Source organism: Lonchura striata, chromosome 13, assembly GCF_050655825.1.
Source record: "Lonchura striata isolate lonStrDom1 chromosome 13, ASM5065582v1, whole genome shotgun sequence".
Classification (NCBI taxonomy): domain Eukaryota; kingdom Metazoa; phylum Chordata; class Aves; order Passeriformes; family Estrildidae; genus Lonchura; species Lonchura striata.
The window spans coordinates 15,450,282-15,519,353 of NC_140715.1; the positions used below are offsets into that span (position 1 = coordinate 15,450,282).

General features: G+C 43.2%; 4 protein-coding genes across 16 annotated transcripts; 2 read left to right on the forward strand and 2 right to left on the reverse strand.

Moving 5' to 3' along the window:
- Positions 1 to 543: 543 nt before the first annotated feature.
- On the reverse strand, positions 544 to 15,724 carry FAXDC2 (fatty acid hydroxylase domain containing 2). 11 transcript variants are annotated; one of them, XM_085591442.1, is made up of 11 exons: positions 15,547 to 15,723; positions 9,118 to 9,176; positions 7,957 to 8,004; positions 7,493 to 7,786; positions 5,577 to 5,668; positions 5,378 to 5,475; positions 4,548 to 4,669; positions 4,032 to 4,237; positions 3,007 to 3,112; positions 1,792 to 1,958; positions 544 to 851 (listed from the first exon to the last, which is right to left on the reverse strand). In XM_085591442.1, the coding sequence occupies exons 4-11, from the start codon at positions 7,505 to 7,507 to the stop codon at positions 695 to 697; spliced, it is 963 nt and encodes a 320-aa protein (XP_085447568.1). In that variant the 5' UTR covers positions 7,508 to 7,786; positions 7,957 to 8,004; positions 9,118 to 9,176; positions 15,547 to 15,723; the 3' UTR covers positions 544 to 694. The 11 variants fall into 11 exon arrangements, with proteins under 11 accessions (XP_085447568.1, XP_021407826.2, XP_021407824.2 ...); XM_021552151.3 differs by lacking the exon at positions 7,493 to 7,786 and adding an exon at positions 11,804 to 11,900 and having other exon boundaries at positions 15,547 to 15,722; XM_021552149.3 differs by lacking the exon at positions 7,493 to 7,786 and adding an exon at positions 11,804 to 11,906 and having other exon boundaries at positions 15,547 to 15,722.
- A 186-nt stretch (positions 15,725 to 15,910) lies between these two features.
- On the forward strand, positions 15,911 to 23,752 carry CNOT8 (CCR4-NOT transcription complex subunit 8). Its single transcript, XM_021552142.3, has 7 exons — positions 15,911 to 15,997; positions 17,244 to 17,443; positions 18,686 to 18,879; positions 20,312 to 20,473; positions 21,215 to 21,359; positions 21,999 to 22,109; positions 22,415 to 23,752. Exons 2-7 carry the CDS (start codon positions 17,327 to 17,329, stop codon positions 22,562 to 22,564), a joined length of 879 nt encoding a protein of 292 aa, XP_021407817.1. The 5' UTR covers positions 15,911 to 15,997; positions 17,244 to 17,326; the 3' UTR covers positions 22,565 to 23,752.
- Positions 23,753 to 24,634: 882 nt separating this feature from the next.
- On the reverse strand, positions 24,635 to 42,350 carry GEMIN5 (gem nuclear organelle associated protein 5). Of its 2 annotated transcripts, none has more exons than XM_021552141.3 (28): positions 42,143 to 42,350; positions 41,843 to 41,997; positions 40,505 to 40,686; positions 40,021 to 40,172; positions 39,677 to 39,805; positions 39,092 to 39,224; positions 38,566 to 38,725; positions 37,756 to 37,968; positions 36,976 to 37,061; positions 36,428 to 36,522; positions 35,678 to 35,814; positions 34,454 to 34,527; positions 33,876 to 34,057; positions 33,627 to 33,766; positions 33,056 to 33,227; positions 32,602 to 32,829; positions 32,014 to 32,127; positions 31,691 to 31,819; positions 31,305 to 31,400; positions 30,884 to 31,021; positions 30,400 to 30,547; positions 30,126 to 30,245; positions 29,027 to 29,237; positions 28,234 to 28,491; positions 27,469 to 27,631; positions 26,295 to 26,868; positions 25,780 to 25,876; positions 24,635 to 25,226 (listed from the first exon to the last, which is right to left on the reverse strand). In XM_021552141.3, exons 1-28 carry the CDS (start codon positions 42,318 to 42,320, stop codon positions 25,071 to 25,073), a joined length of 4,620 nt encoding a protein of 1,539 aa, XP_021407816.3. In that variant the 5' UTR covers positions 42,321 to 42,350; the 3' UTR covers positions 24,635 to 25,070. The 2 variants fall into 2 exon arrangements, with proteins under 2 accessions (XP_021407816.3, XP_021407815.3); XM_021552140.3 differs by having other exon boundaries at positions 39,677 to 39,808.
- Positions 42,351 to 42,418: 68 nt separating this feature from the next.
- MRPL22 (mitochondrial ribosomal protein L22) lies at positions 42,419 to 48,685 on the forward strand. 2 transcript variants are annotated; one of them, XM_085591451.1, is made up of 7 exons: positions 42,419 to 42,551; positions 42,970 to 43,015; positions 44,202 to 44,337; positions 45,462 to 45,527; positions 45,838 to 45,915; positions 46,753 to 46,822; positions 47,943 to 48,685. In XM_085591451.1, the coding sequence occupies exons 1-7, from the start codon at positions 42,536 to 42,538 to the stop codon at positions 48,152 to 48,154; spliced, it is 624 nt and encodes a 207-aa protein (XP_085447577.1). In that variant the 5' UTR covers positions 42,419 to 42,535; the 3' UTR covers positions 48,155 to 48,685. The 2 variants fall into 2 exon arrangements, with proteins under 2 accessions (XP_085447577.1, XP_021407905.1); XM_021552230.4 differs by having other exon boundaries at positions 42,419 to 42,462.
- Positions 48,686 to 69,072: the final 20,387 nt, after the last annotated feature.

Here is a 69,072-nt window from a genome sequence, read left to right on the forward strand (position 1 = left end):
TTTATCAGAATTTTGATTGTGTCTCAGAGCAAGGGGAGACTCAGCAGGAGGAGTTGATGCCATGAAGCACATCAGCTCCCAGCTCTCCTTCCATGTCCCGCGAGGGGAAACTCCCTTTGCCGCTGTGTGGAGCAGCGATGAGCCTGTGGCAGCCCCAGTTCAGCCCTGTACCACCTCCCGTGCATAACTGCTCACAGGGTCAGGCCCTTGTTGCATGTGCAGGGGGGTGTTCCTAAAGTGGCCCCAGTGACTCTGAGTCACAAAAGCTGGTTTAATTGTATCACACGTAGATGGAGTGACTTTGATGTTTCTATAGAGTGAGTGCCAACAAGAGAGGCCAAATCGTCAGCTGTGGAGTCTGGTGCTAAAACCTTAATAATGAAAACCCCTGAACCATGTGGTCCAGAACAGATCTGGCTCATACACAGGCAGCTGGAATCAAGGGACAGTACAAGTAACAGAGAAACAAACCATTACATTTTAAAAATAGATTTCTAGAACAGGTTCTTTTGTGAATGTTGTAGAAAACAATGGCAGCCAAAGTGCAGTCATTCCAAAGCAGCATATTTAACTTCAGCTTCATAATTTATTATGTGTGGACAAGAATTTGTTTCCTGATTAAAATACTATTTGGCATAAATCATTGTCTCTCACTCTGCTCATCACCAGGCTGAGCAAGAGCTGCTGGGCTGGTTCACTCATCTTTCTTGGGTGGGTCTGGGATGCTTACAGAGAGTGGTGTGAAGCTGAGCAGGACCTTGTGTCTCTCAAAGGCTTTGGTCTGTCTGAACATTTTGTCCGTGCCATGCAGAAAATCCAGCACTCCCAGCACTCCGTAGCACTGATTGAACCTGAGAACCAAACACAGATAAACATCACTGGAAGTTACTGAGGTTACCTTGCCCTTTCCATTCCTTTCTGAGCCCAGATAATGTCTATAGGATTTAATGTCCATAGCTGCACCAGTCTTCCTGGCAGCTCTGTCAAAGCCTGGGTGAGTTTTGTGCAGCTTCTCTCTGGTGCCATCATTGCCCAGAAATGGTGGCACTGAGCAGCAGCTGTTTGTCCTGGGCAGCTCAGAGCTGGGGGAGCACTGGACACCCACGTTACCATGCCCCACGTGCTCTCAAGACCTGGCTGTCCTGGGATATGGAGCAGATGTGCTTCCAGCTGGCACAGCTGTTGCACCCACAGTGTCTCAGCTCTGCAGTGATCTGTGTTCTGGCATGTGGTGACTGAAGTGTCCCTGGGCTGGTTCTGCAGCAGGGGCAGACATTTCTGGGCAGCATGTCTGAATGTAGTGCACACTGGGAGATGGGAATGCTTCTCCACTGCTCGGGTATGTATCCTTGAACAGTCTCCTGCAACTGCTCTCTCTTCAGCACAGGAGGCTGAGAATCTCTGTCAGGAGGGGTTAATGGTGATTGTCTGGGGAAAGTGTAATCTGATCAGTGTTAGTAATCCCAGTGTATGGGAGGAGAGGGACAGACAGGTAGGCTCATTTATTTTACCTGTGTGACTTGTCCTGGCTCTGTCTTTAGATCACATGAACTGTATTCTGAACTTCTAGGAAGAACCTAACTGTCCTTAACAGGGCTGAAATCCCCTGCAATTCCAGTTTAACTGCTCTAAGAACTGGCAGCACTCAGCCTGCTCTCAGGTGAACTGTAGAACTGCTCTGCTGGTGCACGAGTTAGGCAAACCCACTTGACCCTCAGAAAGGAGCTTCCCCAGCCAGTGGTGCCAGCAGAGAGGCAGGAGAATGGAAAGCTGAGCAGTGCCCAGACATACTTGAGGTGGTGGAAATCATGGAACTCTGGAGATGGCAGGAGGGGCAGGTGGTAGCCACAGTGAGAAATGCTTGTTGTTACAAGAGCAATGGAGAACCATGCTGAGACTGAAACAATATGAGATCCCATGATCATTGGGCCAGTCATGACAGGCAGAGTGTTGGAGACCTGGAAATGAGAAGTAAGTACTTCATTAATGGGTCCACTACCAGCAAACTCTCCTCCAAGAGCTGAATTGTCACCTGGTGATCCATCACACCGGTTTGTTTTGTGCAAACAATATAAAGGGAAGATCTCTCTGCCAACACCTTAATTAAAGTTACATAATCATTCAAAACGTAATAATAGAGATAAGCGAGTTCTATCTACTACAGCAAACCATTGTCATAGCCCAAACTCCATAAGCCTGCAGTAGAAGTCAGACATGACTCCAAACCCTGGGTGAGTACAGCATGATTCCAGTAAATCACCCTGGACTCTGAGGTGTGAATTTCAGCTTCACCTTGAAATAATGCTGAATCTGCTCTTGGGAAACCTCACTGCAAAAGGGCATGGCCTGCAGACACACACAGCAATGTGACAAACCCTGCTGCATCTCTTCACTGTGCTCTGCCCGTGGCACAAAAGGCTCTGCTGCCCAGACCCAGCTGCATGTCCCAGCACAGCTCAGCTGGGCTCCTCAATCATTATGCTGTCCAAAGACTGTCAGCTGGGGAGACCCTCAGAGCAGGTCAGGACTATTGGGAACAGGAGATAGAATTTTTAAGTGTAATCTTTTGAAGGTGGGATGTGTTTTCCTGAGAAGCCTCAGCTGGAGGGGTGTTGGAATACATTCCTTGCAAGCACTGATCCCAGCAACAACCACAAAAATCCTGACAGATTTCCAAGTCCACAGGATCATTCAGGCTGTCTCATATCTATTGCTGAAAGCACTGTCTGTGCTCCCAGTCCTCTTGGGGCTCATGGGAAGCCCTGTCTAGTCAGTTCCTTATCTACTGGAGGCCCTTGGATCTGTGCTCTGAAAGCTACTGGAGTCCAGTATAAACAATTACTGCAAGCCTCCAAGAGCCAAGCTTCTTGGCAATGCAGCTCAGCTTCCTCTTCCTAAAGAAGAAGCCTCTAAGGGCATATTTTCTTCTCTTCCCACTCCACCTCATCCCATGGAAATCACACTCCACACAGCAACTGGAGGGTGACCATGGGAGAATCCACTTACTATGTGCTCTATTGGGTGAGCATAAATGGAGACCACACCGATGGGGGCTGTCCACTCGTGGTGCTTCTTGTGAATGTGCTTATACAGCACTGGGTGGTGAACAAGCCTAGGCAGAGTAAACAGAAAGGCAGGTTTTGAACTCTGCAGAAAAGTACTAACAGAACATAAAATTTCTGCAGGGGACTTGCTTGTGTCTCCTCTAACATAAAGATTCCAGAGCAGCTGGCAATAAGAGTGTAGAACACCTTGCTTCCTTTGCTCTCTTTGTATTGAGCCCTTATTCAATTAATGTGGTTGCTGGCTTATGATAAACTCAGGCCAGATAAATCCCATAAATCAAAGTCCCTGAATTATTTATTTACTAAAATATTAGAGTACTATTAGGGGAAGACTCACTTTATGCTTTCATTGTTTTGACTTTTTCTACTGGCAACTGTCAAAGAATCAGAATTTTCAGTTCCATGGGTTCTTGGTAAAAAATGGCATTCACATTTTTTGGGTGAATTTGTCCTAAAGGGAAACCTACAGATTTCTGAGAGTACTGTGCTTGTTTCTGCTTCTACTGTGGTTGCTCCTTGCTTCTTTTGTCTTCCTTGCTTTAGTTCTGTCCTCTAATGTTGGTGTCAGTGTTTGGAAATCCTGCAGTGTTGGAAGTCAGGCTCTGATTTGTAGGTGCTGCACAAGGGAACAGACACTGACCCTTGAGATTTTTGTCTTTCAGGATGGTCAGTCTTGTTCTTTTTAAAGAATGCTGGGTTACAGCTTCTGTGGAAAACTGCCTGTTCTGTTTCTTCCTTAGCTTTTAAGCTGTTCCACCTTTAAAATTCTACTCATTTTTGTTTACTACAGTTACTGGCAGCACCAAGGCCTCATGTTGTGAGGGTGGATTTCAGGACCTGTAAGATTTCCTATATAAATACAAGACTGGTGGAACAGAGGGATGAGGATTATTGCTGTTGTAGGGTATGAATATAAATTTAAAGGCATGGAGGAAAATCAAGCACCTGTTCCTGTGCTCAGCTCACCTGTGTGTATAATAGAAGAGAATTTCCTCTATTACAGTAAAAATGCTTAGCTCCACAAGAAACCATTGGAATGTTGGTAATTCCTTGCTGAAGGTGTTTTCCCACCATTTCATGATGTAGAACATGGGCACAAGCATGGGAAAGGAGACAAAGAGCTGATTACCCAGGGCTGTGTAGATGGCTTTCCACAGTTTTTTTCTGTCCACCTGCAAAAGAGAAGTCAGGACTTCAGACTAGGAAAGAAGGAAAGAAGTTTTAGTTGGAAGGGTGAAAAGCTTTAAGATTTGTAGGTAGGTAGTTAGTTTTGGGATCAGCTCTTTAACAAGCAGACAATCAGTAGCCTCATAACAGGATCTGCCTTTCTCCCTGCAGTGGGTATACAAGATTTGACTTGATCCTCCTGGAATCCTATCTGGTTGCTAGAGAAGAGCATTAACAGGTTCTTCTCCCCATTCCTGGCCTAAGAGACTGCAGGAAGTGTTTAGCCAGAAGAAAGGCAGAGTGAGAAGTACTTACAGGATCATTCTTGCCCAGCTGAATGCGATAGCGAGTAATGAAAGTTGGCTTTCCTGTTACATCAGCCACCAGAAGGATTCCATTGAAGCCCCAGAAAGCAAGTGCAGGCACCAATGCAGCCCCTGTGGCATGAGGAAAGGGCAGAGATGTGTGAATGAATTGGGAACTATGGCAAATCAGAAACAAAATACACTGGCACAGTACCCAGAGGACCTCGCTGGGACCCGGATGTGCCAAGTGTGTCCCCCCTGCCCCAAGATGCTTTGAAATGGAATATTGGTAAATTCTGACATCCAGGTAAGACCAAAGAATGGCAAGGAAGTCAGAGCAGACTAATGTCTCAGAGGTTGAAACTTGACATAACTGAAGCTAAGAAAAGGCTTTTCTAGGCGGCTGGGAGGCCTCTGTTGCTTTTAAACCCAAGTAGGATAAGGTTGACTTGCTCTAGAACCTGGCAAGGTTCTTCCAGCTCTGTTCACCAGCTGCTAATCACAGGAAAGAGTTTTGTAAGTACTACAAGAGTAGAATTCACTAAACTTACTTACATTTTTAGTAATTAGTTCTACTGAGTCATTCAGTTGCCACAGGAGCAAAGTGTCTTCACAGGGAAGCCACTTCATTAGCAGCAAAAAGATCAGATTTTCAATCTGCACAGGGTCCTGATGGTGACCATATCCAAAAGCAGAACAGCTGCACCACATCACCTGTGGGTACCTTCCAAGCCAGTGCTTGTCAGAGGGAGAATTAGTGAGTTTGGGAAGCTTGTCCATGTCTCCCTTTTATATGTAACACATGGATGATTTCTCCTGAGAAGCATTGTTAAAACTCACCAACGAGGAAGATTGTCCACTCATCTCCCTCCATATGGTCATAGAACTCCAACCATGCTGTTTGCCAGAAATTGCCTAAAGTTATATATTGCATAAACCTGTGGGAATAACAAGTGGTTGATTGCCCATGTATTCATTCACTTTTCCCCCTTTCCACAGAAAATTTTATCTTCAAGCTGCTTTGCTTGAACATTCTTACCAAGAAGCAATGTTCACTAAGGCAGTGAAGATGAGCAGGCCTGTACTGAAGACGTAGGCACTGATCCTCAAGGCATCCGAGAGCTTCTTTCCCTGTGAGAAGCAACAAGAGTAAGCACGTGCTGCTGCGTCCTGCCCTGGCACTTTTGGTATTTGAAATGATGAAGGCAGTCCTGTGATGGCCTGTTTTGCTTCACACACACTCTGAAGAACACAATAACAAAGCTGTTGTGGGATATTGTGTATAATCATCCATCTGTCATGCTTACAGAGATCTGGTGCATGACTGATGTGGAATTTTGCTGGAATAACCAAAGGCAGAGAAAGGACCACTAATTTCTTTTCCCTCTTTATTTGGCATACTGCTCAGTACCTGGAGGGCTGTAGCTATAGGTTCTGGATAACTCAGAGCAGTGGGAAAGGAACACTGAGCAATAAGGAATGGTGCTCCATCTCAGCACCTCCCTCCCTCCCTCAGTATTTTCTCCCTCCCAGGTTGCAGAGTTTTCTCCCCACAGCAGTCAAGAACTGCTGTGCTCAGATGACCTGGTTAACAGGAATAAGTATATTCAAAAAGCAGTATTCAATATATTTGAATATTTAAATATTCCAAACAAAGTTGTTTAGCAAATACACAACAAATTTATAATTAACATTCTGTCTTTTATAGTAGTCCAAGTTGGAATTGGTTCTGAAGTGCAATTAATTTGATTTTCATGAGTGAATATGAATTATATCTATCTGCAATGTAAATGTTTTTTAAAAAATCAATGCAATAGTATAATAACCAGCTATTGTCTTCTTCATTCCTCTTCCTTCCTGTTTTTTAACTATGGTGTTGTGCTGCACAAACAGACTGGAGTGAAAACAGTGTGATTCATAGCTGCTGTCCTGCTCACCTCCTGTCAGAGAGGACAAACAAGAGAGGCAGCTCTGAGAAATGCCAAATGCAGGTGATTTAGGGTAATGCAATATAAAGGAATCCCCTTTACATGGCTTTTAGATTCTGTAACAGTTATAGAACATCAAATGTGGCCTAGGACTTACAAGCAATATTTATTTGTCCCAGGACAGAACTTTGCTTTAGCACTGAAACATTCACTATTAAAACAAACAAACCATTTCTTCCCATCACCTCTCACCTCCTTTTTTTTCTTTTTTTTTTTTTTTTTAATCTAAAAAGCAAATAGGGGAGGAAGAAACTGACAGGACTCTTGCCCTACAGTTTGATATTTGTGAACCCTATGGGTTTATATGAGAGCAGTGCAATCAGCTGCCACTGTTATTACTGGGGGTACTGAAGTGCAAATGCCAGGCTGGCAAAAGCCTCTCCTCCAGCATCAGATAGTGCCTGCTGGATCCTGGACTAGAGATTTGCTGTCTTAGCAGTTTCATAATTCCAGCTGCATCCATGTTATGCCCCATGTATGCTGATGTAAGACTTTCTTAATCTTTAGACCCTGGACCATCACTTACATATTCTTTAGAAAAATAAAGGTTAAAGAAGTTGTAGAAAGCTTTGAGCTTTTTAACAGACTCGTATCTTATAAATCCTTTTTCTCCTGGGATGAAGAGCATACCAAACAAAAATTGTCTTACAAGTGTTAGAATTTCCAGTTAGCCCAAATAAGGTTTTAGTTGCTTTAACATCCTCCAGCTCAAGAATTTCAAACCTTTGTAACCCCTAGTAGTCACAGCATATCCTGCTTTGAGACAGGAGAGAGAGGAGCTAAAGTTCAGCACTTCAGGTATTTTAACAGCCCTTTGGCTAGAAAGTGTCTTGTTTTGAGGCTATGTTTTTATTGCATATGATGAAGTGATTACATGAATCCCACATACTATAATTACATGAAATGTAGAAGTAGAGAAGTTTACATAGAAAAAAAATCTTGTTCATCAAGTCCAAGTGCTTAATACCCTGTTTCTCCTCATGCCAACAGCTACAGCACAGTAGTTTCCAAACTAATTCATGGATTCTTGCTCTTAAAGTCCTTGTAGAAGTTGGCAAATTCCTTAAGTGCAGAACAGGGTTGCTGCTGGCAAGGTAAGGAGACTGGGGCACATCAGCTGGCCATAAGAGTTTAGCAGGACCACTCTGAGGACCACTCTGTGAGCTGGCACAGCTTCTGTTTATGGGGGACTGTGGTGGGTTCTTGCCAGGAATGCATAGATAACAGGTCCTTCCCCACTTGCTGCTGGAGCTGCAGTCCACTGGAAGGGAAAAATGCCAGGGTAGTTTTGCTTTAGAGATAAGAGATGAGCTCCTAATTATGCAAAAATGTTCGGAATGAGGATGTGTCTGTCACATCTCTTAGAAGATGATTCAACACATTCAGCCTTCCAAGGCACCTGCATGACAAACGATGAGCTTGAGCCTTTACCTGCTTCTGCAGCTCAGCTGTGGAGGAATATCCAGAGTCTGTTTCCATCTGAAATAAAAGGTGATGTAAGTAAGTGAACCTTGGCCAGCTGGATAATGGCAAAATATGATGCAGACATCAGCAAATCACATCCACTTGCAGTTCAGTGCTAAAAGTGTAAAATATTTACTCTCTGTGCCATGTCCTGTCCTCCTCCATCCTTCACGTGTTGGCCATGGAGCAAAGCTGAGTTCTTGAGAAGAAAAATGCCCTTATTCCTTGAGGAGTTAGTAGTGTCCCAGAAGATTAACAGAAATGCAAGGATAACAAGGAAAATGGGAGAACAGCCAAAACCAAAGCTTTTGCTTGTGTCACTGGTGTGTTGTGGTAAGACTTCCTCATTTGATCTGGCCCAGGAATACACTGCAGCACCCGGCAGCTACTCCAGCCCTTCCCAAGCTGTAAGGAAATGATAATGTGGGATATATGTTCTTCCATAATGGCAACATGCAATTAAACAAACAGGGATGAAAACAAAATGAGTTTGGGCCACAGAGAGTTAACACAATAGAACCCCACAGCCTTCTCTCAAACTGAGTTACAGTTTAAGAACATGTTAAATAAGAAAATAATCTTTGCTTCAAGTCCTACTATGGTCACTTAGAGAGTTAAAGTCCTAAGTGGGCATGTGGCCATCTCATAATGAATCTCCCTGCATTTGGCTCTGGCTTGACCCTTTGTTGATGGTTTTGTTAAAAGAAATTTTAAAAATATAGCAAACCCAAGGTTTGAGTAGCTGCTGGGACTTCACTGCTGGCCATAGCCATGAAGGGTTCTGTATTTGAGGCTATGTTCTGGCTGTCTTAGGGATTATTGCATAGTTGTTTTTATATTTCTGCAGTCCTATAATCAAATATAATTAGCAAAAGTTAACAAAATATTCCTTAATATTTTATTGGTTTCACATGGTCTTTAAGAACAAACACACAACTTCTAATAATATGACAGACAGATTACTGAGGATTGCAGAACTTCATCCATTTTGCTTTCCCTACTCAGCAGAATATTCAAGCATAGGCAAACTGTTACCTAAAATACAAAGGCACAGAGAAGGTTCAAATGTTCTTGTCTGGGGTATAAACAGTTTGAAAATTACTCATTAGGAAGATGATATTCTATTACCTTGATAATGGAGGGAAGCTTCTTGGGAGGCTTGCAGCGTTTCAGAAAGGAGGAATAAACTGTCAAAAAGAAATCCTGTATTAGTCAGGAGGTTTAGATTTGAAATTATAGCCTTCTGGGTATGTTTTTACAAATACAACTCTTTATTTACAGGTGTTCCAAGCTCTGTTACATTACCTATTAATATGCAGGTCAAAGGGAATGAGGTAGTAAAATTAGACACCTTCCTGCTTACTCACAGCAAAAGAGCAAGGCCAGCCCACCATGCCACACACTTTAGTGGAAAACACTGATGTTAGACAGTTCTGAGAAGGAAAAAAGAAAAATAAGGCCAAAAGGGATTTGAAACTTGAAACCCTGAGGGCAACTCCCAACTCTATATTTCAACACTAGGGCTGGATGTACTCCTAAGGGAAATGCTAAGTTTTGGTAGCAGTCTTAAAAAGAAACCAAATCCAATTTCACTTTGTCTCCCTTGGCCAAAAAAGGTAGTGTGAGAGGTGCCCTAAGGTGCTATTGCTTAAAATGAGAATGTATTGGGGAACCTTCAGGGTCCCAGGGCTTTCTGTCCTTCCCCAGACACAGAGCTCCTCACTACTGCACTTCATGAGCTACCACAGCCAGTCTGTGGGATTTGCTTTTCCTCTCATATATTGCTTGCCAACCACATCTTTATTGATAAAATACACCTGAGCTCTAATATATCTGATGAAGAATGCCCATAAGAAACAACCAAAAATAATCTGCTAGCCTGAAGAGAACAGCATAAATACCAGGCCACAGGCCAAATTTAAATAGATCTTAATTTTTAAAAGAGCTTCTAATCACATCTATTACATAACATCCACTATGTGTCCATCTTGTCACACAGGTCCTCTCAGGGCAGGTGTGCCCACTGCCTCCATGAAAACACTACTAAAGCCTGAAATATGTCAGGCTTGAATAACCCATTCCTTTGAGGCTTTGCTCCATTCCAGCTTTCTTAACAGGTTGTTCAGAGCTTTGAACAGTTGAGTGTCTGCACAGAGGGAGATTTCACAGCTTCTCTGGGAAATCAGTTCCAGTATTTGACAACCTTCACTGTCAGTTTTTTCCACTTGGAATTTTTTTGATTATAACTCCTATTATTTGCTCTTAGGCTGTGCACATCCCTATCTTTACAACCACCCAGCAGGGAGCTGAGAAGAGCAATATCCAATTATTCTGCTGGGACAGTAAAGTAAATAGTGCTGGCCATAGTTTTCTGTGGTTAAAGAGATTATTCTGCTCTGATGACTTTGTAGCAGACAACATTAGATAAGGAGAGGCAGATGTGAAAGGGGAACCTCACTGAGCTGGAAGGCTGATGCTCCAGAGGTTCCTCCATCCAGCAGAGCTGACTCAAACCTGCTGAACCTTTGCATGTGAAGAGCTCCAGAGCAGAGCACTGTAGAAAACGTGACTGCTTTAAGTTTTTAGAAGAAGGAGCTATTACTTGATTGAGTTACATATTCTTGCATTTAGTAAAGAGTCAAAATTACAATCACATTTCTAGTACCCTTTTTAAAATTATCAATTTATGACAGAAGGCTGGCTTGGGCAAAGATTTCCAGTTCAAAGCAGAGCTGCCACATCTGCTTACCCTCTGTTTCAGAAGATTGCCTTTATTAAGCCACTTTTCAGGATAAAATTTTACATTTACATTAAACCCAGAAAAAAATTGGAGTAGGTTTTCCCCAACATCTCATCACCTACTCTTTTTTTATTGTGTAATGTCTCTCCTCATTCAGAATACACCAAATACATTAAAAAAACATTCATGTAACCATGGCTGTTTCAGCAAACAAAAAAGCCATTCAGCTGCTTGGCACTGCTCTCATGTTGGCATATTTTACAGCCCCAAATCAACCACTGAAGCTCTCAGCTGCCTGTAGCTATTTCCAAATATCAGCTATAACTACTACTGCTTTAAAAAAAGTTCCTTTCCCGTTATTTTGAATTAGTTAACACAAAATTTGATCCAAAGCAAATTCTCAACCCTGGAGTAAAAGTAATTGCCTTTCTAATCAGTCTTTTGACATTAAAGGGGAAACATACACTAGTCAATCAAGAATTGTAATACATTTTTTAATATTATTATTTCCATGTGTAACTTAATTTGCCCAAAAACTGTTCATTAAGTCATAGATCTTGTTTTCACTGAATTTTTCACTTTTGGTACTGTAAAAAAGCTAGCTTGTCTAAGTCATGTTTTAAAATGCTCAATATAATACATAGTATAATGCTCAATACAATCTGAGTAGAATCTGAAAAAAACCCTGCTGTATTTGTTACTTTTTTTTTGTTTACATGTAAATTATTATTTATGCCCCATGCCTGCAGTTCTCTTCTCCTTCTGGTGCCCAGAAAGCTTCAAGCTGAGGCAGCACAGGTGCCCCTTCCCTGAACTGCACCCACTGCACTGCGTCCTTCTGTGCACGGCAGACACAGCTCAGAACAGCTCCATCTGAGGTGATGGACTGGCTGCCCACCCCAGCTCCCTGGGATTCCCTGTGCCTTCCTCCTGAAGTCTCTGGTGTAGGTCTTACTTCACTGAAATCAACCTTTATATGGCACAGACAGTGGCAAATTGTTCCTGGGAGAACAAAGGCTGTGACTATCCACAGAAGTACAGAACATACAGAACAAAAAACACAGGACCACTTACCTGGTCACCTGAACAGCCGCATTTCTGTGTAGACAGACACAGGACCAGAAGTGGTGTTTGATGTCCTACCAAGCACTGCACAGTTTTAGGGGAACCCCTGTTCCTAGAAAAGCTGACAATGGACTTCACACAGACATGACACTGCCTTTTAATGACTTCCTCAAAGTCTCTATCATATCTTTTCAAGCACCCTTGAACTCTGGCTGCCTGTTCTTTCTCACCACCTGCTGATGGTAGCCTAGGAGAGGTCCTTTTTGTCTGTTCAGAGCAGAGTTCAGCTCCTCACTTTTCACATCTCCTGTCGAAACTTTATGAGGGTTTAGGCAAGGGCAATAGGGGTGTGTTTCCAAGCAGGAGCTGCTTGTCCCCTCCCAGACAAGTCATGTGAAGCCAGTGCCATGTCACTGTTAGTGCTGGCACTGTTCCCCATGTCTATGTGCATGCTGTTACTCAGTTAAGCACGTGGAATACACTGATTCTGCAGGTAAGTTTTTCATCGTTGTACCTGAGAACAAAAAATCCACCAACACCCCTAAAAGTAAGTAGTTTTTATAATTCACCAACTCATGGCTGGAGCACAAAATAGCTACTGCCAGTGCAACTGAATGGGTCAAAGGTATTTGTTAAAATCAGTAAGGGTTACTGTGGAATTTGGCAAAAACCCAGCAGTCCAGATTTAATACTGTTGTACTAAATCTAAAAATTACTCCAACTCTGTTGCTACACAGTGCCCTCAACCAGTAACAGGCTTTGCTTGCATGGGTAAGATGAAGACACACATAGGTTAGCATGTACTTGGGCTCAGTTGTCTTTAAGCATGTTGTTTACAGACCATAAAGTGTGTAATTATGGTATTGCAGAGAGCAAGATGTAATTTACAGCGGCATCGATCTTTCTTATGCAAATGTGGCCCCAATCTGTTACTCAGCCCATAAATAGTGCCCTATTGCAAACTAAGCTCTGAGAACTGAGCGTGTTACTATCATAACTCTCCAGATCTATTTTTCACAGGAGGAAAAACAGGGAATACTACCTCTGCCTCCCAGTTATCCTTGTTTGCCCTTCTCAGGTGAAGCAACACATGCTTTTTCTCAGTAACACCTAGTTCCAGCAGAGCTGGAACTGCAGAGAGCTCTGCGAGAGTGAACAGTGTTTAACGCTTCCATCATCACTTTTTCTTGCCTAGTTCCAACTATTTCCTGGTAGGGACAGAAGCTGTAGTTCTTAGCTGTTGCTACTAATTGGTATTTATCACACAGAGCAGGCTCAACAGAGAGGAATGTGATTCCTTCAAACTATTTACTCACGAAGAGGAGGAAGTGGAAATGAGCATCTCAAGAGAGGGGTGCCATAAGGATAATGTCCTCACTGATCTTTGGATGTGAGCTTGCAGGGGGAGGGCTGTTCAACCAACAGCCAATAGTGAATTTCAGACCTCAGTGTTCCTTGTGAACCACTGCTCAATTCCAGCATGGGTGATCTCTGAAATATTCATACCCATAGGGACAACTCAGCACATTAGTCATAGGGTTGTAAGTGCCATTGAACTTCTGCTGCAATTGTGTGTCTAGCACAGGTTGTCACTGATCAAACTGCTGCTTCTGCCTGCTGGCTGCCCTGCGCTGGTGCCTCTGCCACAGACACTCCAATGCTGCTGCAATCTTTGCTGAGCCATGCAAGAAGTCTGATTCCTTCTCAGCAAAAAAAGCTTTTTGATCAGACACTTCCTAACACAACTTTGTTCACTCCCCAGAGTTTTTGTAATAAGCACTGGTTGTTTCACTGTTTGAGAGGAACATCAGGGGGAAATCTATGAAGTATCTTTCAGGGGACTGGACAAGCCCATACTGATAGTTCCTCAAAAGGTTGAAGAGGAATCTGAACTTGGCACACATCACCCACTGCCTAATTCCCTGCATTCTGAACCAGATCTCTCACCCTCTGCCAGGGCATGTGTGCCACCACCTAGCACTGCAGTGCTTTGGGAGCACTTGTGGAACAACAGAAGGCTGAGGAAAACATAAATTCACCTTTCAGGGTTCCCACAAGGAAGGTTTCTTGTGGTGCTGTGAGTAAGCTCTAAAGAAAAGGCACAATAGGACATGCAGCTCCAGCTGCCCAGTGTGAAAACATTGAGCTAAAGACCTTTATTCCACCTTATAATGCAGCTCTACACTCGTATGTAGATGTGAGGACTCTTCAAGACTTGCTTTGGAGTGCTGGAGCTGGAAGCAACCTTGGTAACCTCCAAATATAGAAATGATGGGACTTTTTAAAGAGCAGGGTGCCTCTTCCAGCTATTCTGAATCTTTATTAGCCACGTCATGTTTGAAAAAAATTCTGATCTCTTCGAGCAAACCGTGTCTCCAGTGCTTGCAAACATCCCTGAACAGCTTTGTTTTACAGACAAATTTTTACACACTACAAATGTAATTTATCACAGGTGATTATTGCCTGCAACATTTTTTATTACAGTACCAAGGCACAGATATTTACAGTGGCCTGAGGAGATGCATCCTCCCTTTTCCCCTCGATTCAACATCCCTTCAAGCACCAGGTTTACAAGCAAGAAAAATGACTCTGAACTCTTCTGGGAAATAAAAATTTCATCTTATATTTACAGGGTGCTGTAATCCAGCCTGCTGAATTTACCTGCTAACAACACAGATTTCCTTGTACAAAACCCCAGACTCAAATGACCACAGGAAGAAAGGTGGTTACTTTCTGGCAGTGTAGCATATTGCATGTTGCATAAATTGCACAACACCAGAGACTGCAGAGATAAGGCAAAACAGTAACTTTCTATCATCCCTGAAGATAAAACTCTGAATCAAAATAATGCACAATAAAGGGAATGTACCAAGATGCTGACAGCAGCAAGGTCACTCAACACAGCAACTCTTGAAAAACCCTCTTCTTTTCTAACGGCAACATTTCTGCTGAGGCATGAACATAAAACCTGAGACATTGAATGGTGTCTGATGTGTGAAAGATACCAATATCTGCTTTTCCAGATACTTTGATCAAAATGCTGGGCAAGTAGCCGAGATTCAGGGAAAGACTCCCATATGGTGGGCAGACAATCCAGTACCAGAACATATATATTTATAGAGGCACATATTTTAGAGATATTTTATAGATGCAGATTATAATCTATATATAGATAGATATATAATCTATATATCTAGATATATAGGTTATATATATCTATATATTATCTAGATATATAGCTATATCTATAATCTAGGTATATAATTTATTGATTATATATTTTATTTATATTTTAATATATATTTTACAAAAGATGCAACCCCGTCCAGAAGGACGGCAGTCTAAAATAAAGGAAATACGATCTAAGTTTAATTAGTAGACGAGCTTCCAAATGAATTGCCTATGTACCATCAGCATCAGCCAGCAAAGCCGTGTTACACAACCAGTATCTGCTTTACCAGCTACAACCTTCTGTTGCTAACGTAATGTAAATTCCACTCCTGGAACAGAAGCCTATAAGTCTGCAGGTGTAGTAGTAGGGACTTAAATGACTTCTAAGCCCTGCAGGAAGAAGCAGAACTTGCTCCATTAATAAGCTTAATACGCACTACACCGTAGGAGCAACGCGTGCCAGGCCAGCAGCTTCAGGAAATCCCCTTGGAACACAAACCCTCATCCCGCTCCCACCCTGCGCGCCCGCGGCCTGGGAGCCCGGGGGGGCTCGGGCCTCACCCCGACCGGGACCCCCTCACCTCCCCTTGCTCAGGGAGGGGCGGCCGCTGCTTCTTTCGGGGACGCTCAGCCGGGGCCCGGCGCAGCCCGTGTCCCAAGGGATCGGGGTGCCGGGGGCTCCCCATGCTGGAAGCCCACCGCAGCCCCGGCGGGCGTTATGGCGACGCCTCCCTCAGGGAGCGGAGACACCCAGCTCCTTCATCCCTCCCCCCTCCGCCCGCGGAGTTTGGACTCGCCCGCCATTCTCAGCGCGGGGAGCCCGGGCGAGCCCACTGCGGGAGCGGGGGGAGGAGGGGGAAGCACCAGCACCAGCCGGTGTGGGCTGGGCAGATGTACCCGCCCCGTCGCGCGCTCCGCCACGTCTCGCGAGAGGCAAAGCGGCGCGAGCGGCGGAAGCGCCGCCCCTCGCGGCGGGGCACTCGGAGCCGGCGCGGGGCGGGAGCGGCGCGTCCCGGCCGCGGCTGCCGGGAGGTACCGGGGAGCGGGGCGGGCACCGGCACTGCCACCGGCACCGGCACTGCCACCGGCACCGCGGCTGCGGGGCCGCGCCTGGCGCTGGGCTTCGGCGGGCGGCGGCCCTCCCGCTTGCCGGCCGCGCTGAGCCGCGTCCGGCCGCCCGCGGGCTGTGAGGGGCCCTGAGGCGACCCGGGCCGCGCCGCGGCGGTGCGCTCGTCCCTGCGCTGGCGCAGGCCGCTCGCAGACGCCTGGCGGCGGTTCGCCGGGGTTATTTATTACGGGAAAGCGGCACCAGCCGGTGGCTCGCCCGAGCTGGAGCGCTGCTGGCGCTGCCGGTGGTTCCAGCCGGAACAGCCCGCCGCAGTGTGCCCCGAGTCACAGCCCAGGGGGAAGAAGCCCAGAATGGGTTGGGAGGGACCGCAGTGGGTTACCTGGTTCAACCTCCCTGCTCAAGTGTGGTCATCCCAGAGCATGTGGTACAGGATTGTGTCCAGGCCATTCTGGAAAATCTCCATTGAGGCAGCCTCCAAAACCTCTCTGGGCAAGCTGTTCCCGTGCCCGGTCCCTGCACAGTTTTTGCTCATATTCTTCCTCATGTTCAGGGGAAACTTCTGTGCATGACTTGCTGCCCATTGACTCTTGTTCTGTCGCTTGGCATCACAAAGATGAGCTCGGCTCCATCTTCTTAGCACCCCCTTTAGATATTTCTACCCCTTGAAACTCCATCCAATGAGTATTCTCTCTAATGCATTCTGTTACTGTGTTTAAACAATTGTCTTCATCATAGAATCACAGTGGGGTTTGGATTGGAGAGGACCTTCAAGATCATCTCATTCCTCCCCCCAGCTGTGGGCAGGGACACCTTCCACTAGACCAGGGTGCTCAGAGCTCCATCCAGCCTGGCCCTGAACACTTCCAGGGATGGAGAAATATCCCTGGAGTGAGGGTTGAGAGTTACAGATGAGGATTCCCTGCCTGTATGTCTTGTGCCCTAAGTGTCAAAGCTTATGCCAGGAAAAGGAAGATAGGAGTAATGATTCTACTGGACTGTTGATTGTGCATCTACTTTTATATTGTGAACAGATGCTCTTGATTTCATTCAGCATGTTCACAGAAAGTGATAAAGCAGGAAAACTTGGTGTAAACTTTAAACAGGTTGTTTGAAGGTGAAAATGGTAGTGTGACTGACTCCTACAGCTCATTTATTCACATGTTATTCTTCCTTCACTTAAAGCATTATTTATTTATCTCTTTAATGCAGCACACTGATAAGATTGCACAGCTTGTGATCCTGCACTGTCATTTGAGTTCAGCATCAGCTGCCTTTTTTCTGGTCCCTGCAAGATGCCAGCAGCCCTTGCAGAAAACAGCCAGGTTATCTGTGAAGTATGGGCCAACAACCTGGAGGAAGAGATGAGGAAAATTCGGGAGATTGTTCTGAGTTACAGCTACATTGCCATGGTAAATGTTTTATACTTGACCTAATTGCCTTAGTCAAGGGATTTTTTGGGGTTGTGGACTAAGTTGATTCTTGAGTGAGAAATGTTTCTCCCTACCCCCTGAAAATTTGAACTAAAAGAGGTGAAAAAATAAAAAGCTGTTTGGTAGCTTTTCAGAATTTAATACAAGCGGTGATGAGTATGGGTTGATTGAAAGAAGGGGAAGAAGGAGACTAACTTAAAAACATGAATTTATTTAATATTTAGCTATTCAGAGTGTATTCATTTGTGCAACAGGAAAATTAAACAAGTAACAATTGGGTTTAAATCCTTATTTTTCCACCAGTGTGTTTGTCCTTTGAATGTTTTTCTTCATTTGATTATAGATGATGCTATGGGAGTGGTGGTCAAAAGGCTTGCAAGTCACTGCTAGCAGCTGGGCTGCCTCCTTTCAAATGAAGGCAGATGTTGATTCTTAGGGAAGAAAAATATTCTGGCTGTAGATAAGACAATATGTTCAGAAAGCTTTATTTAAGAAGAGCATAATCTCCCCTAGGTGGGAGGAATCTCCTCCTGCTCTTACAAGTCTGTATCTGCTTGGCAGCACCCCAGTGTGTTAGATAAAGAACTGGTTTTAGCTGTGGTACTGTAAGTTCTGCCAGCTTTGCTTAGGAGCACTGAACCTCAAAATATGAAAAGTCCTCATTAAAATGTGGAAAAGACAGGTGCCTTTGCAGAGTGTGGGGGATTTTGGTGTCAAATTCAGCTGTGGAAGTGAGTATGATTTTTTTGTTAACATTTGTCAATGGGAAATGAACTTTTTGCTTCTTTTCAGTCTCACTGGAGGTGTTCTTAGGGTTTGTTTGAGTGACTCTGCTGTATGAGTAGACAGATAAACTTCTTGGGCAAGGGAGAGATTATGTCAGGTGCACAGCACTGGCTTCATTGTGAAAGATTTTGTGTGTAGTCAGCAGAAGCTCAGTGACCCAGTCTGAGGGTAGGAACAGCGGCAGTTTGGTGTTCAGCACAGACTGCACACAGTCACTGGCTGGGTAAGAGGTTTTTCACCTAACAGATGGTTTTTATCTGATAGGTGGCTGCTGTTGTTGAGGTGTGTTTGACTGACAGCAGTTTTTGTTAATGTGGGCATTGACTGTTCCTCAGAAGCTGTGAAGGTTTTCACTGTCTGGGCTGCCCTCACAGAGTGGTAATAATGACTGCTGACAGAATCCATGGTGAAACTCAGTTTTCCCTTCTCTGCCAGGACACGGAGTTCCCTGGAGTCGTTGTCAGGCCAATCGGTGAATTCCGCAGCTCCATAGATTATCAGTACCAGCTCCTTCGCTGTAACGTTGACCTGCTGAAAATCATCCAGCTGGGCCTGACTTTCACAAATGAGAAGGGGGAATACCCTTCTGGCATTAACACCTGGCAGTTCAACTTCAAATTCAACCTCACGTGAGTCTTTGGGCTTGGCATTAATTTCCTGTTCTTTCTGCTGGAGTGATGCTTTCCTTTGGCAAATACCAGTGTCCATGTGCTCATCACTGCTGGCTGCTTCTGAGCAATAAGGATTCAGATTCTAGTACAGACTGTGTGGGAACCTAGTTTGGAGTGCCAGGAGTTAACAGTGTATCTGGAAGTCAAAGCCATGCTAAAATTCTATCCTCATTATCTTTTCTCTTAATAATTTTGTGTGCCTTTTTTTCCTGGAACAATGTTTGAAACTTCATTTATATATATATATATGTAAAACTCCATCTCTTTCTGCTAAAAATAAATGGATGTGCTAGTCTCATCAAAAAGAAAAAGACGTCTTTACAGATCCATGCTTAAGTATAAGCTGGGATCTAAAAACATGTTGGTGTAATCATCACATCTGTTCAGGAGAATGAATCTTGTTAAATGGAGTGTGGCAGTTCTTGTCTCCTCCATACTGTAATATCCTGGGCTGCAGCTGAAACAAGTTTCATTATCCCTTCCCCTGTAATTATAAAGATAAACTCAGCATAATTACCACTGAAGCTGTCTGGAAATAAAGAAAGGGTTTATCTGGCAAAACCACATACGTAGAGGAAATCAATCTATTTTTATGAAACTGTTATTGGAAAGAATTACAAAAATTTGTAGCTATGTGCAGATCATCCAGTTCTTGACCCCAAAAGTTGCACTATTTACTCCACAAATTGTGAGCTTCTTACAAGTATTGAAATCAGAGTGAAGTGGCTCTGTGATCACTTAATTTATGAGTTGTCATAAATGAATATGAGTTATCATATTGATAGAACTTGGCTCTATGTGTTTTCTCTCCCTCAAATGACACAAACCAGTAAAGAAGTCAGGTTCCTGCTCAGCTCTCCACCAAACACATGATTCTTGTCCTTCTTGAGTCAAGGATGATGCAATTCTGTTTACTCCCAGAGATAGAAGCGAAGTGCTGATAAGGTGGTACATGCTGTGGAGTGAAAAGGAAAAATGTAGACTGGAATGCTGGCCAATGCTTTAGAGCTGCACATCTTCCTGTTTGGGAGAACTCCCCTTTCCTCTGGGCCTCATCTGTGGTGCTTCCATTTACCTTGCAGAAGGGACATTGTTCAAAACAGTCAGTTTCAGTCCTATGGAGGTGGAATCTTTAGAATTTGCACTAGCAATGGTAGTGTTAACGAGTTAACTAGTTAGACTGATCACAGAACTGCTTATTATGGATGTAGGAGTCTGCAGTAGTGGTATTGAAACTGAGCCAGTTTGAAATTTCTAGAGAGACAAACTGGAACCGGGAGTTATCCTACTGGTTACTCCAATTCTTGACATAGTGTGGGGAGAATTTTTCTAAAATGAGCTTGTCTTGGCAGCACCCTGAGTGCAAACTTGCTTGTTTTTTTTCCTTCAGGGAAGACATGTACTCTCAGGATTCCATAGACCTCCTTGCCAGTTCTGGGCTGCAGTTCCAGAAGCATGAGGAAGAAGGGATTGATACCCTGCATTTTGCCGAGTTGCTGATGACGTCGGGTGTCGTCCTCAGTGACAGTGTGAAATGGCTGTCCTTCCACAGGTGGGTCTGGATGCTTACTGACCCTGCTAAATCTCCTCTTAATTTTCTGCATTTTCTATGGAGATTGACAGATTTTAAGGAGAAAAATGAGCAGTCTTGCAGTTCTTAAAATAAGCTTCAAGATATGAAGGCCAAGTTTAAGAAGTAAGGACACTTCATGGTCTGACTTCCTGACTGCTTGTGAATATTTTTGCTGTTAGTCTCCCTCTCTTGAAGAAGTTGAAATGTTATTTCTGCACTTAGTAAATGTATTGTAGAAGATTTTGTTTCTTCTTCCTTACAAAGTTGGTGGTGCTCTGAACTTCCACCTGTGTGGTTAAGCATTCTCGTTGTAGCATTTCAACCAACTTGATCAGGAAGCCTCTGGTCCAACATGGCATCACAAACGAAAGGACTTGCCACCACCTCCTTCTATTTCAACAGATACTTGCAGGGTTTCCTGCTTTTTTGTGTTGCCCTTAGCTGCAGAAATATACGCAGGTGGGAAGGATTGTCTATTCTTCCCAATGGTTTAGCTGTTCCACAAAAGGCTAGTGAGGGCACCTGGGGAGCATCCCAAAGTCCTATGTTGACATAGAAAATCAGGATGAGTTCTGGCTGAGATCTAGAGTTTTATGAATGTCAGAAAATGTTAAGGCTTGAAAGGCACAGTAAGTAAAATTCTGTTGAAAAAGAAGGTACTAGTACATTGGGTTATAGGTCCTGCCTGCTTACCTGGTTTCTCTGTGGTTTTGTTTTCAGTGGTTATGACTTTGGCTACATGGTGAAGTTGTTGACAGATTCCAGGTTACCAGAAGAGGAACAGGAATTTTTTCATATCTTAAACCTTTTCTTCCCATCCATCTATGATGTGAAGTACTTAATGAAGAGCTGCAAAAACCTCAAGGTACTTTTATCTCCCCAGCAAGCAGATGATGGGTATCAGCACTGTGCATGTGCAGGAATACAAGTGGCAGAACTGCTGCGTACGTTGTCTTAAAATGGAATGTGTACAAAAGTCAGTAGTGACACAGAAACACCTGAGACACAGTTTGTGTCTAATGGATACTGCCCTCCCCAGTTTCAGACTTAGCAATGTGTTTATTGTAAAGAGGACATTGCCACAGCCTTCTTGTGTATCAGATGCTAATTATAATTCAGCATATTTATGTTTCCTGTGCAAGGGTATTTCTTTTACGTGAAATACTCTGTGACTTGATTAACTGGTAAGAGAGTTGAAAGTAATTTATCTACTGAATCACAGCCTTGAGTAAAGGGAGGGAAAGGCCCAGCATGTGCAACCTATGAATGTACCCACAGTTATCTCAAGTATCTGTTACAAGAAAAGAAGGCACCTAAATTTGAGAAGAGTTATTTGTGCACTCTTGAACACCATTTCCCAGTGTGTTTCACTCACAACTGGAGTGTGTGTACTACTGGGATCTGCATTGGTTCATTATACTGTTTGCCCTTGTGTTTTGGAGAAACGTGGCAATTTTGGTAAGAGATAAATATTCTAAAATAAAATCTCTTGTTCTCTTTGCAGGGTGGCCTTCAGGAAGTGGCAGATCAGCTGGATTTGCAACGAATTGGACGACAACACCAGGCAGGATCAGACTCTCTTCTCACAGGAATGGCATTTTTCAGAATGAAAGAGGTACTGCAGTGTTCTTCCTTCTCCACTTTCTGTCCATAAATGTCAACATGTATAACGTGTTATTTGTTTTGGTTTGGGATTTTTGAAGCCATCACACCTCAAACTATCAGGAATAGGAATTGCTGATATTGGCACAGACTTAATCTGTTTACTTGCCTTTCATGTGCTTATTTTAATTTGTGGACTCCATCTTGGTTAGAGGTGACAGATTTCAAATGAGCTATTAATTAACATTGGATGTTTTCTGATTTAGAGCCACAATTAAACAATACCTGTTTCTCTCTCTTTTTTTTTTTAATCTGCAGTTATTTTTTGAGGATACAATTGATGATGCAAAGTATTGCGGACGACTGTATGGCCTTGGCACAGGAGTGGCTCAGAAACAAAATGAAGATGTGGACTCAGCCCAAGAGAAAATGAGCATTTTGGCCATTATCAACAACATGCAGCCGTGATGAGCGGTGCCCCTCAGCAGAACATGTTTACCATATTGGCAGCTGCTGTCCTCAACCATTTTCCCTAAACAGTGTCTCAAACAAAAAGTATCTCCAGTACACAGGCTGCACCAAGCCTTGCAGTTTTGCTGAAGAGCTGCATTTTCCTTTGAAACCCAGAAGAGTTGACTGAATTCCTAAAGCCAGCATTTGTGGTTTGCTATATTTTTAATACCAAGGGCAAAGGACAGAATCTATTGTGTATACCTCTGTTTTTTTCCTCTTTTTACTGTACAGAATCTGCAAGGAAGATTTACCTGTAGAATATCGGGTCGAGCTGAAGGTTGGGAAATGCAGTGAAAATGGACGCAGACACGCACACAGATTTACCATTTGTGTTTTATAAAGCTTGTTTTAAAACTTCTGCATGTTGTGAGGGTGACAGCTTCACCTCAAGTGTTGCTTATTTTATCTCTTGTCTGTGGAAATTGCTCCCTTTGATCACTGCAGAGGTTTGGGTACAGATGACATTAAAAATGATCCTTGCAGCTAAAAATACTCAAGAGATTTGCTTTAACAACAGAGGGAATGGAGATTAATGGAGCTGATTTGATCAGCACTCCTTAGTTTCTAATTCTCTGTGTTACTGCTTTGACCCATGCTAAGCTTCAGCTTTGTTCTTACGGGTATTAAGGAACCGTTCTGGAAATACATTCAGAGGCCCCAAAGTTCACCTTTGACAGGGATTGAACCAATATTGTAAGTTCAGTTTTCTTCATCTTAAACCTACAAATTTTATTCTTCTCATGCAACATAACTACGTCACCATGGACAAATATTTGTTCCTCTTCTCCCCGCTGCTTCTCCAGCCCCTAATTTTACGATATACTTAACAGGTAAAACAGTTTCTGATTTTTTTCCCTGAGTTTCTGGGTTTTTTGCATTGTAAACACCTGAAAAGCAGTTAAGAGGATGAAGAACTTGGGATTCTGACTTTGAAACACATTCTATAGTATTTTTTTTAAAAGCTCTGTAATGACATTTCTTAAAAGAACAAACCACTTTGGACCTGTCAGAAAATTTCAAAGCTTCATCTGGCATTTTGAACAAGCTTAATCCAATATTAAAGAGTTGAGTTTAGAGCTGGTATTTGAAATGTTTGTATAGACTAGTTTTTATTTTTTGTAAAATAAATTTTTGTAAATCAGGCTTTGTTTTGGATTTTCCATTGAGCACTAGAATTTCCACAGTTGAGGCTTTGGAATCTTAATTTGGGAGATACATGCCTGAAGGTGCTCGTTTGTTTCCTTTATCATTTATGATGTGCTCCTGGGGTAGCTCTTAGTAAAATGTCTTTGAGCTTATTGTGCAGTAGCTGAGGAAAGCTGACCTGAAGAGCTGAGTTTTATTCTCTCCCTGCTGCTCTCTCAGCACAGCTCAGTCTGGTGCAGTATTCCTGCACTGCAGAGTGGCCACTTAAAGGGACAAACGTGTGTCAAGTTTTCTGCTCCATCTAAACTGCAGTGGTTGCTGCTCTAAGTGCAGGAAGGCATTTTGGTTAAGCACTGGCTCCCCCGCCTGGTTTTCAGTGGCTTTGTACAGAATTTAGCAAATGCAAATTGGTGGCAACGCATCTACAGCAGGATCTTGTTTCAGTCTAACCCCTGGCTTTCACCTGCTGCTCTTGAAGTTGTTCTGAGGGTTTACTCAGCTTGAAGCAGGAAATCTGTCAGGACTGAGTTTGCATTTTGGCTGGAAGAATGTGGAACAGCTTTTGATCTAAAAAATCCATACTTTTAATTCTTAAACAATAATCTTTACTGTACTTGAATCTTTCTAAATTCATGAAGCATACCCATACATTTAAAACCTTGCTTTAAAAATGACTAAGACAGATGCTGTGTTCAATGAAGCTTATGCACACTTGTGCCTTTCATAGAAGTTACTTTTTCTAACAAAGCCTCTAAGTAAGCTGTATGACTGGTCAAAATACTGCATGTTCAAGACTGCAAAATCCAGGATTGGTTTTGGCACTTTCTAGAATAGTACCATTCTAGAGAACTCATTTCTATACATCAAATTAAATACCAATTCATGGTGGTAGAAGACTTTATTTAAAGGAGAGAAAATAAACTCACAATGCTTTTTAGGACAATACTGGCCTAAGGGTCAGTTTGCTTACAGAAACCATTGATTTTCCTGAGGGCAGCTACTCTTCCTCCTCTGCTGAAAGACTACACAGCTGCTCAAAACCTTCTCTTGCATGTAGATAGCAAGAGCTTTCATTAGCATAGTGTCCAACAAATAAAAAACTATACAAAAATCAGTTATAACAGTTCGCTCTACTGCTTTTCAGTTTTCTAACAGTCTCCTTAAATAAGTATGAGCACATGTGGATGTGTATAAAGTTGACAGTTTGTATCAGTAACAGCCACAGCCATCAAAAGAAGCCTTCACTTGAAGAAAGAGCAGCCTTAGTGTTAAGTAGCTGGAGGCAGCTCAAGGGAGACAGGTTGGTCTCCAAATGTCATGTCAGGAAGCTCCTGCCACCCTTTTTGTAAACACCAGCACCACCGTGTTTCCTAAGGAGAGCCAGAGCCTCTTCCTGCAGCTCAGGAGGACACTGGGATCCAAGGTGCAGGAGCACAAGGCAGCACTCCAGCACGTCAGGGAATGGGAAGACCTGCAAAAAAAGGATCATGAGGTGATGTCTGCAGTTTATATTACAGCTGTTCAACATAATCAGGCAGCTCTGTAAAGATACTGCTTTGTAGCATTCTCAGAACAGGTGCGTTGTCTATTCACATTTATCCACGTTTGCCCCCTCTTGCCCAATCACCATGGTTACATGTGTTTGAAAGTGTGATGTGTACTTTCTACAGTTCCTAATCTATAGAGGCCATTTTATAGCTTAAATGTTTGATTTCATTGTTCATAATTTTCTTTTCGTACATGAGTAGCAAGGGATTACTCTTAAAATGCATGGGATGATCCATACAGGATATCTCATTGAATTCTGCCACACAGTAGCTTTAGCTGTGCTTTCCAATTGCATGGGGAAAATGATACTTGAAATAAAAACACCACCCTGCTGCCATGTGTCAGTTCTCCCTCAAAACTGCCACTGGATCACAAGGAATGCCACTGATCCTTTCTGTTTGAAAGGGATTCTGTGGTAAGGCTGGCCTTACAGAATGACTTTTTTCAGAACTGCAATGGCTCTTCTGAAAACTTACCTTTAAATTGTCTGGGAATTCAGCTAATTTCTGCTTCGCTTTCAGAAGCTGCTTTGTGAGCTCAGGGAGTGTGACCGGTTGCTTTGCTTCATCTTTGCTGCCAAGAGAAGAGCAGGTGTCATGAGTAACTCTTTTGTTAGGTGACTGTAGCCTCCCCCCTGGACAAGGAGCACAGAGGAGAACTGGCTGAGTGTTTTATGCTCTAGCTTGTTCTTGCCAAAGTCCCAAACCAATGTTCTTAGATCATGCTTAGTCTTTTCATTACCCTCCCTTTTTCAAGCTGCCCTGTTTATTTCTGTAACACCTCATGCATCACAGAAATACTCAGCTGCACTGAGCTTATGCATGTGGTGGTTCAGCCCAGGGGAAATGCAGGATTTCTGAGCTGTATATTCAAGTGTTCCTGGATGATGGGCCAGAGATTAGAGGCAGTCCAGGCAAAACAAGAAATTTCTCGCACAAACACACAAAAGAGCAACACTTTTTGACACACTCATCCCTGTGCTGAGTCTTACCAATTAATCTCGTTGCTGTCAGAGCATGGTTTGTCTGATTCAGTCTCTGAACTCTGTTCCAGGTTGCTTCCTTGGGTGTTTCCATTTGTGTTTTCCTGGAGATTGTTCCTCTGCTGCTGATGCTGGCGGATCATTTCTGCTAAAGTCTCCTGGACCTCAGCTATGTCTCTCTGGGTGTTCTGCAAAGCAGCCATCTCTCCTGAAAGGAGCACTTGGCAACCCTTCAGTTTTGACTGTCTGTCTGCCACATGGACTAAATCAGTTCTTGAGTCACGCTGTGTCTCACTCTTAGGAACTTCAGCTGTACTGCAGAGATTTTCACCCATCTCAGCTGCACTTTGAACTGTTTCTTCAGGGGACTGGTCACCTGAAATACAGCTCTTCTCAAGAGCTGTCTGTTCACTGGGACATAGCACAGCACCCAACACAGCCTTCTGCAGGCCAAGGGAGTCTTTGGGTGGGTGCCACCACAGGTCATAGAGCAGTCTGTAAGCCACAAAGCCCTCCAGACTCCTGCAGGCATCCATACTCTGAGAATTTGTGCTGTCCAGTTTGTTTTTCAGGTCATCACAGCCTAATAATCAGAAAAGGATTACAAATAATTCATGGAACTTTCCAAAGACAATGAGCAGAATCTGGTAAATGAACCTGGAAACCCTAATCAGGGATTTACTCAAGATGCTGGCAGAGCAGTGCACAAACTATGAAAACAAAAACATCTTTGGCATCTTTGTGAACACAATACTCTGTTCTAGCTAAAATGTTCTTATCAGCTAAAACAAATTTCCTTGGCCTCAAGCTGTAAAGCACAAGAGTCACATAATCACAAGCCACAAACTAAATGCACTGCATAACCTAAAGAGAATAGAGGACAAGCTGGTGTATGTGTTGCTGTGATGTGAAATGAAAACAGCGTTCTTATGTCTCCCTCACAGAAGAGAATTCACTATTTCCTACATCACTCACACCAAGTGACACAGCTGAGCTTCCTTCCACAGTCAGGAATTTTCATTGCCCAGTGGCCTTTGCACTTGCCAAATTCCACAAGTTTCCACAGATATGCCTATGTCTTGCTGCTTCCAGACATTATTTAGCCTAGGAACATTAATGGACACAGCTGTGCTGGCAGGAAAGAGCCCTGTCAGTGCCAGAAGAGCCAGAAGGAGAGACTCACCCTCAGGAAGGATGATACTGCAAATCTCTTGCATCAGAGTGAAATTCCCAGCATCAAAACTGCGGGTCACAGCCCCAAGAATACTTTTCACTGCCTCATCCCACGTACCCAAGTGACAGCTCAGGGCTGCGAGGGCCAGGTCATGGGAGATATGGAAAAGCACCTAAAGGGAGCAACAGAGAGTTAATAGTTTCATTGCAAAGTGTGAGCTTATGACAACTGTGGAAGAGCCCAGAAGCACATGACTTCACCAAAAGCAATTTTAGTGACAATGCAATTTACACAATCTCCTTCAGCAGGAGATAGAGCATTTCTACATCACCTGGAGCTGTAAAATCAGCCACTGTGTTTGCCTGTGTCTTAGTAAACAGATGAGAAGTGGGAGCAGTGACTCACTGTGGTCACAGAGAAGAGCTGCAGGAGAACAAGTCTATGGACAGACCTTGCCAACTAATTTGACAACAAGCAGCCCTACCTCCAACACAAACTCTGAGTCATTGCTGAGACTACTCTGTCCATCACATCTCAGTGACCTCAGTGCTGACCCCAAACACCCTATGTCAGTTCTTACCCTACACAGAAATTGGTGGCTACACAAAGTTGTCCCATAGGCTGATCATCTCTCTCCCAGACTAAAACTCCATCCTGCAGCAGGGTGCAGACATCACTTCCCTGGGAATGGCTGCTGCAACACCACAGAGTGGCTGGCTTTACTGCCCATCTCCAAGTAATGTTTTGTGCCTGCACATATCAAAATCCATTTACCTGCTTTGGGTGTGTGTTGCTGGTTGAAGGAGGATGCTCAATCCTGCGAAGCTGCTCCTGTGCACATGTGGCTTTCTCAGTGGTGTCCATGCCCAGCACATTCTGCCACACTTCTGTCACCATGTCAAAAAATGGGGCCTCTCTGTTGAGCTCCCAGCTGTGGTAAGAGGGGGGCACGGCACTCTTTCGCTCACAGGGATTCCTCTCACTGAGGCAGCTGCAGAGCACTTCGTTCAGGCAGAAAACCAGTCTTTGTCCCTTTAACAAGGAGGAAAATAAACAAGCACTGAGCTGTTGCAACAAGAAAAACAATCCCCTGCTGACCACAGCAGGTAGAGTGACTCAGAATATCATGCCTGGTGGCAGATTCTTGGTGATAGAGCCTAAGGGAAGTCAGAAGGAAACCTCAGAGCAAACCAAGGTATCCATGTGCTTCTCAGTCCACAAAAACATTTCAAATTTAAGCCTCCAGCAGCTGGACTTCCAGTTGGCTCGTTTGTTCCTTTAATGCAAAAAGCAAGTACTTCTTTCTTCTTATGATCAGTATTACAATTAAAAGAAGAATCCCACTTTTCTCTACAACCTCCCATATCACAACAAGCACAGAGTCTACATGCATCCCTACCATGGCCATGCCATAGGGCCACCCAATGTACTCCTAGAAAAATATTTTGAGGCAAAACCAGTCTAAAGGAGCACCTGCGGACTATAAAAACTGGGAAGTGGTACCAAATTATGTCAATCTGGAGAGAGACAACACTGAAGAAGGTGGAAAGGAAAGGACCAAACTCACAAATAAAGTTTTATGCTGCTGAAGGACTTCCTGAGCTCCCACCCAGTTCCTGGATAATAGCAGGTCTTGGGCACATCTCAAAGACAAAGTTGCTGACAACTCCTCCTCCCCAGATATCTGAGCAAGCTCAGCAGCAGTTTTAAGAGATGCCACATCCCCCTTTTTTGACAACACTTTGACTGCATCATAGGGTGAGGAAGCTCCCAAATAACTGAAAAAGATAAAAGCAAAACAAGTTGATTGGTACTAAAATAGTTTTTGAATTGTATTGCAACACAGTAGCACAGATACACAGATGAGGATGAGCCTGGATTTTCCACAGGTTCTCAGAGCTCTCACCACTTTTTCTTATCAAAGTTTACTACAGACATATTGTGAACAATCTGATGCAAAGCCACAAAGGGGAAGTCACACAGCCTTAAAGTCAGGACTGAAATCTCTGGTGGTCTGCATGCCACAAGTGGCTTGGTTGAGCAATAAAAAGAAACAGATTCAGGAGACAAAAGTTATATGCAGCTGTTTGTCCCTAGTGGGAAACAAATCCCTACTAGGTTTCATTCAAATCCTTTCAGAAGTGTGATACCCACAAAAATGCCAGAACTGAAATCAGCATCAAGCAGAGGACACTACTCCAGCTAAAATATTTAATGAGGTATTAGTAATTTTGGTAGTCACAAAGTTAAAACACTCCAGCTGGAGCAAGATAACCCAATGACCAGAATATTAGCTAAGGCTTCAAGAAGCTCAAGATGGACTGCTGCACTGCATGATTCCAGTGGAAAAGTTGGAAATCTCACAAAGGCTTTTTGTAGACAACCTAATCTTAGACTTGCTAAACTAGCTTTCAAAAACTGCCAGTAATGTCTGTGGAAAGTGATGGCTCTACATGTAACATGGCATTTGAACTTTCTGCTTTGATCTGCTCTCTGGAGCTTCTCCTTCCTACCTACAATAGAGGAAATTTAGTGAGATCAGGCTCAGAAAGCAGCTCAGACAACCAATGACCAGGCCAGTTAACAGATTCCAACTGCTACAAAACCAAGAATCCAATTTGTTTGAGGCATGGAACCAATTCTGTCTTCTCCTCAGCAGCACTCACCATTTGGCAGCCATGGAATAATGACCATCTTTCTCCAGCAGAGCTGCCCAGCTGGTGTAGAGGTCCTTCAGAACTGGATCTTCTGGTCGCAGCCTGGCCTTAGCCATTACAATTGCTTCCCTAATGCACATAGGGAAACCAGACAGAAAAGTTAATCTGTGTGCAAAGAGAGAATCAAAATGCTCAATCTACCCCACATAAAAAACCCCAAAAAACAAAAAAAAACCACCCCACCAAAACCCAGATAGAATGCTAAACATAAATATACAGCAACCTGTAAAAATTGTTCACTTTCAGGAGCTCGATAGCCTCATAGACTTTATGGATGGACAGGAGATGGGAGGCAGCCTTCACATATTGCTCCTGAAAACACAGCTGCTTGGCAAAGGCTTCCACTGTCCAAACCCAGGCCTGGTAGCCAACTGCAAAAGAGAAGGCAACACTATTGGAAACAGTTTTATGACTGCAGAATTCCTGTGTGATACCATCACTGGTTTCTTCAACATGTATCTCTCTGCCCCAGGTTAGTTTCTATTTCTTAACCATCATAACACAAATCAATGAAGCAGGGCAAAACTAAGACTTGAATATGACTGCAGGACTTCACAGCCAGTAAAGTAACTTAACTGTAGCATGCTGTAAGGACTGCTAATCATCTCACAAAGGACTAATTCCTGAGTTTCTGTCCAGAATCACCAGAATGAGGGGACCCTTGGCAGCCTATTCCACCAGTTCATGTGGTGCAAGAGCAAACATACCCATGGGTGACATGGCTACGAGCTGGTCTGTGAGCTCCCCCCTCTCAGCAGCTGCCTGCAGGACACTCTTCATGTCTCCTTTCCATAGCATGAGCTGCTGGAAGAGCTCTGCGTGCCCATTCTCCAAGTGGTGCTTTCCTGTTGGAAGCAAACACACTTCCCATCAGCATGAGTGCAATAGCATCATTTGTCACACGAAAATAGCTTGGCAAAAGGGAAATCATTCAAGCTTCAGATGAAGCAGGTTTGCATCTGAAAGGTTTAAAAACCATCTGGGAAAAAGATGTATATTCTTCTCACAGAGAGCTGCATTCTTAATCCTAGACTGTAATCCACAGTAAAGAAAACTCAAGCATCTTCCCCAATTTGTTTTCTACTTGAATATAACAGTTAGAGTGGACATATTCTTTATGCTACTTACCTTCCATATCAATCATCTTGTGCAGAGAATCCCTGTCTGTGAACAGCCCCAGGTGGATGCAATCCTTGAGGTCAGGGGACACATCTTCGTTATTATCTAAACCAGATAAGAAGAATGAATATTTAGGATTTGACACAAAACTGGGAACTAGAATGTGCCAAGTCACTGCACCACTCAAGTGCTGGTAAATACTTCTGTCTTTCTCTCCTGTACAGCAGATTTAATAATTTGCTGGTCAACACTCAGATCTAATGTTGATACCACACCAAGTCACACTCTTTGATAAAGGTGAGGATTTAAAAAAATGTGCTGTGGTTGAAGTCAAGTCCCTGGACACTTGATTTTGATTACCTGACTCTTAAGTATTTTAAATTTTATACTGATACCTTTAGTTTTCAGACATGCAGCCAACCTCAAGCAGTCCTGATGCAATTCTTCTTTTGATCTGTGATCCATTAACGTGCTGAAGGGCAGAATAGAACGAGGCTTCCTCTTCTTCAGAGAGGCATCAGGAGCTGAAAAATCAGACACATTTTAGTCACTGCTGCTGCAGTTACAGCAGAACCCCTCAAATTATTTCAAAAGCACCCTTTTCTTTCTCTGGCATTAATTAGGTGTCAAATAGGAAGGGAAGCTGCAGTCAAACACGTCTAGAATGGGGAACTCTGCCTTGATATAGGACTGTTAAAAATGCCTGAAACATACTAACTTGGTTTCTCTTTTGGTGTATCCTTTTTCACAGGAGCAGCTTTCTGGGTCACAAAAGGCTTTGGCAAGCTGAATGAAGAATAATCACATGCAGATGAAGAATTATCCCTGGACACTGTGATTTAAAAAAAAGGCAAAGCAATGAATGGAAATGCATACACATTCACATTCTGTTACATAATTTTGAAATACACAGAAACCAAGCTTTGCTCTGCCATAGAACTTAACAGCTTTTTAGGGAAAGGAAATATGAAGAAAACAAAGAACTGTTTTTTTAGAAGGCTAAATGTCAAGAGACACTAATGAGGATCCATCAGTATTATAAGATCTATCAATGCTGATCAAAAATGACATTGTTTCAAGCCAAACATAGTAATTCTGTCCATGAGGCCAAAATCTTGTTATCTGAAGACAGTTAAGTCCCAGACTAGTTTAGAAAATTATAAAAGGCATTCTAGAGCCTTTTTCCTTCAGTGGACAATTTCAGTAAAAGCAAACAATGTGAAAATCTGCATTAAAATTAAACTTGGTGATGCTCTGAGTGCTGAACAGTCTGGGAAACACTGAATTAACATGATCTGATTATTACCAGTCACAGAGACTTTATCAGCCAACTCTGCCTCCTGAACTTCTTTGTCTCCTTCGTGGTCTGACACTCCATTTTCCTCCAGCAGCATTTCCTTCATGCTGTCATCTCCATTCATGGCATCATTTGCATCCTGCTTGCCTGGGCTCTTGCCTACAGGCTTTTTCTTCTTCTTGGCTTTGACTTTTGGCTGTATACTTCTTTTCTTCTCTAATTCTATACTCTTTTTGCCTATAAAAGGTGCAAGTTTTAGTGTATTAACTGCCCATATTTCAGGATCAATGTTTAGTTTCCAAGTAAGGACACTCAATTTAAACCTAGACACAGTTTATTCCTGAAGAGGAAGAGGTAGGTTTGGAACTCAGCACAAGAATTTGCATCATTTCAACACGGCAACTCCCCATGTCCCAGCTCCAACATTACCTTCAGGGAAGATCTTCTGTTAGAATACACTCACCCTGAGGAGGCCGTGTGTGTTCCTGCTTGGAGATGTGCCATTTGTGAACAGAAAAATCATCTGCTCCTGTATAAACACAATCTGGATCCACTGGTGACCACTGCACACTCAGCAGGCGGCCCTGGTGCCCTCGGTAGTTGCAGAGTGGCTCTTCCTTCATCACATCCCACACCTTGGCAACAAGAAAGAAATGCAATCACTCAAAGTCACTTCTGCACCTAATACTCTGCATTTTCTCATGATTTGCACAGGTGGGAACTTCTCTTTTTGGATTTTGCAGGGGCATTTCAAACACCAACATGCACTTCCTTTATCTGCGCTGATACAGCTGCAAAACATCTTTCTTTTCTAAGGATCCAAAAATGCTAATAGGAAAACCTTAATGACTAGACTTACAAATCAATTCACAAATCACAATAATCTGCATATCACGTATCCAGAATGAGCAGATGGTTAGCAAGGATAAACTTGAAGCGCGTCAACAGTTTATCTCACAAAACCAAGTTTTGCTCTTTGATCAGCTGTGGAATGGATGATTTGAAATACAATTCTGAGGTGCTCTGAACAATACCTGTGCAGTGCCATCATAGCAAGCAGACACCAATCTTCCCTCATGGTGGGGGCTCCAAGAAAGACTTGTGATTTTAGCTGTGTGCCCAGCCAGAGTTCGAAAAGGCTCTGTTATTGTCAGAGGATTTTCTGAAGAGTTCTCTGAAAGAAAAAAGAAAAATTATTAAGGACGGCCAGAAAGACAAAACAGAAATAAACAAACAAACAAAAAAAGATGCCAAGATTTAGAATATAATCTGCAAACTGTTACCTACAACACTCTTCAGATTATGCACATAAATGGTGGCATTGATGGAGCCTGAAGCTATCAAGTAACTCAGCTCTGGCTGGGTCCCATGCTCATGGTGCCAACGAATGGCATTGATCAGTTTGTGATGCTGCTGGATAGTGCAGAGCAACTTCAAGTTTGGTGCCTGAAATATTTCAATTGAGCTGAAATATAAGAACAACAGTGTAAGAATTTCAGTAGTTGGTGAAAATGGGAACATTTTTGTTATCTAGCATGAGCAGAATTGGAGCATGCGAATTAAGAGTAACTGAGTTTGTGCTTTCTGGATTCAGCTTAAACCCTGGTTTCACTGATCAGCAAAAGTGCATGTCTACCATGAGTGGATCCTTGAAATAGAATTTAATGTGATAATGAGGATCCTCTATGCCAAGAGCAGCTACAATAAATAACAGAAGGGAATTCCATATTATCATGATTCAAATACATCAGCAGTGAAAGAACAGAGACAAACCAGGGCAACAAAAAGTACTTTTGCTTCACCACAGTGACTGCAGTCAAGATCAGCACAGCCAGCACCTTTACCCACAAGTGGGACATACCCATCCTCATTGCCAAGAGCCAGGAGTTTGCCATCTGGTTTCCAGCTGACCTCTGTACGGGCAGGCAGCTTGTGCTGCAGAAAGAAGACACAATTATTGCCTAAAAGTCTTAAATCTCAAATCCAGCTGGCAACTGGACAGAGCTGCAATTAGTCTGCAAAATGAAGAGTCATAAAAGTGTCCATTGCTTTTGTAACAGTGACATAAACCTGAGCAATTAACACTGAAATAACTGACGCAAGAACCAATGCTTGGTTTAGTTCTGAGAAATATTTTGAAGTTTTGTCTGGATTACAGTAGGGCATTGATGTTTCATGTCCTTACACTCCTTAGAAAGCACCAGACATTGCAAGCAAATTCTTTCACACTTCAAAAGAAATCAAAGTTTACATATAATTATCCCTATTCATTTGAATTCAGAGAAAAGCAACTTACAATTTAAAACTCAGATGCCTCAGTATGATCATTTAACGCCTCTGACATTACTCTTAAACCCCAGAGAGTCTTAACTCAAGGAAGAAGCCAAAACCCAAGTGATACAAATCAATACCCTTGGACTGACTTCAGCTGACTTGAATGAACTGAAGATCCAACCCACTTCACTTATTTTATACTTTCAACTAAGAAATGACTGATCACACTTGAGAAGGTACTCGGTGATCACCAGCCACTCTGCACTGGCTGCAGTATCAATGGAACAGCCTCCTGCAAAACCATGGTTGTTTTTAATGAAAAGTTTGTTTTAAAAAGTTCATGGTCAAAGCAAGGGAATTAAAGGAATTGAGGTAAATAACTCATGCATGCCTACCACATGGTCTAAGCCAGGATATATTCAGGATATAATTTCAAGTGTTTTGAATCTGGAAATCTCTTATTATTTTAAACAGCCGTACACAATTCTAAGCACAAACTCTACCCTCCATTTACCTTTCCCAAGTAAATCACAGTGTAGAAAATTAAGCAACTGATTCCAGAAAAAGATGTGCCTTATTGACACAGGAGAAAAAAAAATACCAACCACCCTCTTCAGACACAAATATATAAACTCTTTAAATAGTTTGAGTCAGTGTCACCGAAGTTCACCTGTGGACACTGAGGACTGTGAACAAAGTTTTTTGTTACAGATACATCAAAAAGGCAAAATCAGAAACTTACAACTACAAGGCCATGGAAACTGTGGCATGGTTACCATGAATCCATAAAACCCCTCAAATTCATACTCACTTTGATTGAATTGGTGTCTCTGATGACTTTGTTGATGTCATGTGCTTCTCCATTAAGCTTCCAGGGATTGTGCTGAAAAACAATTCCTTCTCCAGCACAACTATATAAAGTTACAGAGGGCTGTTCACTTTCTTCTCCTATCCGACAGAGAAAAAGTGCTAATTACATTCTGTTCTTCATCCCTCTTCACAGAACTAATATCTTCCAATATAAATCAAAGCATTATTTCAAAAAGCAATATACATCCTTCAATTGCCTGTGGTTCAGCAGCAGGAAATTCTCACAGTACAACCCTCTAAAAGGAGCTCTCATTCCTACCAACAAATCCCTCATAGCACAAAACCAATAAAATCCCCTTTAAGTTTTGGTCCTTAAAAGAAAAAAATCCAAGTTGTGTAAGAAAGGCTAATGTTCAAACGGCAGAAACTCTGGAACCAGTATTTGATTTGGTGCAATTGCTACAGGAAGTCTGTGAAATTCCTGGCCTGTAACTCCCTGAAGCAATCCCAGAGGTGTGGGGCACTACTCAAACCTATTTGCTGAAAGTACCAGAATTTAAAAACCACAAGAGTTTGTGCCCTTGCAAAACTGTTAACAGCTCCTCAAGCAGAACACATTCTTAGCTGCTGGAAAGGATTGCCACTAGCAAATAGAGCTCCTTTTCCTAAGAAGGGAGGGGACAGCAGCTTCCTGGCATCTGTGTGCTCTGCATGGACATCCTGCTTTGTCACAAGGTGCTGCAAGACTCACCAGAAATCAGAGGAGGAGTTGGAGGACCCCAGGCTAATGTGTACACTGTCTTCATGTGGTAAGTGCTGGAGATCTGAGGTGGCTTGTTCTTAGCACTGGGCAGGAAGATAAGGAAGCAAGGGCAGTCAGATTTCAGCAAATGGAAAGTAAAAGAAGATAAAATCAAAGCAAGAGACTTGGAACAACAGGTGCTCTAACATTCTAAAGCCACGGCTCAACCAAGCTTTCTTTAACATCTCCTGTAGGACACTACTAAAATTCTAACATAATTGTTCTCCCTGCTGCTCCTCCTTCCCAGAAAATGTCTTTCTGGGTAAAGTCTGATCTCTGGTCATGCCATTTTAAATTTACCTTAAAGCAAGCGCACCTTTGAAGTTCACAGACATGATGAAAATGAAAAAATGCACTGAAAAGCCAATTGGTTGACTAATTGGAATTTAATCTCACTCCTATCAGTAAAGATATCCCTTAGGAAAGACCACAGCACCCCAGAGTGGTAACACACCATCAGGATCTGACACTAATGCATTTGAAAGCTACTTTTTCACCTGCTGGACAAAGTGTCAAATATGCCAACTTTTCCATCATCTGTTCCAAAAGCCAAGCAGCCTTCCTTAGTTGGATGCCAGGATAACTGCAAGAAAAACATAAAGAGACACAAAATGACCTAAGCTACAAAGACTTTATTGCTAAATAATAAGCAAAAGGAAAACACTGAAACTGATGAGCAAGGACCTTACACCACCCTTCCAACCACAGCCACTTGATTTGATCACTCTGCTCTGAGTATCAAAGGCTTTCTCCCTTCCAGTTATGACGGGATAAGATGCAAGGGACTAAAATGATTAAAATGCTATTTGATACCTACTTTACAAAACAGAATTAGCTGCCAGCTATTTTACCAGGCAGTAGCTTTTGACCAACCAGTGGTTAAACCCCAACTGAAGGCAACTATGTTGGTTGTATTGGCTTTTTGTATTTGTCAAACTTCCTAGAAGAGCAAGGGCAACCATGGGTGAAGCAAGGAAGAATCATGAAGGAGGATAAAAGTGAGAAAGTAACATAACAGCCAGCTGGGCTTCAGCTTATTTCCACTAGACCTAAATGCAAGCTTCTAGGATTGTAAATAGGTCTAAAAACTTGTTGCCAGATCCTAAAATGTATTGTATACAGAAAGAATTGAGTATAAAATGAACAAGGTGGCTTGATCTCATTTTAGATGGGACAAACCTTTAGAGTGAAAGAGAGAGAAAAACATACTTGAAAAAAAATGGAGTGAAAAAAAGAGATAAGGGGACAAAAAAAAAAGGAATCCAAGGCACACTTACTGCTGTAACCTTGGACTTTATGCTTTGCCAGAAGGTTTTAACATCATAAATGTTGTTGATGGACAAAGTGTTCCACACTCGGATCATGCTGTCCCCAACCCCGATGGCGAGGCAGCCCGTGTCCACGGGGGAGAAAGCAAGGCTGTAGACAAACCCTCCAAGGGAGGGCATGGTCCAGCTGCAGTCCAGAGTTGATAGATCCCAACATTTCACCTGAAGAATATTTGAGGAACAAGGAATGTTCTGTTAAATACAGAGTGATTGACAAGACACGGAAATCAAAGAGTCAAATGCAAGGCTTGGCAGGATGTGATCTGCACCCAGAGGATTCCATGGCACAGGGCTGCAGTAGCTGCAAGACTGGAATGGACATAATGAATATATTTTACTAAGTTTCTCTTCCAATTTCAAAATAGGAAACACTCTGCTGCCTGTAAAAAACCAAAGATTTTAAAAAAAGGCCCATTAAAAAATAAGTGCATTAATTTGTACAATTAAATGAATTTAAGAAGGAAAACCAGGCCTTTTAAAAGTGAAATACAGAAGAAAAGAAGTGTAAAACTCCATTCATTAAATGCTTACAATTCAAGTCCAGAATGTCATAAGCATTCACTCACATAGTAAGAGATTAAGTTTATAAACTAACAGAAACATACCCAACCTGTGCTCAGAACAAACGGCAAGAAGTGATGTTATAAAGTGCTAAAATAAACCCACTTCTAGAGAAAAACTGGCCCTAAAAGGGTTAGTCTCACTCACTCAAGCTGCATTGTAGAGGCATTCCTATGCTAATTTTTAAATGGCTCTTACATCTCTGTCCATTGAAATGGAAAAAAGGAGCTCTCTGTCTTGGTGCTTCACAGAACTGAGATTGAACACAATTCTGGAGTGGTTTTGTCCTTCTGAAGATCCCAGAAGAGTCCACTTGCGTTTGCCAGGCTGGGTCAAATTCCAAAAGAGCAGCTCTCCTCTGCAAAATTGAAATTTATTTAAATTTTTCACTTCAGAAGAACAACACAGGCCCTATATAAACTATATACTGCAAGTATACAGGAGTAATAAATTCTAAAAGCTACACACCCAAACTCCACCTGAAAACTGCCATTTTTTCCCAGTAGATGGGCAAAACCACAATTAGTGCTATTGGCAGTCAATACTCAGATTGTTAGACAAATTATGGGACAAATAGTGATTTTCTCCACATCTGAACTCTAACTCTTGGCCTGTTTTCTCCTGTAACGCTGGGAAAGAAGGAAGAAGGGGATGTCATTAGTACTCAGCTCTTCCTTCAGTAGGAACAACTGAGTCTGCAGCTGCTGCTGGCTGCCCCACTTACCCAAAGCCACTGGACACGATGTCTGAGGGGTGGCCAACAGGCCAGTGGACAGTGAGCCAGATGCGCTCCTTGACCGCCGGGTCCACAGCTCCACCTCTCCTCTTGGTGGGTGGCAGCTTCAGAGTCATCACACCTGCAGGACCAGGAGGCACCACATCCAAATTCTCAAACAGACAGAGGAGTCCTGGGAGTATGCAGCTTTAATTGCATTCCCCATGCTTTCAGCACAAACAAAGGTTGAAGTGAGTTTTCCAAAATAATCAGCTTTAGGCAGACACTTGACATGGAAAATTTCAGCCTAAACTGTCTTGAGTTCAACAACATTATAAAGCAAGGAAAAGAAAAGCAAGATCTTATCATGGGAATATGGGAGGCAGCCAGATGGTGCTCCCAATCCTACCTGTGACAGCTGATATCCTTATTATCTATCTTACCAGTGGTTATCAAATAATTTCCATGATAATGCATTAACCTCATAAAATATTGGTATTCTGGACCACAGTCTTCCATGCTTAGAATCTGGCCAAAGGCAATTTGTAGTTCAGGAGCTATTCCACATCTTGTTAGTGTTTATCTCTTACTTACTCCTGCCTCTGGTAGAGCTCCATATTCGTATGGTTTGATCCTTGCTTCCAGAGGCCAGGTAACAACCTTTCCTCGTGGCTGTGTCCTGTGTCAGCTCCCCATTTGGAACCTTGCCTTCTTCTGAAGGAACTGCTGAATAGCATTGAAGTCATGTCATTATGCTTTAAAAATCAAAGTGTCATAAAAATGAGCTGAAAATTACATTGATTTATATCAGAACATATTTTATTGAACTTATCAGTTGCTTAGCTAATTACTAACATTCTGTAAAAAATTCAGTCCTCTAGAAGGACACTTACATGAACTAAAAAATACTCCACAAGTTGTTAATCATGTTCACATACCCTGAAGCTCATTCTGCCAAGCAGGTAACCTCTCTTCCCCAGGCACAGGGCACCAGGCCAGACAATGGATTTCATCCTCATGGCCCCTCAGCCGGTGCACAACTTCTCTCTTCCTGCTGATATCAATTATCACCACCATGCCATCCTTGTAGCTGAAAGCAGAGATGTAAATTAATAAAGAGATTCTTGGATGCTTGTGGAATAATATCCAAGGTGATTTTCAGGCTCTTTCCAGGGTCACTATCACCCTATTACAGAGAAGCCAGGCTGGACCATTACATTTTCACAGATTTCTTTGCCTTTGCAGGTTTTTTAATCTAAAAGTTATTTCTAATTTGTTTTACTCCAAAACTAAAAGAACATCCACCAAGACCTCTTAAAATTTACCTTTCAGCCACGTAGCAAAACCTCACAATTAAATTCTTGCAGAAGAGTAGAAAACAAGACATAAGGGAAAAAAAAACATTAAGTAATGAGCATTTACCCAATGGCCACCAGGTTTTCATGATGAGGAGAACAGGTGAGGCAGAAAACTGTCCTGGGCTCTGGGAAGAACTGCTGGCTGTCACTTCTGTTGTACCAGTAACAAACAATGACACCTTTCTCATCACCAGACACAATCAGATCTTTCACAAGAGGGGACCAGTGAAGTGCTGAGATGGCATTCTGAAGAAAGAGCATTGGGAAGGTTTAAAGGTGTTTTACTTCACCGAACACAGAGAAACAGGCAGGACGTCATCTGTGAGTAGTGCCCAGCAGCACTGTGCTGTGTCCCTGAGTGCCTCTGTTCTTCCAGGTTTTAGAGATGGATGTAGCTGCTGATGGGCACCCCTGAGCTGCAGGAGCTCTTTAAATACACATTTAGTCTGTCCTGTGGCTGCAGCAATTTACTGAGATCACTTTAGGTGAGCTGGGACTGCTAACAAATGCACCTCGAGCTGTTTATTTTCCAGCATCAGCTTCATTACATGGATATGACAATGGGAAGATGCCAGCAGCTCACATCCCAGGCAGCAGACCAAGAACTCAATGTTACAACTTAATTTAAAAGCCTTTTGACCACTCACACAGAGCAAAAGCATACTGACAGTAGTTCTATACAACCACTATAAGCACACATACCATTGGTTAAAACAATGCTTGCTTATTTTGAATACAATACCTACTTGTAAGCCTTAAGATACAATGCACAGAGCTCCATTATTAAGCTTAGAACTTCCTAATATCCCGTTAAATATACTTTTCTATAACTTAGGGAGTTATTCTAGCCAAGTGTTAATACACTTACCATTGTTCTATTTGTCCCTACTTTCTACTTCTTGTATAATTTTTCTGCTGACAAATCTTATGTCTACTGCTTAGCTAAAATCGCAGCTCTGCTGCCTCTGAGGCCTGACTTTTGCAACTTGTCCAAAACCAGTACAATTTGTGGGAATTTTCAGAATCCCCACAGGGTTAAAAGGCAGTGAGCCCAAACCACGGGCTGTGCTGGCAAGCAGCAGCGAACGACACGGATGAGCAGCGCCGCAGGCTACGAACAAAGAGGCGGCCAGGAGCGCCAAACAGGTTCCATCACACCTGCGTGAAGCTCCCTTCTGGGCAAAGCAGCCTCGCCGTGCTCCGAGTGCGAGCCCTGTGTCCCGTGTCCTGTGTCCCGTGTCCTCTGTCCCCGTGCCCGTGTCCCCATGTCTTGTGCCCCGTGTCCTGTATCCCCGTGCCCGTGTCCTGTATCCCCGTGCCCGTGTCCCCATGTCTTGTGTCCCGTGTCCTGTATCCCCGTGCCCGTGTCCTCTGTCCCCGTGCCCGTGTCCCGTGTCCCCACCTGGTGCAGGCTGTACTCCAGCACCGGCGACAGGGTCCCGCTGTCCCAGACCTTGACGCTGCCGTCATCCGAGCTGCTGGCGCAGAGGCTGCTCTGCCCGGGGCAGTGGCAGAAGGCGAAGCCGGAGATCCTGTCCGTGTGCCCGATGAGCTCCCCTGGCAGCGAGGGCGAGGAGCAATCGTCACGGGGCACCCGGGGCCTGCCCACACTCCCGCATCCCGCCCGCCCACCCCGGTTCCCGCTGGCGGGGAGGCCCCGCAGCCCCTGCGGGCGCGGGGCCCGGGGAGGCTGTGACGGTACCGTGGAACGCGGGCGCGGCGGCGGCGGCCACATCCAGCAGGCAGACGCGGTGCCTCGCCGCGAAGCCGAAGAGGCGGCCGTCACTGCTGGCATCGCTGCAGCGGCTGCTGTACCAGTTGGGGGAGGCGGGGAGCGCCCGCACTCCCATCCCCGTCCCCGTCCCCGTCCCCGCCGCCATGGGCCCCGCTCCCCTCCGGCCGCCCCTCGTGCTCCGGGCGCTGCCGCCGAGCGCCGCGCACGCCGCCGCAAAGTGTCGCAAGCCGCGCCCCTGCCGCCAAGCGAGGCCGGGGAGATGGCGGCGCGCTGGGCGCTGGGCGCGGGTGAGGCGGAGGGGACGCGGCGCCGCTCCGGGACGGTCTCGCTGCAGACGAGGCCGCCGGGTTGAGCGGAGGGATGGAGCAGCTTTCGTGTGAGGAAAGGCTGGGAGAATTGGGGTTGTTCAGCTTGGAGAAGAGAGGCTTGGGGGTGACCAAGTTGCAGCCTTACAGTATGTGAAGGGAGCGTGCAGGAGCGATGGAGTGGGATATTTACAGCGCCTGGGGTGACGGGATGAGGGGGATGGCTTCAAACTGGCAGCGAGTAGGTTTAGGTTAGATATTATGAACAAATTGTTCCCTGTGAGGGTGCTGAGGCCCTGGCACGAGTTTCCCAGAGCAGCTGGGGCTGCCCCTGGAACTCTCCAAGTGCCCAGAGCCAGGCTGGATGGGAGAGCTGTCCCTGCCATGGCACGGGGTGCAACTGGGTGGTCTTCAAGGTTTCTTCCAGCCCAAACCATGCTGTGGTTTTACCATTCTGTTGATGCCTCCTTCACTTTCCCTTCCCTTCAGGTGCTGCCTGGGCACGAGGTCTCCTCAGCTGGGCACGGCCAGAGAGGTGAGTCTGGCTCTGTCACCCTGGCAGTGGGACTGGCATTGCCCTGCTTGGGGCTGGGCTCTGGGGTCCCCTGGATTGGCCATCCCACCCAGCCCTGGAGCTGTAGGAACTCTGTCCCTGTGCCATGTTTCTGTGTATTCAGAGCTTGTGCCACGATGGAGGCGTCTCTCTCCTCGCTTCTTTCTGTTGGACATCCCTATTCTCTCTGACTGCATAGTTCAGGTCACAGTAATGTGATATCTGTGCTGTTCCCAGTCACTGCTTTCCTCACTTGCTGAAGTTTCCCCTCATTCTGGAGGAACCCCATAGTTGTGCTGTAGGAGCACTGGAATTGCCAGCTGCATCCCTGCAAATACCTGAAGAAATATTCCATGACATTGAAATACGTGTGTTGTGCTAATTTCTGCTCACATATTATTGTGAACAATGCTGTACACTGCCCTTTTGGCATACTCTGTTTGCCTGTTGTTTTTAAGATGCTTTGCACACGGCCACACACACCAAGACATTCAAGGCTCAGTAAAACTCACAGTGTTTAGTCTGGAACTCTTCTGTTTCTTGTAGTCACCAGTGGCTGCCCACTGCTGCTTTGTCCAGGCAGCAGGGGGCAAAATGTAGCTCAGTTTTTCAGAATCTGAGCTGAGCAAACTGCCTGAAAATTGATTTATTGCTATCAGCTCCCTGGTTTTTGGATTGACGTAATTGTGCTTCGGAAGTAGTTTAGAACACCTCTCTTCTCAAATGTCACAATGTTTATAAACCTCTAATGCTCTGAGATACAGAGCCCTGTGAAAAGCTAGAAATTTTCACTGCTAAATATGTTGTTGGTAAAAGTTAAATAAGTATGGAAAGTACCTTGGGAAAGGTAAAAATGGTTTGTGAGAGTTCTGAACCCCACAAGAGCATCAGAACAGAGGTGGCTGTGACTTTGTGTGACAGTCTGAGGACACTTCATGTGGAATCTCACACCAACATTCATGGTTTCCTTTAAGAAGCTTGAGTCTTCTTGCTGAATTAAAAAGCCTTTCCAACATAAACTATAAAGGATTTAATAGTTTGGTTTTTTGAGTATACAAATGTGCTGGTTCTCTTTTTCAAGACAGCAAGTTCACAGTTTTCCAGATAAACTGGGCAGGGACAAAGAACCCTTGTGTTCAGCAGCTGAGACTGTGGTCTTGCCTTGCAGGTGGCTGGCATCGGGAAGTCTCTTTCCTCTGTCATGCATCCACACCAGCACATCTCTGCAGAAAATTGGGAAGTGGGAGAAGAAGAACAGGATTGTTTACCCTCCCCAGCTGCCTGGAGAGCCTCGCAGACCAGCTGTAAGGATGCACCTGTGAATGCCCTCACCTGAGAATGTTGAGCAGATTGTCACTGTCTGCACAGGGTGACTGAACATGGCACTAGTTTGAAAGCTTGTTTGCTCATTATTTGGGATTTTATTTTATCAGTTTGGCTGTGTTGTACAAGTTGATACCACTTGGAATGCTCTCCATCTCTAAATTGCATTGGAGCCTTGAGTTCCTGGGAGCTGATCACCTTCTCAGTGTGTGGTTCAAGCTGTGAGGGGCCCATCCTCTGTCTGTAGAAGTTTCTGAACTACAAGGAGGTCTAAATTGTACTGTCAAGAGCTGATATTCTGGAATTCCACTGTTAGCATTTTTCTTCATTAGGAATGGATGTGTTGTGTCTTCTGTTAGACACACTGCTCAGCAAAGTAAAAGTATTTATATCTGAAAAGAAATGAGGTTTTTTTAGGCATGTATTTTGTGAGCCATGAGCATTTATTGATTGCTTTTGTGAACATTGTGGCCTAGGACATAGAAATCCCTGCTGTGGAGTGATGCAGTGTGTGTGAAAATGCAGCTATTGACAGACTTGTTTATTAAATCAGTGTTTTACCCGATTATCAAGAGTTCCATCTCTTTCACATTTGCATTGATGTTAGATTCTACCAGCTGGTGCTGGTCCCTGCTAGCAGTAATGTTAAATGGGTCTGTGGAGGCAGCTCTTTGTGCTAATCAAACTTGAAACCCTCTTCACTTCTCGAGAGCTAATTAAGTTCATTCTGGTAATATTGTTAATTTGCTCTCCCAGTAAGTTGAGTTGACAGCAGGGTAATATTTTTAAGGCTGAATGAAGGCTTTGCTTCTAAAGTGGGGAGAATGAGAGGAAAAGATGGTGATAAACCTTTTGATTATCATTTTCAGGGACTTCTGCTTATAAACTGTTATAAGATTAAATTAAAATTTCCTGTGTGCCCATACCTTTTTTTAGTGCAATCAGTTTCAAATATCAAAGCTATGCCTGATGTGCTGTTCTCATAGTAGGCAGAGCCATTCTTATTTTATTCCTAGTAAGAAAATAGATTGTGGAGCAGACATGGATGCTCCATTCCTGTTTTCACAGCAAAATTACTCATCCTTTAACTTCCTTTTGCCCCTAGGAAATATATCACTGTCGGAGGGAAATAAAATACAGCAAAGATAAGATGTGGTATCTGGCAAAACTGGTAAGCAAAGAGTACTTTGTGCTCTACTTGAGAGAATGCAAAATTTAATTGCTGTATTTGTCTTAAGAGCCTCATTCAATCACAGTTTAATCAGCATCTTTATAGCAGAGTCCTGGGGATGAGCATGGATCTGGACAGGGAATGGCTGTTTGTACTTTGCTTTAGCAGGTATTACACTGAAGAAATGGTAATTAAGGAAATGACAGTATTTTTGTTTTTGTAATGGCAGTATAATTTAAGCATTGTCTTCTGAATCAGAGAAAGGAAATACTTGTAAATGCAGAAGTTAATTTTACCACTTTGATTGCAGATAAAAGGAATGTCCATTGATCAGGCTCTTGCTCAGCTGGAATTCAGCGACAAAAAGGGAGCAAAGGTGATCAAAGAGGTAAATAACAGTATTCTTTACCACTCCTGGTTTCCAGAAAACTTGAAAATCAATATCTGTTACCATAAGTTTGGAGGTGCTTCTACTTCTGTGGCTTTTTGTGTTTCAAGGAAGCCTGTTGGGAGCACATTCTAACAACACAGTTTTGTTGCAGTCAGGTGATGCTGTGACTTATGAATATGTTGGGGTCACCTGTGTTGGCTGTTCTAACTTGTCATGGTGATGAATTCCGTGTGGGTGTCCTCTTTAGCAGTGCTTGGTGTTAAGTTCCTGGTAAAAGGTGCAGAATCCTGGTCACTAATGGCTGCTACATCTGTGTGCTTTGGTTCTTAAACTGTAAGAGATGGAGGACGTTATTAAGGAGACGACTAAATTCTGTAAAGGCACAAAAGCTTTGAATACACTGTGGTAGTTTGAATTCTCAAATTACTCATTTTCTTGGCTGAACCATTGATTTCTGGTATAATTATGGCAAAGAAATGTCCTGTATTAGCTGAAAATATTGAATAGACCAAGTTCATTTTGGAATTTATGTCTAGTCAAATGTCTAATTACACAAAGGTCTCTGGAGAGAAGGCTGACAAATGCTGGTGGAAAACATCTTTTCCACTCCCTTTCCTCTCCAAAAATGTAATAAAATCATCCTGAAGCTTTTTCATTCTATGCAGGAAGCTTCCTTATGTAAAAGATGCTTGTCTTTTAACAGTTTTTATCTTTATAAAATACTTTTTCTGTAACTGACTTAAACTTGCAATTTCTTTCATGTTATCTAGAGATAAGAAATAGCATTCTTTAAATTCCTTCTCAGTATTTCCATTTCTTTAACTTTTTTTACAGGTTCTGTTAGAAGCACAGGAAATGGCTGTAAGAAAGCACAATGTGGAATTCAAATCAAACTTACACATAGGTACGTTTTTTAAATTTAGTGCATTAGAAAAGTGTCATCCTACCTGTGGAAATGTGTTATATTTAATAAGATTTTGATGCTTGAAATCACCAGAAGTGAATAGAGGACAGTCTCTGCTAAATTTAACTTTACCAAAAAATTAAAGGCACGTATTTGCAGCATTTCTAAGACAGATATATCCATCTCAGAGTGGAATTTCTGCTCCCTGTTGAACAGAACATCCTGAAGAGGAAGATCCTTTACACAAATCTGGAAGATTGAACAATAGGAAACAAATGGTGTCTAGTTTTTAATGTTGCCAGACAGAGATGCTGGAAGCTTTGTCTGTGACTGGTACAACTTGATTTGCAGGATCAAAGTTAAATTTCCATCAGACACAGTATAAAAGTAAATGGGTAATGACAGCAAACTTCTTAATAAAAAAGACTTGTCTGTAGATTGTTTGCAGGATTAGCTTGTAATAACTAAAGTGCTTTTTAGCCTAGAAAATGTTAGAGAAATATTTACTCTTAGGTGTTTTGAGGCCCAAAGAAATAAATTACCATTTTGTCTAACAGGGGATAAATTTTACTCAACTGACCTCATAAGCTTAAAGTCACCTGGACTGTAGAGAAATTTGATTAGAATTCTTTGGAGCCTTCCAGGCCTCTGCTACAAGCAGGCTCAGCTGTAGTGCAGGACTGGATGTGCAGATAATGAAAATACCTGTGATGAATGCAATAAAGGGAGAAAGGAGGGAAAATGAAGTCTGTAAAGCCTTACAGGAATTCATGAGACAAACTACTGAAAGGCAGTGAAATAAATACCACCTTCAGAAGAGCTGTATAATCTAGTAAGTGCTCAGTGTGATTTGTCCTTCACCACATATTTATCTTTGTGTGCCTGCTTTCTAAATTCTCCTTTTTGGTGCTCCTGAAGAGCGTTAATGCAGCTCACGGGTTCCTCTGTAGCAGTGATCGGCTAAATGTAACAGAAGAAAGATGGAGGGGAGAATCCCAAGTAGAATTAACTTTCTAGAAGCAGCCATGAAAAACACCCTGGCAAGACAGGTGTTTTATTGCAGCTGAAGCAGTTTGTTCTTGACTGAGTAATCTTCTCTCCCCTGTCCTTTTTCCTTCAGCGGAGTCGCAGACGGGCAGGGGCCGTTACGTGAAGCGGCTGCGGTGCCACGGCAAGGGCATGTTTGGCATGATGAGGATCAGCAGGTGCCACTACTTTGTGAAGCTGGTGGAAGGTCCTCCTCCTCCCCCAGAGCCACCAAAGACTGGCTTTGAGCAAGCAAAGGAATATGTGCAGCAGCTGCGAAACAGAACCCTTGTTCACACACTGTGACATGCTTTAGTGGCTGTATAGCTATCTCATGTTGGGCAGTGTAATTGTATAAAGGAATAATTAAAGTCATGGTTTGGTTATATCTTTGGTATTGCTGGAGCTGGATGATGTGAGAAAAATCATGGGTTTTTCCCTATTTGTCAAGTCAGGAGTATGGAAAAATCTTGGAGCAGCAGATGTTACCTTTTCTGAGTTACTTGGACCACAGCATTCAAGCTTGGCTCTGGACTGTCTAATCTCAAACACATGGTGCTGTTATAAAGCTTGGTGTCTCTGCTATGTATGGTGGGCCTTTTATTGTAAAACTATGTGCTTGATAGTTATGCTGCAAGATCAAACCTCAGACTAAAATTTGACATCTTAAAGTAGTTAGAACATTGGAAGTAAACAAGTAACAGTGAACAAAACTGAGTAACAATAATATTTCATAATATCAGACATCAATTTTTGGTTTGTCTGGGCTGTAACAACCCTTGTGTGTCTTGGACATTGTGTCTGGGAGAGGGAAATAAAAAAATCCTTTGAAGTTCAGGCTTTGGCAGTCAGTAGGTGGCAATATTTAGTTTGTCAAAGAGGAGGTAGCAGTGAAAACTTCCAGAATGGTCAAGTTCTTGGATTTTGCCTGTGGCATTCATAATCTGATATAGGCATGGAGTTCAGGCTGTTCTCTCTGGAAATTCATTGTAGGTAACAGGTAAAATATGGAGAAAAGCTCTTTTGGTGAAGAGTGAACTAATTCTGCATTGTCTGGGAACAAATCGCTTGTGTAACATTGAGGAAAGTGGATTTAATATAGAATGGCTTGTTGCATATACAAATCAGGCTTTCAGTTCTTTGAAAACAATCTGATTTTTTATCATTACTTCTCTGAAGAGAAGAAGACAGATCGATAGGGGGAATCTCATTTTGCTCAGTCAGATTTTCAAATCAAGATGGTCAGAGTCAAACATCAGCATAAAAACAGAATGAGCAGCTGCTTGTACATGCAAATGTCTGATATTTAGACCTTTCTTTTCTATTCTGGGAACATTGGAGTGGGAGATAGCTTGCTTACCTCACTTGGGTCCTTTTACTGCAACAACTCATGGTAGCTTTTCTTACATGTGTTTATTTTGATCAGTATTGGACGATGGGGAAGGGACAGTTCCTGTAAGGAAACAAGTTATTTTTATTGTCTTTACAAAGGTTGGTACAGAGTGATTTCTTTTGGCTACTGAAGAAAGGGTTTCATGATGTTTAGAGTATTAGGGGACAGTGAAGTTACACAAGAAGCACATTGAGAGCTCAGTAGTATTAATGGGAGAATATTTGCAATCTGGTTCTCTGCAGTGCACTTTCAAACACATTTCTTGCTGTAAAGCCACGATTTAGTAACTTGCCTGAAAGGTGTGTTCTGATAAAACCCTCTATCTCTGCAGTCCCTGATGTGTGTTTGAAGAACTGTTTCTGTTGTACTGTGATAAACAGCTGTGCTGGGCTCTGCCAGCTGCCCTTACACTCCTCTGTCACAGTGAATCTCTTACAAGTTCTAGCAAACTTAAATTGTTTATAATCTTTTTGGGGATCACTGATCTGGGAGAAGACTAAAGAATTGCAAAATAATCCAAATTTAATAAACACTCACATATATTACACTTAGACACATGTAAATATCTAAAACCTGGCTCCTAGATATTTTATTCCAGTACCTATTTCTCCTGCATGCTGTAGATTTTGCTTCAGATCTTTTCTGGACCTCCAGAGAAGGCTGTATCCTTAGAGATATCATTATTCTGGTTATGAATCCACAGACAGAAGTGAGAATGTGACTGATGAATTTTCCAGCTTCTTTATGATTTGCAGGTGGCCCTGAAAGTCCTTTAAACAAACAGACCTGGGCTTTAAAAGTTTTTCAGCTTAAAAGCAAGGTTGTTGCTTGTTCTTGTTTTCTTCCTCAAGACAGTAAGTGGGAAAACTAATTTTTGGCATGTTTTTAGTATTCTGTGCCTTGGTAACATTTTCTGCTGTCTTCAACATGCATAACCCAGAGTTGATCTTTATGGTTCTGGCTAAGGAAGCTCCACAGCTGTGTCTGTGACAGGAGTGATGGGAGATTGGGGGAGTTGAGGAGCTGGCTTGGTCCCTGCCTTTCCCTGGTAGGGTGGTAAGAATGTCTGGAGTGCTTTCTGTGGTTGGTCCATCAGAATGCTGGGAACCTGAACCTTTTCCATTTCAGTGAGATCTAGTGACGCAGCTTTATACTGGTAATTTCTATATGTAATTGTATCTTTATAAATTTTAGAGGTTTGATTCTACTGTGCTTTCATGGTAATTATAGTATATCTGCAGGTGTGTGATACAGATTCAGACACAAAATTCCATGCTAACTGCAATAAGCCTTTAGCAGATCATTTATTATAAACAATTGTTTTAAAATGTTGTCAGCAGAAGGGATGGAGAGGCAGTGAGGCCTCTACTTGGTGCTGATTTCATGAGTAACATCTGGGGGCACTGTAAACTCACCACTGGTGTGTGTTTGTGCTGGTGGTACAGAAACAGCAGAAGGAGCAAGTTCTTGTGAAGGTGTTAGTGAGGCTTCAGGGAAATCTGAAGGGAGCAGAACTGTGAGCTCTGCTCAGCAATGTGAGATTTCACTGAGGAGAAACTTGTAAACCTGCTGTTGGGCTTGTTCATAAACATTTTGAAGTATCCAGTGAGAAAGTAGTACTTTAGTCAGGCAGCCTGATATCTTTATGGATGTGTGTGGTTGGTTGTTTTTTCCTTTTTAAGACTTCTGGGCAGTTGTTAATGAAGTGGTTCATCAAAAGTAGAGTAAGAAGTGCTCACGATTGTAGTTAAAAAATGATCATCATCCTTTTTAAACATGAAAGATAAATGAGAGTGTGTAGTTGGTGACTGGACAGTTGGGTACTGCTGGTTCTGGCCAGGTGTGTGCTGGGCACTGCTCTGGAGGGTTGCATTGGGGCTCAGCTGGTACCTGGGCACTGACAGGTGTGTTCTGCTGACAGTGCTTCAGCTGTGTTGTGTACCTGGTGTGAGCTTGGCTCCAGCAAGGTTGTGCAGTACAAATCCTGTGATCCCCTGTTGGCACAAACAGGAGCTGTGTGACAGTCCTGTCTCTGCGCTGTGCTGTCACTTGGGAAATCCTTCAGTCACTGGAGTGAAGGAACAACAGGAATCACTGCTTCCTGCCAGTCCCTCTGAGAATCCACTGCTGGGATGCTGGAAAGTAATTTGCAAACACAATTCTGCTTTGAATAGAAATAAGGTTGCTCCTAATGTCCTCAGTGAACTACAGAAACAGAGTGTGACATTCCCCAGCACATGAGCTGCAGTCCTGCTGGAAAGGCCCCTAGTTCAGGCTCTTCAAAGAACAAGCCTTTATTGCTGAGTGACATCTATCCAGCAGCACTTCAGCCATTTAATTTAAAATATTTAAAAGCTGAACAAAGTAAGAGCCTGTAATGGCAGAAATTATCACACAAGTTGTTTGCTGGAGCCTTACATAACTAAAATGACTTGAGGAGAAAGTTTCAGAGCCTGACTTTTGAGTACTTAGACTGAAGTAAGGAGCAAGATATCTCTTGGGAATAGTCAGTAATGCAGAATTTATTTTGTATTTACTCTGTAACATCAACCCTCTCTGCTTGTTTCAAGGAAGTTGTAAATCAGTACAGAGGGCAGGCTGCCATTGAAGGAGAGCCTAACTCTACCTTGGGCAGATTAGACACTCACCTCAAGAGTATTAGCTGAGGAAATGAACCTAAAAGTCTACACTTGAAAACAATGACAAAATGTGGGGCAGAGCATCTGAATAACTTCTGGATTTGGGTTGGTGCTTGTGTGTATTGCACAGCAGTGCAGCCACCAAGGGTTGTGTGGTAAAGGACCTGTGGCACCCATGATCCAGCTCTCAGGGCTTTTCTGTTTACGCTCCTTTACTGCTAAGAGTTTGTCTACTATGTGGGTGACAATTTTCTATCCTAATAGAAAAGTGCAAACCAGTTTTCTGTCTTCTGTTATTAATCAAATTCTGATGCCAGCTAAGAGTGGAGTAAAGGCATTTGTACATGATGTTGTGGGAAACTCCATTCATGTGTGCAGCTAATAAGCTGGGAAATGTGTCTACAACTCTCCTATTGATTATTACCTTCAGAGCAAGATAAACATTGGTCCTTACTGTATGCTGGCTGTGTAAATGAAAACTTTATTTAAATGGAAGCAGAGTGAGATGCACTACACTGGGCCAGTACAGGATTGCTGTTCCAAACCAGCTCCTCTTGATGCCCAATTCCTTCCCTTCTTTTTTCCCCACTTAAGATTCCCAACAGTGCATTAAGATGAACTCAGTAGTTAGTAAATTTTCCCCTGTGTAGTTTACAAGCTCAAGGTTATGGGCTAGAACAAGGAGTGTCATGCTATAAATCAGGTGTAATGAAACAGCTTGGGAGAGTGCACAGGAGTCCTTCCCCTCACACTGTGTTTGTCCAAAAACTCTGAAGGGAGAGCTGGCATGAGCCCAGAAACCCCCACAAGTGGCTGATTAAATAATTAATAATAAGTCTCGTGCTGCTGCCCTCTCTCTTGACAGGTGAATATGGCAAGACAATTTTAATTTTCTAGACCAAGGTGTATCTAGAAAAATTTGAGTGTGAAACAACCAGAACTAGGTGCCCTTAGGAGGGGAAGGTGGACTCCAAAGTCAGTGAAGGGAAGGGGCAAAATTATTTACTTTGGGCTGATTGGAGTCAAGAGCAAGAATCAGAAGTTTGGTGCAGTTACACCTCTCTTACCTCCAAAAGTCAGTGGAAATTTCTGAGATCAAGGCAAAACCAACTCAAATATTGGCTGAGTAGCCAGAAGTGTCTGAATTTGTCTCTAGTATGTCACACTTCATCGCAGAAATTCCCAGCTGTTCTCATCAAGTCCAAGGTGTTTCAGAGATACTCTTTATTTTCCTTTTACTCTTATTATCTGTCTCTTTAGGGGGCCTGTACTCACTGCTTTTGTGGGGATGGATGCTTGGAAAGCAATTATTGTTCATCTTCTCCATCTGTTCTGATGCTGGATATGCCTGTCTTTTTGAAGGCTTTCAGAGTCTGTGCTGGGAATGCATTTCTCTTCCTAGTGTTGAGAGATTTGTATTTTTAATGGGTATTTGTTTTATCTATCACATGCTAGATTTATTCACTTGATAATCTCTCAGCAACACGGGTAATCTTCTTGTGTCCTGATCTAGTATACAGGGATTTTATTCATTTAATAGTTTGGCTTTGGGCTGAGATAGCCATGAGAGGCAAACCCTGGTGTGTGCTGAGTGTGCTCACCCCCCAGAGCAGCAGGGACTTGCAGGGAGCTGCAGCTGCTCTCAGGGTGGTGCTCTTAGAAGCTTTCTTTACACATGGAATGTATGAGTAAGTTATGTGTGGTGCACATCTTTCCTTCCCAGACCATGCCCTTCTTTAATATGATTTCTTGCTGATAAGGGAGGCTTCTCAATGGAATTTTTGCAATGATTGCCTGTGTTCAGTTAACCACTTCTGGGTATCTTAGGAGTTCTTTTTTACGTCCATCTGCTTTGATACAAAACAAAGGCATCCTTCCTTCTTCAAGTTGTGTTTTGTTAAAGTTAGTTGGAAAATGAGGTGGAAAAGCAAAAAAAAACCTGCTTTAATAAAGTGACATTTCTGCCCTACTCCAGCACGCTCCTGGAATAAACTCATTTTGCCTGAATGTAGGATATTAACATTTCTTTCTGTCTACAGCAGGGGAAAACAACAGGTCTTTTGTTCTCTGACACAGAAGCTTCCAACTTATTGCTCACTTAAAAAAAAAAAACAAACCTCCACAAACTTAATTCAGATCCTTTATCACACAGCATCCTATCTTTATTTTTCAGAGATATTTTCAGATGTTATGGTTGTTCCTGATTGCAATCGTGCAGGCCAAAACCCTAGGTTTCAGAAGGAGGCTGATAATAAATCTTTCTGATATGATTCTTGGGAAAGCAGGGCAATGGGAGTGATGACCCAGGGGTGCTTCATATACCCACAAGGTGAAAAGCAACAGCAGCCCCCATGGTTGACAGTTCCTTGGCACAGCTGTGACTTTGGCAAGTCAATACCCTCATGGCACCGACAGCATAAACATTTTGTGGCAACTGTGCAAAGCAGACAGCCAATTATTTTACTAATGATTTCTTCTCACTGTTCTCCTCCTCCTCCATCTGCCCTAGAGAGAAAAACTTTCTCCTGTGTACTTTGCCCTCATGGATAATGGCAATAATATTTTCTTCCTGTAAAAATGTGGTGCTAATACCACCGTAACCTGTGCTGTGTGGGACTTGGCTGTGTGATTACAGTCCTCCTCTAAGTTCCCTGTTTTCCAGATATTTCTGTAGCAGGGATAATCTGAGTTTGCATCCCCAGTGAATCCTCTTGGAGCTCCATCCTGCAGGTGCCAGATTTCTACCAGCCTCTGAGCTACCTGGGGTAAAGGAAGGGGAAGCATTCAGCACTGAAAAGGTAACTTCAGGTACTCCTCCTCCATTGATTTTAAAAGGAGAGGGGTGCAGCTTCCCAATTGAAGACTGTCCTCTGCCTCCTGTCAGCTGTGGAATCCAATACAGCACTTCATCCAGAGACAGTGATAAAGTGGTTATTAAATGCAATGGAAATCATTCAGTGCCTTTTTGATTAAAAGTTTCACTCTTCTCTTTCTGTCTTTCTATGTTTTTCAAAAAGAGCTCAGCAGAGACACAGAGCCAAGGAGGGAAACACTGCTTTGTTGTTTTGAGGGGATGGGGCTTCCAAGCACACAAAGGTAGTGTTTGCCTCTAAAACAAATGTTTGATATATTGAGATACAAATCTTGAGACACTGAGAACACCCTTTCCTATCCAGCCTGGCCATTTGAGCAGTGATCCAAGTGCATTAAATTGTGTGGAAATGTTATATTCTGGGTACTCATCATGGAATGAAGCAGCAAACATTTAAGAAATCACCATTACTTTGCATATAACACATGCCAGAGAAAGAGTGTTAAAAAAAATGTCAGCACCCTTCTATCAGTCAGCTCTTTTGAATAAAAACATAAAATATTAATTTAAATCAACTGAAAGGCATTAAAAACTTGATGTTCTCCTTGCCCCAGAAGTACTCTGCTGATAAGAAACAAATTAAAAATGCAGAGTTTTCAAATAGCAAAAATGCTGCATATTTTAAATGAAGTTGGTCTTTTTATGTATAGTATTTTGGACTAAAAAAAATAATATTAAATGCACATAAAAATGATTACTGTAAATGGTGAAGACATCAAAGTTTGCCATCAAAGTTAAATGAACGCGCTTGGAAGTCTGTTTGTTTGATCTGTACATAAATAAGATTTAAAAGAAGCCAGGGCACTCTTAACAGCTGGAACTGGGTAGCCAGTTCAACTTCCTCTGCATCCCAGATTCCCAAAGTAGGTTAGATCCAAACATGGTCAGTATTTTTGTTGGGATTTCTGTGTTTGCCTGGTCTGCTTCTCTGCCAGTGCACCAGGGAAAATGAGCTGGCAGAAAACACCAAGTTAAAACACAGGCTCTTATAAAACAAAGAGTGAATGAACTCCAGGACAATGAAATAAATGCCTCTTTCATCTTCTGGATTTGGCATGAGGGTTATCAAAATGAAAGTGAAAGATGAGTCCTTGACCTTGTTGAAGCCAAGGCTCTTGTTGTTAACTGTCTTCCTCCTGGTTGTGTTTCACTCCCTGTGCCTGGGTTGGCAAGAAGTGTGAATGAAGAATATGGGTCAGAGCTCTGTTCATTTATATCAGCTAAAGATCTGCTACAGAACTAAGCCCCGCTAATGTTCAGTTCATTTTAGTTTGCTCTTAGAGAAAAAACCCCAACAAACTTGAGGTGTGGGATCTGCAGGAAAACATGGAACTTTGTGCCTTTCACCAGAAGACCCCACTGTGCTTTAGAGGGATGAGCTCCTGCAGGAACTTGCATGGTGCAGAGCAATGACTGAGCTCTGGGAGCTCTTTGGGTATGGTGCAAATGTGAGACCTTTATCTACAGAGAGCCAAACTGCAGCTCATTTAGTTTGAGGAATTCAAATTGTCAGCAGCTAGAGGCAAGACTTCAAAGAAAACCTCCTTGACTCCCGTGACTTTTGTTTGGCAGCCCAGACCTTTGGGATCAGCAGACTTTCAGCAATTAAAGGTACATGGCAGACACTAAAACTTGCTCTTAAAACCTCTACAAATTTACCCTGTTTCATTTGGCTTCTAATCAGGGCTCCTCTATCCCAAACCTTTCCCCAGACCCCGAAGCTGGAGCTGCTGGTGGTTCTGTGGTCCGAAGGAAGATGTTCTGCTTTGAAGAGCAGCTTGAAAGCCCTTGTGTTACCCGACACAGGAGAACATGCTGCTCCTTCACCTGGCCTGTGTTTGCAGCCCTGGAGTTAAATGTGCTCCTGCTCAGGAGGCACATCCGAGCCTGTGCCTTTGGAGATGGTGACTTCAAGGCTTCTACAGGGGCTGCTGCATGAGGTCACTGCAGGGCAGCCAAGTGAAGGAAGTCATAGTTGAGGACTTGCCCTTCAAAAATTCAGCTACAGCCTCAGGGTGTGTGTGCCTCTGATTTAGAAAAGTTTTATTTTCCCTGTTAAGAAAGTCAACATATTCCTACCCCTGTGTTCTCTTCCATTCAAGAGTTCCACAACATATGTCCTCCAAACCAATTAATTATCTTGTTAAAGCAGGGTTTTTCTTCCTGAAAATTTCCCCTGTCAAGAGCTAGAAGGAGAAACCTAAAGTCTCTGGATCACTTTCCATTTTCTTGCTGTGAGTGGGAGTGCGGGAAAGATGCTTTTTATGAAAATAGCTATTTTTAAGTGAGAGAAATAAAAAAAACAAAACTCCCCTGGAATGAAAACACAGCCTGCATCCTCCCAGAGGGGTGGCAGCTGAGGTGGCAGGCTGCAATTTGGCACTGTGCTCTGCTCTTAGGTCAACACGCTGTTTTTTATGTGATGAGCCCAAATTTCACTGAAGCCCTGTGAGAAGGTGGCTGGGTCAAGGGTGGGTGGTCAGGATGTGCTCACCCCTTCCAGCAGCACCATGCTGTCAGTCAGCTTTTCAACCTGCTTTCCTGGCTTTTGCAGGTGTTTTTATTGTAGTTGCCACTTAGCAGCATCTGGTTTATTTTAGTTTTGTGTGGTATTCTCCCTTGCTTCCATTTAGTGCCAGGTGGAATTTCACAGGGACCTGCAATGCATCCCGAGGGAGGGCTGAAGGAAGGAGGCTGCAGGAACGGGCACTGCTGATAACAGGCTCTCAGTGCATGGCAAGCTGGTTTCCAGGGATGAAATTAGCTCAGAAATCCTCATGGTTTTGCTTTGCGGACAAGAGGAAAAGCCAGGAGGACTCAGTGTTATCACCTGCATCTCCCTTGCCTGGGAGAGCTTCTCTGCAAGTGCAATAAATCTGTTTCCCTGTGAATGCAAGAGAGCTCTTGAAATAATCTCATTCCAATCCCTCTTGTTGTTTTTAATGGATTCCAGGATGAGCTGGTTGCTATGAGTAGCTTCTTTACATAAAAATTTGGGTTTGAACCCAGCTGAATATTCAGTCCCATTAAAAGCAAAGTCTTTGCTAAAACTGAGGCAAGGGGAACAGTGGGAAAGTCTTTCATGCAAATGAACCAAACAATGAAAACAGGAGGACTGAATGTTTGTTATTCATACATATTCTTACAGGTAATTATTGTGATTTCATTCCTAAAAACTGCCTGCTTTAAGAAGGTATTGTATTCTAATAAGTACTTGTTTATTAAACTTCCACTGACTGAAGTTGAATATGAATTATTAAAATGTCTATGAGGTGCAGGGTTGTTTTTCTTTTGCCAGGTGTCTGTGAAAAATAAAAACAACAGGAAAACACACAGCAGGAGAAGCAAAATGTAAGGCAAGAACTGGCCCTGGATCAATGGTCCCACAAGCCAGGATCCCAAATTGTGCCAGCAGAGTCTGAGCTCTGCAGGACAGGGTGGGGAAGGGTCTGCACTGCCCAAGGAAGCCAGCTGAGAGTCTCCTGCTCTCACAGACTTGTGCAAGGCTGAACATACATTTCTCTTGAGACATGAGAGGAAGTTTGGGTGAGAATGAAAATACCAGGAGTGCAAAGGTAAGAGCAGGTGTGTTGCAGCACATGACAAAGGAAGAGGGGCAAGGGGGTGGTCTGTGAGGACAAGTGGCATCTGTCTGCTTGTAAAAGGCACGGGCTACCCCTCAATTTCCAAGTACCAAAAGGATTTAGACTTGGAAGTAATAACAGAGCAAGGGAAGCCTGGAGAACCCAATAGATTTGTTCTTGTAAGAGGTTAATAGCTTAGCCCTTAAAATGTACCAGAAAATGCAAGGAGGTTTATATGATGGCTTTGACACATTCTGCCAATAAATGCAATGTGAAGATGTTTCCTCCATTTGCCTTAAGCCTTTGACTTTACTCTGCCACTGTAGGAAACTCACTGTACATAAGAAAAAAGTGCAGATGTGAATTTCTGTTGCAAAATAATTGTGTTTTTCTTTAGCATAGTTCACTCCAGGAAGGAAGCTCTTGCCTCATACTCTGAATCTCCCTGGCTTCCCAGCAGTGTCAAGAGCTGCTCACCAGGTTTAAGGACAAGTATGGAAGAGATTGAAACGTACAAAAATCAGTGAGCATAAGAGGGGAGATCCTGAAAGTGCCTGAAAAAGAAAAGCTGTGATGCCTTCCAGAAAAGAGACCTTTTCCTGGTCCTACTCCAGGAATTCTTCCACCTTCCTAAAGCAATAAGTCCATCAGTAACTTGACACAAGCCAGTAGAAAATTAATTAATTAATTTTTTATTTTTATTTTTTTGTTAATGTGGGTGAATTCTGGAGAACTATGGAACCAAATGTCCTGAACAGGTGATCCTCCTGATCTTGACCAGCACCTGTGCAATTTCAGCCTTTAATTTCCCCTGATTCCTGGGAGTTTGCTGCGTGGTTGTACAGTTTTGTCTGAGAGAAATGCAAGCCCAAAGATTCTTCTTTAAGCCCAGCAACCTGCTGGGTGACAGAACACAGGTACAGACACTTCCATATCTTTGATTTCTGGTTATTCATGAGGTGCTGCAGGCATCTGTGCCTTTTCAGCTGAGTTTCCTGCTGTGTAGTCCTGCTTCTGTCAGTCTCCCAGTAAAAAAACACACTTTGGCCCAGTGATGTCTGCACTGCTGTTTTCTTCACCATGCTCATGTTCTGAACATTTATAATTCAAAGGTCTTCAGAAAGAAGTGACAGTTTCTCTTCTACAAAATAAAGAGCATAATGACTTGTGTTAATTATTCCTCCTCGCTTACTCACTTACCAGCTCATATATTACTCCAAGGCTTTTAATGCCTTGGGCCAAAAAGGGTCATTACAACTCACAGCCAAATGGCCTGACCAAAAAAATATAAGGGAGGGAGAACCAAGTCCTGAGTCCTCCACTGAGCTCTCTGGAGTCATTTATGGGTGCCTTGGGAATTCAACAAAGGAACAGCTTGGAAAACAAACAGAATTGCTCAGTGTTGAGTATTGCTCCCGTGACATCTATGCTATTACAAAGATTTACAGCTGGAATAATTCGATCTGGGTTTTTCTCTTCCCTCCATTGGCTCACATTCTGGAAAGCAGTCAGGCCCTGAGAGTTGGGTTTTGCATAATTGAAGCACCAGAACATATTAAGTGGAACAACTAATGGGGACGAATTTTTCCTTTCCTTCCAGACTGAGTTATCAATTATGAATTAGTGGCAATCTAAGATCAAAGGGGTTCCATTTTTGCAGCTGAATTTGAGGATTTTGGAACTGAAGAGATGAAATGCAGCTAATGACTCATTTCAGGAAGGCTGAGGCAGGAGATAACTGATGGGTGGAGTTAAGTGTTTGCTTTAATATGTTTCTGACCACGGACATACATCCTCAGATGTAAAACTGGACACTGAGATCAAGTTAATCATGTAAAATGATGCTGTGGATTCCTCTTGTGGGGCATGGCAGACAGCAATCTGTTCTGCAGCATTTTTTTCTCAATGCTGAACATGACCTAGTTCTGGAGACATACAGAAACACGTTAAGGTTGCCATGCATTTGTTACACAGAAGGTTTTGCATCAATACAAGTTCCATTACTGCTGGGAAAATGCATCTCTCCAGCAAGAACAGTTCAACACATGCTAAAACCAAAAAAAAAAAAAAAAAAAAAAAAATAAAAAATATGAGGGTTTTAAATTAAAAGTGGCTACAACCCAATGGAGGGACAGTGAAAAGAGCAGCCCAAGGCAGGGCTCAGCTATGTGCTGCTCCCTGAAGTGGCAAGCAATAAATTCAAGATAGTAGGTGGTGAGACAAAGGTCTGGGAGCCTTAGGGGACAAACAATAATCTGCTGTGCTTTCTGCAAGGAGAGTGGAGGAACACTGGACAAAGCAGGCAGGAGCATCAGGTGCCTTGGCTTTAAGAGTATTTTCTCCTTGAAAAACTCTGCTCCTGAGTGAGGGAGCCAGGTCAGAGCAGGTGGAAAGGGTTTGTGGTTGAGTGCTCAGAGCTCCTCCCCACAGCTGTTGCTGGGGGCTTTGGGGTTGTGGAGCTGCCCAGGTGAGGCTGTGGTTACCTGCTGGGGCTGGCAGGAGGAACCACCCCTGGAGCTTCCCTGCAGCTCCAGAGGAGCAATTCCTTAACCTGGAGACTTGGAGGCAGCAGGAAGAAACTTCCCAAGGAGTCCTGGCAAAAGTGAGTTTCTTACTGGTGTAATAAATCTCTGAATTTCTAAAGGAAAATTGCTGGGGAGGGTGAGACAGCCTGGAGGAGAGGTCTTGGGTGGGATGCTGGGATCTGCCCTGGGGGTGTAAAACCCCTGTGGCTTCTCAGCATGTCTGATTTAAGTACTGGCTATCTTTTGTGCTTCTACAGCACAGCAGAAAAAGTCAATTATCTTGTGTGCTTTTATGTAAAATTTTTTCTTTGGCCTCAAAGTTATCACTTTTAATAGGATGTTAGATAAATTTCATGCTGCATATCGCTTGTTTTGTTTGGATAATGCTTTCTAAATAGGAGTTTAGATAAATTTATTTTTAATTGTTTCTTATTTTGTTTGGATAATGCCTCATAGAAGGACTTTTGAAATTAATGTGAACCTGTTACTAAATTATAATGGAGCAATTATGAAAATAATGAATTTATGATCACAACTGCTGTTGGAATAAAAAGGAAGGAAATTCTAATGATCTGACTCACCTTTGCTGATGTATCAGAGAGAAAAGGAGGCTGGGAGTACTAAATGCTATATTCCAGCAGTTTAATATATGGAGAGAAACTTTCAGAACTTCACATTTACATGACATGGGAAATGAGAATTTATTTTTAAATAAATTTATTTTTAAATAAAAAATATTTCTAACTGCAGAAGCCAAATAGAAAAAACCTGCTTCAGCTTTCATTAAGAAATTGGTTCGCTTTTAACTTATAACACCTTTCTTGAGGATTTCTAGTGAAAAATATTTTTCTCCTCAATAAATTGTTTTTCTTAGAGTTCTGGTGGGCAAGGTGTATTCTGTTGCTCTGAGTTGCAGGAAACTTTGCTGTTATCTGGCTGTAACAAGGAGCACCTGGAGATGAGAATGTCTCCCTCTACAAACCAGTAAATAATCTGTTCAAATCAGTGGCTTAAAACTTTCTTTTCTTTCTCTGGATCAGTGTCTGCATTTGTTCACCTTCAAGTGCTCCTCTACTTCCTGTTACTAATTTTATTTAGGTATCTGCTAACTTATAAATCTTTGTCAGAGACAATAGAAGGCATGACCTGGGCATGGTCTTTTAGAAAATAAACCTAAACCAGTTACTATAGGGAAAATACTCAGCTTCTGATTGAGACTCTGAGATGGATTTGGTGATGACTCTCTCTTCAGACCACAGTATAAAGCTTTTTTTGTTTTTTTTTCTCAAAAGGATTTTCTTATGGCTGCAGAGCCATAAGAAGTTACTGCTCTGTCCTCTTCAGTGGTTTCTGGGCTTTGAAGCTTGATGCAGGTTTTCTCTGCTGCTGTTTGCCCAGCCTGGGCTCATTATGGATCCCTGATCCAGGGGCTCCCTGAGGTGAAAACTTGTCACAGCAAAGCTCAGTGGGCTGCTGGGCTGAGGTGTTAAACCACATTCCCTATCTCTGCATGGCTCTGCATCCTCCCTGGTGCTGCAAGGACATCCAGCTATTTCCTTCCCTGGTTTGTGCTGGGAATGGGATTGAGAATCTCCTATCCCCTATGTTTGCTGTTTGTTTTATTGGAGGTGTTGTTAACCTTTACTCAGTGCACTTATTTACTTCAGGTTTTAATAGTGTGATAAGGTCACTACAAATTTAGTGGGAGGCGTTTTAAGCACTTGCAGCCATAAATCACAGTGTACATCACCCTTGTGCAGTTTATCCAGAACCAGAGAAATTCATTTTGGTCCATAATATGAAGGCCAAATAAAGGCAGGTATCATAGAGAGAAAGCTTTGACGTATGGCTCTGAAAGAACCTGCACACTTCTCCTCTATAAATTAACAGCTATTTTGCAGAGCTGACAAGTAGCTGATCTTCTTGGAGCTGATCCAATTTGTGGCTTTTTTCCCCTCCCCTCTTCCATTCTAGTCTCTTGATCTTTCCTTTTGGAAAATCCAAAGAGTAGAAAAAGCAGTCTGTTCTCTAAAGTAAGTTTTAAAACACTGGAGGTATGGACCCGTGTCACAAGTCTAGTGAACTTGCTGGTAGTGCATGAAACCCTAAAACCTCAGGGACTCATCTCTGCAGGAATATGTTCTTATCTATTCCTTTGTACATTAGATTTTTTTCTTCTTAGACAAGACAGCTCTGCAGGTAGGATCAAACCAGACTGCAGGTCATCCTAAGAGCTGCAAAGTCCAAGTGACCAGAAAGGGACAGCAGCAAGCTCTGTTCAAGAGCTATAGATAAAGGGGGTGTCTTGTGGGCTACTAAACTGCACTGGCCAGGAAATGGGCTCAGTAACCTGGCATGGATATCCTGCTTTAATTCCTGTTGGTTTATGGCCCCTGCAGTACCCCAGGAGCCTGGCCTTACCCCTGCCTTTAGTCCAGCAAAAGTCAAAGGGTGTTTGATAGAGGAAGGAAGAGGGGGAGGAAGGGATTAGTTGCCAGCAGTGGTGTTGGACTCCTGAACTCTTTAAATGACCCAAGAGGAGATTGATTTCACCTGTAAAGCCCAGCAACCTCCTGGGTTTTAAGCTAGCATTAAAAATTAAATGCCAGTTTGTGTGTTATTAAAGGTGGAATAAAATTGCTGCATCCTACCACATTCAGAGCAAGAAAAAGATGGAGACTTTGTAGAGCTCAGCAACGCCGTTACTGTGAAGTGCAAAAGTGGTGTGAGGAGGAAGGATGACTGTCTCCTCGAGTTTCTCCTTCATCTGTGTAGTGAGAGAAGAAAAAACACTCTCTCCGAGTGAGAGACAGTGCTGTGATGTCTGCCAAACTTGCCAGGGAGCAGAGTCTGGCTGGGCTGTGTGCACAGCACACCTGATGGATGCTCAAACACAGCCTCTGTGAAAACAGGCAAGTCAGGTTTTGCCAGGCTCTGCTGCCTCTCACTCAGTGTCAAATGCTCCCTGCAAGAGCAGCTCCCTGAGTGATAGATTAAAAAGCAGCACGAGCTCATCAAAGTCTGGATACATCTCTTTTAGGTAAATAAAACCTTGTCACTTTGGAAAACCCCAGGGACTGGATGAATTTTTCCAAGGCCTGAGGGCGAGGCAGTTTCCCCCTCACCATTATGGATCTGTTTTGGGTGCACATAACCATTGCTGGTTCTGCCTTTTTAATTTTAAGTTCTTGCCTGATGTTTTTCTGAAGAATTGCAGTGCTTGGAAATGTCTGATTTGTTTGTTTTCAAAGGTACAAAACTCTTCCCATCATCTGCATAGATGTATCATGAATCTCTGACCTGTCTGCATCAGGCTGGGAGAAAAGCCAGACCTTTCTGGCCATCAAACCCTAGGATTTTAATCAAAGTACACATATTTTTGGAACAATGGGGCTGAGAATAGGTGATGAAACCTGATGGAGGTTCCTATGACAGGACATGAAAATGGCTGGTCTGTGTCATGAAATTCAGGAAGCAGGGGCCAGAGGTTGGAATAAACTGGATGTGCCCTTGCTGCAACCTGCCAGAGGTGCAAACCACAGCTGTCAGTGGCACAGAACAGGCTGGGAAAAGGGACACTCACCTCTGAGCAGGGTCTGTGCCTCTGCTCAAGGCATGGTCATCACCATGCACTGAAATCTGCAGCTCCACAGCATTTTCCATGCCAGGCAATGTCTCTCAAGGTCTTGAAAGCCTAACTATTCTGAAAATAATCCTTTAATTTTTTCCTGGCTAACAACATCTGTAACTTCCTTTCTTTAGTAAAAGTCTGCTTAATGCAAAAAGTCAAGCTGCAGTTCCAATGTGCCCATCCTAAAAAAAACTTTGTTCAAAAAATATCCATTTCTCAAGGAAATTTGCTTTGATTTGCAAAACAGAAAACCTGTTAATTTAACTGCACCATACTTTTGACAGGTCACTATTTTACCCTTTTTGTGCAGCTGAATTTTATTTTTAATAAGTTTATTGCTTTTTGGTTATTTGTTTCCAGAAGCCTCACTTCAGTGCTACGGCTCTGATCCGGAGTACAGAAAATTAATTATTTTTACAGTAGTCTACTCCTTTTACAAGTCCTCATTTTAAGTGTAGCTCAGCTGTATTAAAAATAAAAGTATGTGGTCCTAGAGGGACTACCAAGCCTCTAATTTAATGTTGTGCTGGAGGCCTGATAACGTCAGCGCTGCCGGGTCGAGGTTTTCTCTTTGGAGCTCTCCCTGTCCCAAGGGGGTCACGGGGTGCCAGCCTGGCTGCTGGAAGTGTTTGTGGATGCTGTGGGTCTGTGTGTTCCCTCTGCTGCCTTTGGGCTTTTCAGGCTCTGAGCCTCATTAGTAGAAATGAATGTCCAGGGTGAAAGCTCATCTCAAGAATTTGGGTGTGGGGAGGGCTTGAACTAGATGGCTTTTGAAGGTCCCTTCCTACCCCAGCCATTCTGTGACCCTGTAATAAATAGGAAAGAGCTGTGTGTGAAAAGGATCTGTCACTGCCAGGGTTTCATGGTGAGAGCCTCTGCTGTGGAGGCACCAAACCCCATGGAGATATCCTCAACTCCCTCTGCTGCTGTGTGTGCAGTGCTTGGCACAGCACAGAGCCTCAGCAGGGGACACCTGAGTTTCCAAGGCATGGGCATGGTTCTGTGTGTGTCATTTGCTTTCTGTCAACTCCTTTCTTCAGTGCTTTGAGAGAGAGTTTGAGGGATAAAACCTTACCAATTGTGTTTTTGCCCCTGTAGAATAGGTATTTAAATGGAAATAATAGATTTGTAAGTTCTGATAGAAAATGATCCACATTTAGGAGAGGGGTTAAGACCACTCAGCATCTCACGGTACCACTAAAATCCACCATTTTCTTCATGTGTAGGATGATTCAGAGCTCTGGAGAGATTATTTGTGCCTCCTCAAAAATAGTTTTTTTTGCAAAACTATTCTACCTTCACTTCCTAATGTCCTCCTCTGCCTAATTTTCTCTGGGGAAGTTCCCTGCTTGCTGCTGACAGATGATGACCCAGATCTTGTGCATCTTTCCTGGAGAAAGCAGCTGAGCTGATGCTCCTTATTCTCCACGCTGTTTAAAGCTGGGCATGGTTCAGCAGAACTCAAACACTTTGCCCTTGAGAGTAAATCTCAAATTCCAAGATGCATCTTAAGCATTGTGTTTCATGCTCAGCAGGCTGAGGTGCCTGTCAGGATTTCCTGTGAGCTGTGGGGATGAGTTGATACTCTCCACCTCTCTTCTGCCTGCTGACAGGGCACTTACCATGAAATGCTGATTGGCTCAATTTCATTTTGCTTGTGTCATGTTGGCATCTCAATCCCTGTGCAATCAGAAATCAGAGACCTTGCTCCTTTTGCAGGACTGGATTCTGTGTGTACTTACAGTGAGCAGTGGCTGGACCTGTAGGAAGAAGTGATCTGAGCAGCCAAGAAACAAAGATATTTTCCCTTTTCCATGGGGAATTTAAGGCAGAGAGTGAAGAGGAGCAGCCTTCCCTAGAAGCTTGCTAGAAGCCCTAGCAATGACTTTGAGGCTGCTCTGGATGTTGGTGGCAGCAAAAGAAGCACACGTGGTGCTCTTGGGTGGAGGGCTGTGACCCTTCCCTTGCCTGGGGATGAGTGGAAAATGGGATTAAATTGTCTGAACAGCGCAGGATACTTTTGAAACGACTGTTAATTGTGATTTTCTCTGGTGCTATTTCTACATCATCAGCACTCAAGTCCCCAAACTTTTGATATGGGATGAGAACCCTGGTGTGGGCTTGGCAGGGTCCAGTGGGAGCACATGGAGCTGGAGGTGGCAGAGGGAAAGGGCACAAATTCAGGATGTCATTTATAAATATTCTTCTAATTGTTACCTTGCTTTGAAAGACTTTGGAAAAGTGTGGACATATGGACTCCTTTAGCATTCAGTTGTTTTCAAGAGGCATATTGTGAGTGGGTGAGTGTTTGATAGGATGGAAATAAGGAAAATAGAATTTTCCCAAATGGTGAATCACTTCTGGCTCTCCCATTAACAGAAGGTCTCCTTCTCAAGGTGACTTTATTAATTAGGCCTTTTATCATCTCTTGCATCACAGAGGAAAGTAAAAAGATATCAGCAACTGTGGTGTGGCCCTGCAGACAGCTACCATCTGCAAAATCATGCACTTTCCATCAAAAAGTAATTAAATTAGCCCAGATTCCATAAGTAATACAACTGGATCTCCCTGGCACCTCCCAAGAGAAACATGCTCGAAGTCAAATGCACTCAGAGACTATATTTGTAACTGAAACAATTATTAGTTTAATTCAGTCATCAAATTAATTTTACAGAAGCAGGAAATGCCAATCCCCAGAGGAGGTGGCAGCAGGATGGGGCTCCCACCTGCTCAGGCTCCACCAAGGCTGATGGATGCAGGGAGAGGATGGACAGACTGACCATGAGGTCTGACCACTGGTGGTGTCCAGACCACCCAGAGCCAGGAGCAGCCCATTAGTCTGTTCTCTCCTTGCTTTTCTAGATGGAATTTTGGTTTTATTTTATACAATGGCACTGAAGATACATGACCAAAGGGCAGCTCCCTTGGCTGCCACAGCTGTTTATTCCCATCAGCTGCAGGGAGCACGGAGAGGTTAAGCTCAGGGACAGGCCAGGGCTCCTCTTTGTGCATCAGGCACTGAAGAGAAGTAGTCATGACATCTAAATTAGAGCCTGGTAGGACTGTAGTCAAACCACATCCTGAGCATTGCCATGAAGTGCAGTAAGTGGCCTGTCACTTGCAGTTTGCTGGTTTGCTCATCCCCTGCCCTGGAGACAACCGTGTGCACAAGGAGTTTTTGCAGCAGCAGGAATTCTCCCAGTAACCACACACCTTCCTGCCTGCTGGGGAAAGCAAGCTGGGAGGTGGAGATAGTTACAGAGGGGGTAGTGAAGGCCCTTTCAGACAGCCCGAGGAAACTCTTTGATAGGAACAGAAAAACATGGATGCAAAACTTTTTATTTCTTTTTCCTGACTTGTTCTGCATCAGTCTTCTAGGAGTCAGGACTGGGGTTAAGTGTCTCCATTTCAGAGTCCATATCAGCTGCACTGCTTTCCTGGCAGGGTTCCTTTTCTAGGCTCTTTGGGAGTGCTCATTGCTCCTTGCACCAGTGCATGTGCTTGTTCCATCTATACTCAGTTTGTCTTAAACTTGATTGATTTCTAGAGTTCCTTTACCTGCTGATGGGCTATCTCTATGTGGTGCCTAAATTTTTCACAGCTGCTTTCCTAAATGTATTCTGTTTTCTGCCCAGCACATTTTAGCATTGGGATTAGAGTCAAGTACTGGTTATATTCTATTTTGATCTGTCCACTGTTGAATTTTTTGCCACACAAATGATTGCCTTGACTAATCTTCATTCTCCTTGTATTTCTGCCTCTATGCAGTTTCTCTGTATGGTTTGGTTGGTGGGTTAACTACTTGAAATGTGACATTTGACAGTTGAGGGGTTTCTTTTTATTGGTACACATGGATGCTTCAGGCAAAATGACTGGAGATCTTGGACTGACAGATGAAAATAAACTTCTTATTGTGAATTTTTAAAATTGGCTTATGAAACCCAGCACCATATGATTTCCTTCAGTGTTTTATGCAGTAAAGAATGCTTGGACCCAGGCATGTAGCCAGAGTTGTGATACCTTGGTGTGTTTGAAACTTTGGGTTTGGTAACCTTTCTGGTCCAGCTTTGATCCAGACTTGAAGTGAAATAAGGCAGGAGGGAGCCCTTGGAGGTCAATAGTGAGTGCTCTGTGTGGGGTGTTTAGCCATCCACATGGTTGCTTTAATTGTAATGATGGTTGTGCATCTACATTCTCATGGATCAGGTTGCACAATTACCCTTTGGTGCCATTAGAGCACCTCTTGAGGTTCCCTCTTCACTTTTTGCCATCAGCCAGAGCACCTGCCTCCCCTCCAGAGTCCACTTCACCATTCTCCTCTAACAATTCTCATCATCTGGGGTATTTCATCAGCATCTACCTCAAGGAGAACTAAATAATCCTGCCAAGGCACAGTAACAAAACTGGGGCAGTATAAAGTTGGCACCCAACACACAGAGCAATGCCCTGTGTAATTCCCACCCTTCCCACGGGGCAGTCAGATCCCAGTCAGACATCCTGGTCCAGAGGGATGTGCTGAATCCAGGGCTGTCACCATGAGCACCATCCACTTCAGCACTTGAGCTTCTGTGCTCTTTCAG

Bases quoted from the DNA above. Each gene is read 5' to 3' on its own strand.
- FAXDC2 (XM_021552152.3), bottom strand. From the start codon at position 8,004: ATGGAAACAGACTCTGGATATTCCTCCACAGCTGAGCTGCAGAAGCAG. The intron at 4,238-4,547 runs GTAAGTACTTCT...TCTCTTTTGCAG, and splicing joins AGCTGGGCAAGAATGATCCT to GTGGACAGAAAAAAACTGTG. The intron at 1,959-3,006 runs GTAAGTGGATTC...TCTCATTTCCAG, and splicing joins CTCACCCAATAGAGCACATA to GTCTCCAACACTCTGCCTGT.
- CNOT8 (XM_021552142.3), top strand. From the start codon at position 17,327: ATGCCAGCAGCCCTTGCAGAAAACAGCCAGGTTATCTGTGAAGTATGG. The intron at 18,880-20,311 runs GTGAGTCTTTGG...TTTTTCCTTCAG, and splicing joins AACTTCAAATTCAACCTCAC to GGAAGACATGTACTCTCAGG. The intron at 20,474-21,214 runs GTGGGTCTGGAT...TTTTGTTTTCAG, and splicing joins AAATGGCTGTCCTTCCACAG to TGGTTATGACTTTGGCTACA.
- GEMIN5 (XM_021552140.3), bottom strand. From the start codon at position 42,320: ATGGCGGCGGGGACGGGGACGGGGACGGGGATGGGAGTGCGGGCGCTC. The intron at 40,687-41,842 runs GTGGGGACACGG...CTCTTTCTTCAG, and splicing joins TGGAGTACAGCCTGCACCAG to AATGCCATCTCAGCACTTCA. The intron at 25,227-25,779 runs GTAAGTTTTCAG...CTTTTTTTGCAG, and splicing joins AATTCCCAGACAATTTAAAG to GTCTTCCCATTCCCTGACGT.
- MRPL22 (XM_021552230.4), top strand. From the start codon at position 42,435: ATGGCGGCGCGCTGGGCGCTGGGCGCGG. The intron at 42,463-42,969 runs GTGAGGCGGAGG...CCTTCCCTTCAG, and splicing joins GCGCTGGGCGCTGGGCGCGG to GTGCTGCCTGGGCACGAGGT. The intron at 43,016-44,201 runs GTGAGTCTGGCT...CTTGCCTTGCAG, and splicing joins AGCTGGGCACGGCCAGAGAG to GTGGCTGGCATCGGGAAGTC.